The sequence below is a fragment of the Haliotis rubra genome, unplaced genomic scaffold, assembly GCF_003918875.1.
Source record: "Haliotis rubra isolate DU_JTF1 unplaced genomic scaffold, ASM391887v1 Scf157, whole genome shotgun sequence".
Lineage (NCBI taxonomy): Eukaryota > Metazoa > Mollusca > Gastropoda > Lepetellida > Haliotidae > Haliotis > Haliotis rubra.
Genome location: NW_025765525.1, coordinates 484,209 through 556,297, shown reverse-complemented (window position 1 = coordinate 556,297; position 72,089 = coordinate 484,209). Strand labels below are relative to the sequence as shown.

Below are 72,089 nucleotides of genomic sequence, written 5' to 3'. Positions count from 1 at the left end.
ATGAGGTTTGGTTTGTTGGTTTATTTGTGGATTCGCATAATTTGTTGGGAAACATGTGAAAATTGGTAAACAGTATAATAAGAGAAGGTAATGGGACTTCACCTTCATGCAAGCTGGCTGGTTGGTTGGTTGTTTAACGCCGCACTCAGCAATATTCCAGCTACTAGTATATGGCGGCGGTCTAAATAATCGAGTCTGGACCAGACAATCCAGTGAGCAACAGCATGAGTATCGATCTACGGAATCGGGATAAGATGACATGTGTCAACCCAGTCAGCGAGCCTGACCACCCGATCCCGTTAGTCGCCTCTTACGACAAACATGGGTTGCTGAAGACCAATTCCATCCCGGATCTTCACGCGTCTTGTTGGCTTTAAGCGCTTACTTAAAGAGATAGAACTACAAAATATTGCTATAAATATTTAGAGAATATAGATGCATGTGTGCTGATACTTATAAAGTGAAAAGAAGCCGTTCCGCCAATACGGAATATTATTGTGACGAGGACAACGCGTGCTAGGAAAACCAACAAGTAAAGCTGCGATGGCTGAGTGGGTTAGATGGCTGACTTTGTGTGTTGGCAATGACTCTAAGGGTATGGGTTCGAATCCTGGATGGACTCAACCCAAAAAGTACTGGAATCTGTACCATGTTACATTTGACCACGTTCTGGCATTGTGAATCATAACAGATGGAAAAGTTTGACAAAAGCCGGGCAAAACAAGAGGCATAACAAAATACCCCCAGGGAATATATTAGACACATTATTGCACATCGTGTCGTGTGTTTATTGATTTATCCGCGACATACCAACAGTGGTTTGTTTTGGATGAGCATAGGATAAATAATGCAGGAACCGACATGTTAACAAGACGAAACAGACTTTCTAACTTGCTCCAGGCAACTGTATGGTCGATGTTTGGGTCTATTGTTATGCAGTGTCCTCTGTTATTCTATTTACATGGTGTTTCGTAGAATGACAAAATATACTGGAGGAAAATCGATGCTAAAGTGGGATCACGCCATTTGTCAACAAACCCTCAGCAGGTATTAGATTGATTTGATTTCAAACTGCAGTGATTGCATATATCGACGGAATGAAGCGGAAATATTGGGTGGGTGAGTGCGTCCGTACGTAGGTTGAGTATTTCTATACTGAGATTCTGTTTTGTTCAGCACTAAACCTGTGGTTTCCCCGGAGTGCTATACAACTGTGAACTCATCTTTCTCAGACGAGGAAGTTTTTAACTTATTTTTCAGTATTGACGATGTTATTTGTGTTCGGGACATATATTACATGAGTTTTGAGGTCTTGATGTACTATTGATCTGAAGTATGAAAAAGAAACCATACCTCTCAGCTGATTTTATCTTATGCTTGATTTTCAATTAAAATATCATATAAATATCAGTTATCGATGTTAAAAGCACAATGTCACATATTTTCGACAATATTTGACCTATATTATACATATTGGGACATATGCTCTCACTTTAGTTTCCTATTGATGCAGTAAAAAACTCATTATCCTTTACGACTTGGCTGAAATCGATACTTCAAACTTCTATGCGAACAGCTTCCAAACAGAGAACACTTGCCATATATGGAATGTAAACAATTGCAACGTACATCGAAAACTGTCGCATGCGGTGTTGTCGGTGTTTGCCGAACTGGTTTCAATCACAAGTTGTGCGGAGGATATTCGTAAAGAGTGCTCCAAGGGACACAACTCTATGGGGTTCGCTGGAAACAATGTTTTACCGGTAGAGGGCGCAACGTTGCATTATTTCATTCGAACGTTTCTAATTTAATATTGTAATGTAAATAAGTAATGTTTTAGGAATATGTTATAGCTTCCCTGAGGGCTGATAGTATTACTGAGATAAATTCGTTATTTTTTTCAGAGAAGTGTGGTGTGAAAATGTTGCCTTAAATAATATTGAATTGTAAGGTATAAATGACAACATTTAAAACATGATTGGTGTCATGGTTAGTTGCAGATTCATATGACATCCTATACTCTCCCCAAAAAGAAACGCATATAGGAATTTCAACTGTATTTTTATGTTTATTTTGAAACATCTTGTAGGCTTTATGAGTCAATGAAATATAGCGAAATTGCACACTGGGAATGCAGACTTATCCGTCTTTGGCACCAACTCGAGGAAAGTCAGTTTGAGTGTCACATGGAGACATGTGGTGGCGCTGAAGTCAATACCTCGTGTGACCACCGTGGCATCCAGAACTGCACGGCATCGCCTCGGCATCGAACGATTAGTCTCAGAATCTCGTGTTGTCCAATCGCAGCCCACTCTGCCTGTAGTGCCTGTGCGAGTTGCTGAAGTGTCTGGGGCTGAGGGTTACAGTGTCGCACCCATCTGTCCAGGGCATCCCACAGATGTTCGGTCGGGTTTAAGTCCGGTGATCTTGAGGGCCAGGGGAGCACATTGATGTTGTGGTTTTGGAGGAAGTCTCTAGTGTGACGTGCTGTGTGGGGCCTGGCATTGTCCTGTTGAAACAACTCCCTCTGGCGATCAATGATGGGAAGGAGGTGTGGGCGTAGGATTTCGTCACAGTACCGTTGAGCCGTCAGGTTGCCCTGGATCATCACCAAATCACTTCTCCTACAGCAGGTGATCTCCCCCCACATCATAACACTGTCCCTGCCGAATCTGTCCACCTGGGGAACGCAAGCGTCGGCGAAACGTTCACGTCGACGTCTATACACCCGCATTCTTCCATCGCATCGTTCCAATAGAAATCGTGATTCATCACTGAACCAGATTGTACGCCAATTCGGTAGGTTCCAGGCCTGAACGTTGGTGCACCATTGAACTCGATGTCGACATGTTGTTGTCGAAGCACAGGGCCAAAATAAGGTCTTCTGGCTCGTAAACCAGCCTCTCTCAACCTGTTCCTGACGGTCTGTGCAGAAAGCCTCCTCAATCCGGGTATTTGTCGAGCGGTACTGGTCGCCGTAGCTGTTCGATGACGCAGGTGATGTACCCGGATGTAGCGATCCTGCGCCGCAGTGGTCGCTCGAGGTCGCCCACTACGAGGGGCATCTGCTACCGCATTCTGCCGGCGATATCTCTCCCAGAGCCGTGAAATGGTGCTTTGCTGAACATTCATGCGTCGGGCAACTGCACGTTGAGACTGGCCAGCTTCAAGCAAACCAATGGCGATATGACGGTTGGCCTCACTTAGACGTGGCATTTTGCGTTCGTCAACAATATTCCAAATACAGTGAATAATAGATAGACAGCGATCCACCTTTTATACCCATCACTGAGACTATCTGATCCCCAACTTTGCATGTGAATTGTGTATTCTGTGACACTACACGCCGAAATTGACAATCATGCTGTTAAATACGGGTATTTTACGGATGGTGCGTTTTGTTGTGATGTTTCAAAACATAAACACCATAGGACTCATAAACAGAGCAAAACCTTTTGTAAAATGAATCACGTTTTAATTCATTGCTACATGAAATTGCTCTTTTCATGATGCGTTTCTTTTTTTTTGGGAGAGTTTATTTGTTTGTTTGTTGTTTAACGCCGCACTTAGCAATATTAAAGGTATATATCAGTGATCTGTAAATACATGGACCGTACAATCATGTGATTGTGATGAGCATTGCTACGTGAAGTCAGCGACCGGACCACCCGATCGCGTTAGTCGCCTCTTACAAGAATGGGTTGCTGAAAACCAGTTCTGATCCGGTTCGTCACGAGTTTATAAATAAATTCATAATATGTTTAAAATCAATAATCTAGTTAAATTTACAAACTTATCATATTCACTTTCTGTACTGGAATGCTTTGTTCCTTGTTGCCTGGCATTATGATTGTATATTTGTATAGGTAGAGATCAGATTACCTGAAATACTAATAGACCTGTATGTTGCAGAATCCTGGTGATGAACTCAAGCCGTTACCGGGTGTCGACGTCGAGACGGCGTTGCATCTCCAGAGCAACCTACACCGCCTCTACACGGAGAGACGTCACACCGACGTCACCGTGTGTATCAAGGATGTCGTGTTTGAGTGCCACAAGGCAGTGCTCGCGGCAACGTCGCCATACTTCGATGCTATGTTCTCCAGCGGAATGAAAGAAAGTGTCGACAACATTGTTCGCCCACAGGGACTCTCTACAAACGCATTTGAGAACATCCTGACATTTTTGTACACTGGAAGGTGTGAAGTTGACGTCGACAACGCCGAAGAAATTTTGAAAGCATCGTCCATGTTTCAAATCACGATGCTGACGGAGAAGTGCGAGAAGTTCTTAATAGGCCATATTTGTTCAGACAATTGTTTAGCGTTGTGGAAAATCGCCCGTGCGCATGTGTGCAAGCTGTTAGAGGAGAAATCCTATGCGTGCATACTCAGTAATTTTCAAGAAATCAGTAAATCGGAAAATTTCTACTGTTTGGACAAAGAGGAACTGCAACAAATCATCTCCAACGACGACTTGAACGTCCCCCAAGAAGAGAGCGTCTGTGACGCCGTCTTCTCGTGGTGTAAAGCGGACGCAGGAGAGAGGTCCCGCTGCATGGACGATCTCATACCGCACCTCCGTCTACCCTTGGTGACCTCCGAGTACCTCATCAACGAGGTGGAGTCGCACCCAATATTGAAGGAAAACCGACGCTGTCAGCGGGTCGTGAGTGAGGCAGTCAGTTATCACATGCTCCCCGCTCGCAGACATGAGTTCACGTCACCCCGCACCTTCCACCGCCACCACACCCACAGCGAGGAGGTACTTGTGGTACTCGGGGGCTACTCGGACAGCGGCGAGAAGGTCACGGACGTTCTGTGTTACAGCAACCGGAAGAAGAAATGGTTCATCCTTTGCCCGTTACTGTTCAAACTGGGTCGCGAATACTGTTGCACTGTGTACGGCAATGATATTTTTGTGTCCGGGGGCTCTCAAAAGCCTCAGAGCCTCGTCAGGTTCAACTCGGAGCACAACGAGTGGCATAAATGCACGCAGATGATAACGGGACGTCGTCGACACATCATGGTGGCCGTCGGGGAATCGCTGTACGTCATGGGCGGCTATGACGACAGGGCGAACGAGGAGTCCAAAAGAACGCTATGCGACGTTGAGGAGTTTCAGCTCAGCACGTGCACGTGGCGGAAGTCGGGTTGTCTCGTGCAGGCGGTGAGATCAATGTCGGCGGCGGTCTCAAAGGAAAAGATTTTCGTGTTCGGAGGTCTCCAGAACGATGAACGGGAGACGTCCGCAATCCAGTGCTTCGACACGCGGTTCCAGAGCACATACTTCATAGGGGATCTATGCCTGCCGTGCAAGCTGACCCGCAGCGTCTTCTATGACAAACGCATCTACATCTTCTGCACAGACGGAACCGTCATGGACTACGACGATGACTACCGGTGTAAAATTGTGTCCAAAATCCCAAACTTTAACCGCCGTCGGTTCGGCGCTGTAAGATGCCGTGGCGGGGTAGTGATAGTAGGGGGCGAGTCGGGGGACGCCATACTTCGTGATACAGTATGGTTCGACCCAAGCCTGCTCGACACTGACACCAGTGCTGCCATCAGCTTCACTCTACCAGGGAGGGCCAACTTTGGGGTGGCCAATATTGTCATCAAAAAGAAGTTCCTGAATGTGGAATGGGCGGAGGAATTGTAACAATGAAGAGGGGAAGGCCAACTTTAGGGGCCAATATTGTCATAAAAAGAAGTTCCTGAATGTGGAATGGGCGGAGGAATTGTAACAATGAAGAGGGGAAGGCCAACTTTGGGGGCCAATATTGTCACAAAAAGAAGTTCCTCAATGAGGAATGGTAAAATGAAGAGGGAACTTTGTCACAAGCAAGAAGTTCCTGAATGTGGAATGGTCGGAGTATTTGTAACAATGAAGCGGGGAAGGCCAACTTTGGGGGCCAATATTGTCACAAAAAAGAAGTTCCTGAATGAGGAATTGGCGGAAGAGCTGTAACGACGAAACTTTCTGGTATCGAAATGTGGAATGGTACTGGTGTTCAATTCCCAATGATCAATATTGAGATTGGGAAGAGTCTTCATATATACATTCAAACATATTTTGTTAATTTGCAGTCTAATACGAGGTGGTGATCTTTTAGCTGACAGGTATCTCGGGAAGGTTTTTCCGTCGGGTAAGGATAGCAAATGTGGACACAAACAAATACTGACGATGACATCTACCCCCGTGTTCAGTGACACTTTTCAGATTCACAAAATTTGTCGTGGGGTATAATATGTATTATCTTATCTTACATATTACACTAACATACCAGCTGCTGATTACTTCTGAATACTTTGAAAAACAGAAACTGAAATGTATGTCCATATTTAAGCTTTACAACTGTAACATAGCACTGATACCCTTTGAAATCTCCCTGCTTCTTGTTCATATCACATAATGTAAACCAGCGCGTGTGTTCATCTGACATGACATACAGGGTTTCTAACAAACCGTTCATCGTTGGAATCTCCATCTTCCCGTGACAAGGGAGGTAACTGACTATCAAAGTCCAGTTTTCACCCTTGGTGATCTAGACTAGACTAACGAGTCTATGAACAGTTGTTGCATAAGGTCAAAATCATGATTTGCAAAAACATGTTTTGTCAACAAATCGTCGAGGGGCATTTTCCATTAATTTCATACTTTTATTCAAGGTGCACACGTAAGTTGATGCTCGAAGTAAGAGGATGTATATGTAATGTGATAGACGGAATTTGGTTGGCTAGAAGGGACGTAACTCGTAATAGCCACTGGTGGCGCTACGGCCAAGCAACGAAATTCCAGTCTCGTTCGGCAAACTGTGGAAACTGGACTTTAGCCTGGAGTTATCTTATGCACTTATTCAGATCCAATATTTGTGTAAATATATTACTCAAAATACGTTTAGGACCAAAGAGTTTAGGGAGTGGTGCTAGGCTTCTTTGAGGTGCAGTTATTGCACGTCATAAACACAGCACTTCATCCCTGCTGACCTTGACCTTTCCCAACCTTGCTAAGGCTGAACAAAGATCCGAGGACTGATGCCATTGCTGGTCACACCTCAGTAAAGTGTCTAGATTATTGATCGACCAATTAAATAACTACGTGAGTTTTCACGAGCTTTACCGCTCTGGGTTCAACTTTGATTCAATTTTGAAAAACGCAGAAAAGAAAAATCTGAAATGCCGTTCGGAATATCTCGTGATAATCATTTCGAGGTTGCATGATTTGAAAACACATTCCGACTGTCACTTTCTCACCTGGTAAGCAACGCTCTGATTGGTCGGATGAAAGGTCATGACCCGGAATAGGATGCCCTGAGGTCTGTGACCAGCGGAAGCGAGAACTGAGATCAGTGTGATTTCCTGATTGATCTCAATTACTGTCCATGATATGGCTCACTCTGTGGGAGCCTGTTGTGTTGTGATGTGTCCTGTGATTTCATTGTTAACTGTTCTCGTGGAAATGTCATTGTTTTATAAGATATGGCCCATTCTGTGATATGATCAACGCTGCCAATATTCACTGTATAAAGTGTGAGAAGTCTTTCAGTTATGGTGTATGTTTGCACGCTCTTTTTACACAAAGGAAGATGTGGAGGAAATCCACAGAAATACATACTACTCAACTGTTGGCAGGGATAAGTTGTTTTCTTTCCAGGATTAACATAATTTGTCGGGAAATATGTGAAAATTGGTAAACAGTATAATAAGAGCAGGTAATGCGACTTCACCTTCAAGTAGGTTGGCTGGTTGGTTGTTTAACGCCGCACTCAGCAATATTCCAGTTATATGGCGGCAGTCTGTAAATAATCGAGTCTGGACCAGACAATCCAGTGATGAGAATCATGAGTATCGATCTACGCATTTGGGAACCGAGGACATGTGTCAACCAAGTCAACAAGCCTGACCACCCGATGACGTTGTCCGCCTCTTACGACAAGCATGGGTTGCTGGAGACCAATTTTAGCCAGGATCTTCACGGGTTTTAATCTTCAAGAGCAAAGCAGCTTGTGTTTTATATTCCCAGGGAGCTGAGAATGAGAATAGAGTTCTAATCCAGTTACAACCAACATTTATTAATTTCTGATAAAATATATCAAAAGTTGAGTGGTATATTAAATGCACATGTATAGCCGATTAAAACTTTTAAGCAATACAATACGTTGGACACTTTCTGTAAAGATGTACATCGTAGACATATGTGCCACACGGAGTGAGTTTAGTTTTACGCCGCACTCAGCAATATTCCAGCTATATGGCAGCGGTCTGTAAATAATCGAGTCTGGACCAGACAATCCAGTGATCAACAGCATGAGCATCGATCTACGCAATTGGGAACCGATGACATGTGTCAACCAAGTCAGCGAGTCTGACCAACCGATCCCGTTAGTCGCCTCTGACGACAAGCATGGGTTATTGAAGACTCATTCTAACCTGGATCGTCACGTGTGTGCCACACGGATATGTTATAACACAGGTACATATTAAAAAGGATGTAGTACATATGGACAAACTACATAACAATGTATAACGGACGTGCTTTACATTTTGGTATATGACATATAAATACAACCGATTTAGGGCATACACATAGGTGAAAGTATTCCAGCATCGTTTTGACTAAAGGTTCATCATCTAAGAAAAACGTGTACATACAAATGTATACATATGCATATAGCTGAACACTAGCAAACGTATGCGTCTATGTGGCTGCCTATCTCTCTATATCTATCTATCTATTTATATATCTATACATATCTATCCATCTATTTATATATCTATACATATCTATCCATCTATTTATATATCTATACATATCTATCCATCTATTTATATATCTATACATATCTATCTATTTATATATCTATATCTATCTAACTCTCTATATATATACATATCTATCTATTTATATATCTATACATATCTATCTATCTATATATCTATACATATCTATCTATTTATATATCTATACATATCTATCTATATATATCTATACATATCTATCTATTTATAGATCTATACCTATCTATCTATTTATATATCTATACATATCTATCTATTTATATATCTATACATATCTATCTATTTATATATCTATACATATTTACATATCTATCTATTTATATATCTATACATATCTATCTATCTACACAGACACATACAAAGATAAAAAACAAAGCTTAACCCGTTGACATGAGGTCAAATAGGGTTTAACGTCGTACTTAAGAATATTTTGCTCATAAGACGACGTGCATGCGTGTGTATGTGTGGCTGTTTGTACTTGCCCAAACTTAAGCTGGTTTTATAGTGCTATCTCACTGAGAAACCATGCCGCAGTGAAACATGAATATCCACTCAGACACATTATTACGACTCCGAGCCGACCAGTCCGTGTTGAACCCATTAATGCCGAGCGCCAGGCAGGGACCAACAAGTACAATATTTTAACGTCTTTTGGTACGACGCGGCCGGGGATTGAATCCGCGACCTTCAACTCTCCGGGCGGACGCTCTAACCACTATACAACGGAGGCGGTCTTTTACCAGTTGATTAGATCGAAGTTGATGATATTAGTCAGTGAGGTATCTGGCCCAGACAAACATATTTATACACGTCTTACATCATGTCGAAAAGCGCAGGTTAAAACTCATTATCATCAAAACAGAATCACGGTGTGAAACAACAAAACAAACAAAGCATAGATTGATGTGTAAACTCCTGTCTAAAATTTAAATACCAGGTCATCACATATGTCACACAAAATATTATTCTGTACTAACCAAAATTAAAGACGATAAGTCCGAAAATAAGCAAAGTGTATTAATTTTCGTAAAAACAATTAAATAGATTGTTTATGTAATGAGCCTACGATGAAGCATTTTTTTTCTCGGAAATGATCGCGCTCAAGATCATCGCGTACATGTACATAATGTCATGGTCTATGGAAATGACGTAGTACTCAAAACATATCAGTAGCGGCAACGAAAGTCGCCTACAGCAAGAGGTACACAAACTGTCCTGCTACTGATGATCTAAATGTTCCATATCTCCACCTTAGAGAGGTGAAGAAACCAAACAACTGGAATGATAAAGGTTGAAACATTCCAAAGACAGTAAGACAGCTTTTCTTTTTGTGTCCGTTAGGACGACCTTTAGCGCTAGGTAAGCTAAAGGTGCTGTCAGGCCTCGATTTGGGGAATTAGCTATAGGGAGCAAGCCTTGAAACCTTGAAACAAGAAAGGAGGCAGAGCTGTGAGATCCAGGGTTTATTCAAGCAAGTGTCCGTGCATGACATTCAAAATACATCAATTCATACATAATAATGACATACAATAATAGAAATAGTAATCAATGATATCCTAATACAGTTTATATCTAAGTCCGGTAATATAAGCAATGTGTGGTACAACAGGGTATGTACGGTAACTGCTTACAGAAACATAATACAAATAATACAACATTTTCTTGAGTAACTACGGTACTGATAAATAACATAACCTGACGGATAAATTAATCATCAACAACAATTGCAAAGAACAAGTACTGAGTGGAGCGCCCAACAGTTTAATTACAGCATGTAGTGCCTAGTTCATTAACTGTTGTGCGGATTTATGACTATTACGTTATGTCGCGCCTAATGCGTTAACTACGGTACCGATTTATGACAATTACGGTATGTAGTGCCTATTGCGTTAACTACGGTAGGAATTTACTATTATTACGGTATGTCGCGCTTAATGCATTAACTACGGTAACGATTTATGACTAGTGTAAGTTAATTTCCGTTATCAACATACATGCCTTGAGGAAATACGGTAAACGGCGCGAAGTGCTCAGATTTGACATATACCATTTAACTCCGGTATAGACTGTACACATTCTAACTGTAATGTTAACATTTATTTTCTCAATACAATAATTTCGGTAGATGCGGTAAGTGGAACTTGAGAGTGATATAAATATGTGTAACTACGGGGACAGACGATATAGTTTTAGCTAGAGTACTACTACTTTGTCCCATCCTGAATTATTTTTACGGTAAATGGATTTCGACGGTGATGTTGCTATTGGCAACGTGTAATTTCGACATATACGGAGTTAAGCCATGACCTAGAATATATGTAATGCTGTAGTGCTACATTTTTGTGCTTTACAAAACAAGACAGTAACTTAGTTAAATGAATACGTAATAATGTACTAGGACGGCGCTGTTGTCATTGGCTACGCGTATTTCTTAAATTACGGAGCTAAACAAATACGGAACGAAGACTGTAATTGCAAACTACACGGATTTGAATGTATATTTTCTGGTAATATGAAGAGTAGACAATACCATTTTCTACTGAATACGGTAATGTGATTCGCGTATAAACTGTTTTGTACGGTATACAACTGCACGCGGAACGGAACGTTTAATACATCATTATTCAAATTCTTATAGTGTTGGTGAAATATCAAAACACAAATGTTGGCTGCTATACCTATCATGTGAGCGCGTATCTGAGGTAAATCTACACGAATATCATTTGATCGGCGGACTATAGTAAAATACATTAAACTTCGTCTTTGCTGGAAATGATTGTATAAACTCTCGGAACTGTTTTTGTGACTAAGCTACTAGAATCTAGGCTACTGAACGAGAATCTAACCTGCATAAACAGATCTAACACGCAAATGAATAAAACAAGACAAAGACTGGGAATACACACATGTGTGTCGAAACATAGAAAAGAAATATTCGTTTGTACATGAAAAACATGAACTTGAGGAGCCAACGACGCAATGAGCATAAATAAATATCCCTGGATAGTGCCTAATAATTAATCAGTTATCTAGAACTAGCATTTGCAATGAAAAAGTGCTTCGATGTTGTAGGAATAATTCTAACCTGACTCTAACATTTTCTAGACGATAATTACAAAGAAATAACAAGTGAAACATAAACAATAATAAAGTTTAAATGTTTCTTACCTTGAAACAAGAAAGGAGGCAAAGCTGTGAGATCCAGGGTTTATTCAAGCAAGTGTGCCTGAGATGGAAGAACCCAGGATTTTATACCCCACAGCTCTACTCGTTTGTCATTATCAAGTTTCTATAAAGTTGAAGTTTCCATATGCGTTATCTACCCTATGCTGACAAGGTTTACTACACGAGGTAGGTGGTAAGAAGATGATTACCTAACAAGGTTTGATTTTCTTTATGGTGTAGCCACGGTCAGCTTGCGCCAGCTGCTTAACAACATATCTGTCAGCGCTTGACCATGGCATTTACGACAGGACAAAGAGGATGGCATGATGGTAATCTCGATCTTGTTCAACAAAAGTTGATTTTCGATTACTACTTAGTTGGTGGTAGACATGCTCCTGCTGGGATGGGACTACTTATCTGTGCTTGACCAAGGGATGTACCCGAGAAGAAAGGCCGGAGCCGACACAGCTCGCTAGCTTCATCTTTGATTAATTAGTTTAAGGTTGGCGTGGACGCGTTTGCTAATTGCCTACTACTGCGCTTGACATGCGGGCCATAAACAAGACAGACTATGCACAGAGACTTGCACCTATACAGGTTTCCTTCGTTAAGAATAATTTGTGAAAAATATAAAAATGTATGAAGAAATATATGCACTGTAATAACAGGATACATGGTGTTCCATCATCTACGGTTGCAGCATTAAGTCGCAGCTGGAAGTGTCGCCGTCGTCGAGGTGTACGTCGACGTCACGTCTACAACATCTCCGAAGTCGTATGTGACGGCAATACACTCGTTGAGCCACAACTGGAGAGAGCTTTTAAGCGGATACGGTGCACAATATGTACTTTCATAATTGTTTGTCCAAATAGGATTTGTTTTGCATATCGGTTCAATTCTGGGTTATTATATTTTCCATAGGGAGCAATATTGATCATCGTTCTGTCATGTTTTGTATTTGCAGGTCAAGTTTCGAGCTCGAAATGTGAAATTGATGTAATGATACCATCGCGCCATTGCGGTCATAATGATTACAAGTTTGTGCGATATTGTAGACACAATATTGTATACTGGGTTGTTTTTTAAAACATTTACATGATCTTTGTCGAAAGTAGCTCCACACGCAGGAAGGTCATGAAAATTTAATGTGATTTGGTGTGTAAGTGTTTCTAGAATGTCATTCCGTGCAGGAAAATTAACATGTTGGTTTGTGAAAATTGATGCCGTGCTGGTAGATTGTCATGATAGGTGTGATAGTTCTTGGTGAGTTTATGTGAGGAATGGCTTGATGCCGTTCTCGTAGATGGTCATGTTGACGTGCCACTTGGTGTGGTGAACGCCGGAGAATGTGAGCATCTTGATCGCCTTCCTCACGTTGAGTGTCCGGAGTCCAAAACTGTCCTCTTTATACCACTGAGAAATTGATCAATAAAAATATACAACCAGGGTGACAATAATACAAGTTATACCACTGTGGTGAATTTGATAACTAGTATAGCGCCTCGGTGACAGTAATAACCATCACACGACTCTGGTGACGATCAGATCAGTTGCACCAATTATGTGTAGAAAATAAGAATAATGAATTTGCTTAAGTAAATAACTATTACGACACCTGTGACGCTAAATACATTGTATTACTGTGGTGACTAAAGTAAGAACCATATTACGAATAATTACGTTGATACGAATAGCTGTAAAGAATTAACAACAATATTATCCCTATGGGACGATAATAACATGTTACACCACTTTGGTGATGAGGATAACAATTCTTACCCATAAAACAACATCCAACAAATAAACATTAACATATCCCGAACACTTTTGGACCTTGGTTTCAAGATGAATGGTGAAGGCAGGCAGTCGTGGGCACGAGGTGAATGAAAACTTGTGTTGGATTTCAATAGAAAATCGTTGATCATCATTATCAGAGCACATCATTTGCCACTGCCTCCTACAGGTCATACAGCTAATGCCTCCTGAGCGTCGAAGACGTTGTTTGGAAGCCGATGAATTAGACAGATGAACAGGGATGCTGCAAGCGTGTTTGTGTCAGCCAGTATGCTCATCAGAGAAGGTCATCGACTATCAGCTATCGGGGAACCAGCTACCCAGCGCCATGCAGGTGGTCGACAGCGTTCCACCAACATGTGGCTGATGGTCACGTCAAATGGACTTTTCCCTAATGAATCTAGATACTGTCCGAGTGCTCAAGTGTGGCGTGGACAAGTTAAATGTTTTCGGGATTCAAATATTGCCGAAGATGTGGAGGCGGTTGTCCTAATTTGGAGTGTGGTCACTAAAGCTAGAAGAACCAATCCCTATATGTCCTGCAGCGGGGCATGGGGAGAGATGTGGGCTACAAGGATGGCATTTATATGTGCGTGAGCCTGTATGCTGTTGCAATTGGACCGGCTTCATTCTAATGATGCACGGTGATGATGCACGACCTAATCGTGTCAGGGTAGTTGATGAATTCTCAGAACAAGAGACCATTATCCTGAAGAAGTGGCAAGCCTATTCACCAGACCTCAAGCATTTCGAACATATGTCGAGCGCGCTGTTGATCGCCCTCTCAGGACGCAGTGTCCATGTGGCAACTTCACAGGAACCCACCAATGCTCTTACTGAAGAGTGGAATAATCTTTCTTTGGCAAATGTCGAGACAATGATGTGAACACTTATTTTCAGTGATCTGTCTATATATTTGTCACCACTGTTTTACCTTTTATGTTCAGTGGAACATGTTTGGGATTATTGGATTATTTCTAGCGTTAATTTCACACAATTGCGTCCAAAAATATATTATATGATTTTGTGGACTTGTGCAGCAGTCAGTGTCTAACAAGTATATGCATCGATGACGCTGGACCTAATCACACGCAAGGCCTTGAATGAAAATGTTTGAGGTATCTAATGGAGTTACACGTATTTGATTATAATCATTTTCTAACAATATAAATCAAATATTCTTCGGTATCATTGAAGAACGAAACCTTTCTACTAACAGTATGAGGAATACCTACTCGTTGGTCCTCCATGGGTAGAACTGCCTCACTGGAGTTGAACATCCCGAAGTGTCTGTTGTTAACAGAAATGCCATATCTATCTATACTCAGGGAACCGAATAAGGGAAAACATGAAGTACAAGTGTTCCTTATTTACTTCCAGATTTCCACCCACAATGCAATATAAAGCATGGCAAGAAAACCGGGAAAGAGTATTGGAACACTTGCACTTTCGTGTGTTCCTATATTCGTTGCCATGAGTATATATACTCTCCCCAAAAAGAAACGCACATAGGAATTTCAACTGTATTTTTATGTGTATATTGAAACATCTTGTAGGCTTTATGAGTCAATGAAATATAGCGAAATTGCACACTGGGAATGCAGACTTATCCGTCTTTGGCACCAACTCGAGGAAAGTCAGTTTGAGTGTCACATAGAGACGTGTGGTGGCCCTGAAGTCAATACCTCGTGTGACCACCGTGGGCATCCAGAACTGCACGGCATCGCCTCGGCATCGCCTCGGCATCGAACGAATAAGTCTCAGAATCTCGTGTTGCCCAATCGCAGCCCACTCTGCCTGTAGTGCCTGTGCGAGTTGCTGAAGTGTCTGGGGCTGAGGGTTACGGCGTCGCACCCGTCTGTCCAGGGCATCCCACAGATGTTCGATCGGGTTGAAGTCCGGCGATCTTGAGGGCCAGTGGAGCACATTGATGTTGTGGTTCTGGAGGAAGTCTCTAGTTTGACGTGCTGTGTGGGGCCTGGTATTGTCCTGTTGAAACAACTCCCTCTGGCGATCAATGATTGGAAGGAGGTGTGGGCGTAGGATTTCGTCACAGTACAGTTGAGCTGTCAGGTTGCCCTAGATCATCACCAAATCACTTCTCCTACGGCAGGTGATCGCTCCCCACATCATAACACTGCCCCGGCCGAATCTGTCCACCTGGGGAACGCAAGCGTCGGCGAAACGTTCACGTCGACGTCCGTACACCCGCATTCTTCCATCGTGTAGTTCCAATAGAAATCGTGATTCATCACTGAACCAGATTCTACGCCAATTCGGTAGGTTCCAGGCCGGAACGTTGGTGCACCATTGAACTCGATGTCGACAATGTTGTTGTCGAAGCACAGGGCTAAAATAAGGTCTTCTGGCACGTAAACCAGCCTCTCTCAACCTGTTCCTGGCGGTCTGTGCACAAAGCCTCCTCAATCCGGGTATTTGTCGAGCGGTACTGGTCGCCGTAGCTGTTCGATGACGCAGGTGATGTACCCGGATGTAGCGATCCTGCGCCGCAGTGGTCGCTCGAGGTCGCCCACTACGAGGGGCATCTGCTACCGCATTCTGCCGGCGATATCTCTCCCAGAGCCGTGAAATGGTGCTTTGGTGAACATTCATGCGTCGTGCAACTGCACGTTGAGACTGGCCAGCTTCAAGCAAACCAATGGCGATATGACTGTTGGCTTCACTTAGACGTGGCATTTTGCGTTCGTCAACAATATTCCAAATACAGTGAATAATCGACAGACAGCGATCCACCTTTTATACCCATCATTGAGACTATCTGATCCCCAACTTTCACGTGCATTGCATGTGAATTGTGTATTCTGTGACACTACACGCCGAAATTGAAAATCATGCTGTTAAATACGGGTATTTTACGGATGCTGCGTTTTGTTGTGATGTTTCAAAACATAAACACCTTAGGACTCATAAACAGAGCAAAACCTTTTGTAAAATGAATCACGTTTTAATTCATTGCTACATGAAATTGCTATTTTCATGATGCGTTTCTTTTTGGGAGAGTATATACCCACCATGTTATAAACATCTTATATTCATAACTGACATATTGCTACATTGAGGTTAAGGGAGGAGATGCATATATCCCTTGCATGAATGGCATAGATGGCAACTTCGTCTTTATTGCATAACACAACGTTTCTGGGCTACTTCTTGCCCCTTGAATCACCTGAAGAAGGGCATCACCAGAAGAAGGGGCAAGAAGTAGCCCAGAAACGTCGCGTTATCAATCACCTGAAGAAGGGGCAAGAAGTAGCCCAGAAACGTCGTGTTATACAATAAAGAAGAAGTTGCCATCCATATACTTGTCTTATATATTCACCAACTTCTAAATGCCTCTCAAGAATCTCAAGTTCATAATAGAAATAACAATAACTAAACTCACTGAGCCTGCATTCGCTGACCAACTGCATGCACATATCAACTCCATGGTCTAATGGACGGTGACAAGCACTGCTGTTTTTCATGGTAACGATATTCAGTGTTTTTAGAAAGGCCGAGTGACTCCATTACTGGATACTGATACTATAGCAACATTTTGGCCATGTGTATACATGGGTTGTTCAGGGTTGTATAGCCCAACACGTGCCCCGATTGTTGATGGTAACTATGGTTGTTACAACCCAGAACCTACCCGGTCTGCCAAGGGGTGATAACTCCGTCATCTGGCCCACCAATCAGCACCAATTTCTTCAGGTGCGAGAAGTTCTGCTTGTACGCTGCAACGATGAGTAAAATAGTGAGTTAAACAGAGAAATCAGAAAGTTATATTTAATATAAACAGGTCATACAGTCAGAAGATAAACATCGTGACTTTTTTGTGTAGAAGTTTCTAACGTGGATCGGATACCTATTTACACTCGAAACCTCTATATTAAAAACAGGAGGAGTATGTGTGTCTCCATTCAGCAGTCACACAATGGCAAAACAGACGCGACTCTTGGTTATATCAGAAATTATAGAAACTCACAACGGACATTTATCCTGAATCCACGGACTTGTGCATGGTAAGACGGTTAGGTCCCGTAAGTCCGACCTTTGGATGGGTGTAAAATCAAACTGGTCGGTTTGGAGGGGTATGTCGTTTAGGTCGACTAGTTCCAGACAATGGTTTTTACAACGGTACGGTTAATGCTAAAATGTTCATCGGAAAATAACTGAACAAGGATCTAGCTTTGAAATGTACTTTTTATTTGTGCATTCATTGGGGCAGTAATTTCTATTCTCTACATGATAAATAATACATATAAATAAAGTTGATAGCTGTTTTAAATAAAATAACTTAACAGATGGTTTTATTTTGATACACACACAAATTATACATTAAACTATCCATTGTATTTATATCCAATGTGCTTATCCCATTTCCACTTTGCTATGTCATGGAACATGGAAATTGTAAACATTAATGGAAATAAAATATTGTTTAAATCTTGTATTTATATGTATTAAAGTAATTTTTATATTATGCATTATCATCCCGGTTAAACCAAGCTGCTGGTGCGGCGCTAGAAGTCATATAGTGACCATATCACTTACTCCATCGGGTACCCATTCATTGCTAGGTGAACAGACACTTTTGAACAAACTCAGTTGCCGAAGGTGAGACCAAAAGTGTACTTAGTTGTGGGGCAGGACTGAAGTCCTAGAAACTCTCAGGAGTCAAGCTGTCACACGCGGTCACCCATCCAAGGGCTCTCCGTGGCCAAATTTGCTTAACTTCAGCTGATTTGAGACCTGGGTTCGATGCACAAGATTACATACTACCACAGATTGAGTAACATCAAAAGTCGAGCCTCCTGTACGTTACTGAATTTTCCAGAGCACTTTATGGGTATATAAATATATATATTGACACACTGCTGTACACAATATAGTATGACCAGAAATTATTGAGAATTTTAGGAATATGTTTAATTTATGGAATACTGTAAGGGACATTCTCGCGATCTCGCTTTCTCGCGATCTCGTCCTTTGGAAACAAGCTAAAAATGCCAAAAGTGCGAGAATGCGAGATCGCGAGAACGCGAGATTTTACGAATGTCCCTTACAGTATTCCATATTAATTGGATTTCTAGTATAAACAACCTTGACCAGCTATCAAGTGCTTGGTTTCATTCAAGAGAGACAACTCCGTTAATCATTTTTCATTAGTTTCTGAAGAGTTATCCCCCTTTGTTTACTTGCTAGCAGACGACATTTTCAGTGATTCTCAATATGGATGATTTAGAGAAGAGGAAGTTGATTTTAGAGTATTATAACAAGGACATCAGATCAGCTAAAGTGATTTCAAGTAGAACAGGCATCCCTTTGTCCACTGTTTATCGTGTTTTGAAAAATATTGCAAATGGATATGGCATTGAGCACCAGGGAGGCGCAGGTAGGCCCAGAAAATTGACTGTCGATGACTGGAGGCGACTTGGTAATCATGTGTCTAAAAACAAACGAAGGAGTTTAGAAAACTTAAGGCTGGATATGATTGATAGAGGAACTGTGGCTGTCTGTAAGGAGACAATTATAACTGAGCTACATGCAATGGGTTGGCAGAAAAGTCGAGGAATTCCATCACCGATCATGAAACCTGAACAAAAGGAGCGAAGGTTGAACTGGCGCTTACAGCATGGAAATTTTAACTGGGACAATGTGATTTTCTCAGATGAAATTTCTGTGTGACTGTTTCCTAATACACTGAAATTCTGGACCAAACAAACTGAAAAACCTTTGTATCAGCCCCCAATGTACAGTCCGAAATTTAACGTGTGGGGTGGCATCTCTGTGTTAGGGGCAACGCCCCTCTGTGTATTTGAAGGGAATATGAACAGTGAGCGGAACACAGATATTCTCGAGGGACATTTACTTCCATCTGCTCACGTGTTCTATGTAAAGTTTTGGATTTTCCGGCAGGACAACGACCCAAAACATCGTTCAAAGCATTCACAGGCCTGGTTTCGGACCCACAATATGACATTATTAGATTGGCCAAGCTATAGCCCTGACCTAAATCCAAATGTCAATAAGAAAATCTTTGGGGACTTATGAAGGAAAGTGTCAATAAGAAAAATCTGACAAATATTGCTGAAATGAAAGAAGAGGTGGTCCGATATTGGGACAGCATGGACCACGACTTTCTAACTTCTTTGATCAGTAGTATGCCTCGCCGGATTGAAGCCTGTATTGCTGCCCATGGTGACTTGACAAAATACTAACTGTTCACCTGTCTTTGAATCTGGAATTATGTTCTGCTTATATTTAAGAAATACAGTTCGCTTTACCACCATGTATAGTGTAATAAAACACTCTTTCGCCCTGAACTATTATAGTTAAAGTACGAGGACGCTTGCGTCCGAGTGCTAAATGTAATGGATGAGAATTTGTTGTGGATACGGACGCTATATTTTCGTTATTTTATGTTCACGGTGAACCAAACCATCCCAATTCAAAAGTTCCCCAATGTGAGCGGATGCAGTTTGGTAGTTTCACAATTTACAAGAAAAATGACAACGTATTACAGGTGAAAGCACGTAATAGCGATTTGGATGGCCCTATCCGATATCTAAGTTAGTTCTTAGATTCCCATATTGTCCTGTTTGTGTAGATGTATTTTGACTAATTTTGCATCGTTATTACCAGAGTACTAGCCATATCTTCAAATGTAATGAAATTGCTGAAAATAATACACCATTTTAGTTGACGTCATTGCTTGTTTTATGCATTTTTATGACGTCGGAAAAAGACGACACTGGTAAGCTGTTTAGTACATATCTCACCTAATTTCCTTTAATTGTGTGAAAGGTCTCAGCTTCTATGTCAGAATTTAAGACTCTTTAGACAAAACATAAAATGACTGATTTTTCCATTTAAATAGTGTCCTGAATATATCAACAATTAGACAGTTTGACTGTGTATCTTTTTTGTGAGAAACACGCGCACCTGTTTGGCATCAATTTAACGTAAATGAAAATAACATTTCACAACACCCGAATATTTTGTTTAGGATAAGAATTTTCTTTGTTTATGATTATGTGTCTGTTTCTCTTCATAAGTATGCAATGGAAGATGCAAAAGATAGCTTTTTTATATATGGAACTAGTACGTACTATATATTAGAATATGGATGTAAGATTTGTCCAAATTAAGACTTATGACATGGTTTATATATTTTAAACAATTTTCGTATAAATATAGTTAGAGTTTGATATCCTGTCATCACAATATTTTTAAATCGAATATGAATTGATTATATTATCGAAAACAATGATAGTGAATCATAAAACGTTTCCGACAAACGCGCACCTGGCCAATCAATTTACATCATTGTTTTCTCTATAAACCGACACACAAATGTGCAAAAACATGACAATTCCTTTAAATATGTGTGCATATACATTTCATACCATATATAAATCATTTTCATTAATATTATCAGTTTTACTTATAAGGTTGAATTAAATCGCCGTTCATTAACCTGTTCATGTGAAACTGCAATATTAGTCCAAATGCATTGAATATTGTACATCATCGGAACTAACGCAATTGCAGTTATGGCTACGTTTGATCTTCTAACACTTGTGTAAAAAAGGTTTAGAATATGGTGTATTGCACTAAATATGTCAATTTCCTATGTAAATATGATTCAAACAATCAAAAACTTTCAAAGAATAAAACACCGTAAACCCTATACGCACGTATGATATGATATTGAACATGGCTAAATGTGGATACTGAAGTCAGTTTCATGAAAAAGTATCTGAACTATACGCAAATATATACACCATAATACTGACAGTGTAATCGGAAGGATTAAGGCGATTGTGTTTACTCTTGTTCAACCGACCTTCACCTCAAAGAAATTGCCTAATATGCACAACAATGTTGACGTATGACATCACTACCGCTGACCGATTTCTTACAAAATGGCGGCTTTGCTGACAAAGGGTACACAGGATTTTGCGAGAACCCTTCCATTGATTCAGGGATCGTTTGTCCATAAATATGAGATGTAAGTAATCCAGAATGATTCTGACTATCTGTGTATTGTTATATGTTTTATCGTTTTCACTAAAAGTAAGAGAAAAAAGACAGAAATCCAGATAATTTACCGTTGTCGTTCTGCGTGATTTTCCGTCAGTCATGGCGTCACGCTGCACGGAAACTTTGACAATTTCTTATGAATTATCAAATCATTGCATTGTATCTATTTATAATTTCCTATTTCTTGCTACGATACTCTTTCCATGCATATTCCAAAGGTATTGAGCCATTGCAAACAATGAATAGACGGATGAATGTTGGAAAATTTCAGAAAATGCTAGCACAGTGTAAAATAGGTTTTGTCTTTGTTTACATTTCGAACCAGCGCAGTCTTTCGAGCACAGCGTTCGTTTTCACATAAATATGTTTCGTCTCATTTTATCTAGACAGTTGGCATTGGTGACAAAGACCACTTGCAGTTTGAGTCTAAAATGTATGGGAGTTTATTGATGCATTTTTCGAAGCTGAATATGAGAATATACGTGATGTAATATGCGTCTCAATACCGGCCTTCGCGAAACGTGATTTTGTAAACACTATCCAATATGGCGGAAAGCGCTCTACGGCGTTCGTATAAGTGCATTTTGGAAAACATCCCAACCGATTCTAGATTCATCGGCAACGTTTCAGAATTTTACTTAGCGATTTCATGTAAAACTGATATGAGTGATCATGAATATGTTATTTTTGAAATTCAATACTCCCAGTAATTATCCGGTTTTCACATTTCAAAACATACAGCAAATAACGCTGTGAATCGCGATTTCGTACTGTGTCAAAAATGGCGACATTTTCGATGAAGCCAGTAGTGGTATGTAGGCCTTTTGCCGGACATTTTCCAATGGAGATTAACATAGGATTTACTACCCCGACAAGTCGAGGACAAATCACGCGAAACGAAAGACCCCCACCCCCAACCCCCACCACCACGCGGCGCGCGACACTTCACAAGCTGAAGTGGAGCGGAACAGCTTGGAGCCAGAGTCGCTGACCACCCAAGTCGAGACAAATCACGCGAAACGGTCCACCACCACCACGCGGCGCACGCGACACTTCTACAAGCTGAAGTGGAGCGGAACGGCTTGGAGCCGGGGAGTCGCTGACCACTGAATTTGACCATCATTAAAGCCGTCTGCATAATATCACAATCAGCACCCATCAATCAGGTATTTGTCGTATAAAGGGTTGTGTGTATATTGTCATACTGTAGTAGCGTCCCCCACGTGTTCCGCGTTAGACATCTCTCTTTTTGATGGGAGTTGATTGTGATATTATACAGTCAGTGGGTGGGGTAGATGAGTGGGAAAGGTATTTGTCACCCAAAGATGTGTGTATACTGTCATGCTGCAGCTGCTTCCCACACGTGTTCCGCGTTAGACATCCCTCCCCACTCATCTACCCCCACCCACATACACGAACCCAACCGCAACCAATAGAGACGCGGTTTTGAACAAAAGGCGCCCCTCCTCCGAAGGAAGAGGGGCTGATGATGTTAGGGTGAGAATGGTTTGGATCTATGCGTGATCTTTATTGTCTCATGTCGGGTTGCATTGTATAGTCTTCTTTGCGTATTTTTCCTCAGTTCTGGAAAACCGCACACTTTCATTATTGTACCGCTCGTGCAGACTTTTTGTGGTACTCAACATATCGGGATTCGTAACACGTAAAGTCACACCCGCTACAGTGATAAATAGTTTTATATCGGTTGAACTATCCACAACACGACATTGTACTCCTCTATTCTCAACTAACCGCTCGAAAACCATGAACCAAGGCTGTCGTAAGTCATCATCATCACTATCATCACTGGAAGGAACGCCCGGTGTATGAACCGTGGTATCGGGTTTTGCTTTTACCTCACCCCGATAATGAGACATGTTCAAATTGTGATCCCCTTGGTTAGCTTAAAGTTACTAAGTGAAATTCATGAAATGACTGAATCTGAGTGTATCATATATTGATAATGCATTACACCCATTCATCAACATAAAATATAGTACACAAACAAAATGCCCAACCCTCCCCCCACTTCATTACCCCGTGAATGCTCTTCAAACCCCTCCCACATCCACTTCTCCCATCATCATGCGGTCAGTAATGACCAATCATTGCCTTGGTGTGACGTAATTAATCAAGGAATGACACCGCGCGGGTTGAGGTTATCTTACGTACATAAAAGGTCAGGTCACCGGTCACTGCTCACCTTACCAGTACACAGCAACAGGAGAAGACAGAGAGAATGACAGAAGCGTTGACGACCACCATCCTCATCACCATGACCCTGGTGATGGGAGCATCAGCGATGGGCAACATTGCATCACAGTTGCCTCAGCGTTGCATCGTGCAACACAACATCTTATTGAACTGCCTTGGGACCGGGTCTAGAGACCTGATCGAGGGCTATCACCCGAAAATCGTGCGAGTGAGGGGGAGTGGATGGCGTTCACCATTCTCCATTGACGGACAGGCCTACCCAAACCTGAAGTACGTGGAGCTGCGTCACTCATCCGTTTCATGCAGCGAGATCACGAAACCCGACTACGTCACAGTTAACGTTTTTGGTTGGGTTATATGCCAACAACACGTAAGCATTATCGAGCCCGGAGTCGCTGACCACCCAAGTCGAGACAAATCACGCGAAACGGTCCACCACCACCACGCGGCGCACGCGACACTTCACAAGCTGAAGTGGAGCGGAACGGCTTGGAGCCGGGAGTCGCTGACCACCCAATTTGACCATCATTAAAAGCCGTCTGCATAATATCACAATCAACACCCATCAATCAGGTATTTGTCGTATAAGGGTTGTGTGTATATTGTCATACTGTAGTAGCGTCCCCCACGTGTTCCGCGTTAGACATCTCTCTTTTTTGATGGGAGTTGATTGTGATATTATACAGTCAGTGGGTGGGGTAGATGAGTGGGAAAGGTATTTGTCACCCAAAGATGTGTGTATACTGTCATACTGCAGCTGCTTCCCACACGTGTTCCGCGTTAGACATCCCCTTCCCCACTCATCTACCCCACCCACATACACGAACCCAACCGCAACCAATAGAACGCGGTTTTGAACAAGGCGCCCCTCCTCCGAAGGAAGAGGGGCTGATGATGTTGGGGTGAGAATGGTTTGGATCTATGCGTGATCTTTATTGTCTCATGTCGGGTTGCATTGTATAGTCTTCTTTGCGTATTTTTTCCTCAGTTCTGGAAAACCGCACACTTTCATTATTGTACCGCTCGTGCAGACTTTTGTGGTACTCAACATATCGGGATTCGTAACACGTAAAGTCACACCCGCTACAGTGATAAATAGTTTTTATATCGGTTGAACTATCCACAACACGACATTGTACTCCTCTATTCTCAACTAACCGCTCGAAAACCATGAACCAAGGCTGTCGTAAGTCATCATCATCACTATCATCACTGGAAGGAACGCCCGGTGTATGAACCGTGGTATCGGGTTTTGCTTTAACTACAGTAATTCTGCGTGGAGCAGACATTCTCATCAAATACAGAAAACTACCCCAGCACACTCACACAAGGGAAGTGAATGAAGAGTCGAAGGAGAGGTTTGCTTTATTATGAGAATTAGAAGTATAATAGTAGTGGTATTTATCGAGACCTCAATCATACCTACGTCAGAGGAGAATTATTAGTATAATAGTAGTGGTATTTATCGAGTCCTCAATCATACCCACGTCAGAGGAGGGTAAAGACACTTCGGAGTAGACAATCACACTATGGTGACAACGTATGGACATAGTACAGTTAGTAATAATGTTCCAATTGAAGGTAAATCGCTTACCAAGCGAAATATATATAATATAACTGCGCTGACTTGACACCACAATGCCGATACCCTCACAAACGCAAACAGATTATACTTCATCTCCAACATTACTAGGAATTAAATACTTCATCTCCAAACATTACTAGGAATTAAATCGACCCCATCCATTTTTGACATCTCGAATCAAAACAAACCACTTGGCGTGGAGACGAGCCCTTCATTATACGTGATAAATACAAATCTTATCATTTTAGTATACACCATGTATCTCACCAATACCGCGAGCACACAGATCATGTAAAATGTCACACATTTTGTGTAACAACAATCAAACTACTTCTGTCATTTCATGAATTCCATTTTCATCTACATGTGGTGCACAGGGATTTGTGAAGTGTTGCTGGTGTTCTGGTCATACCATGCGTCAAACAATCATCAGGAGGTGTAAATGCTGCTCAAAGTCTCATATTTCCTGACACGATAGTTTACCTCACCCCGATAATGAGACATGTTGAAATTATGAGATCCCCTTGGTTAGCTTAAAGTTACTAAGTGAAATTCATGAAATGACTGAATCTGAGTGTATCATATATTGATAATGCATTACACCCATTCATCAACATAAAATATAGTACACAAACAAAATGCCCAACCCCCACTTCATTACCCCGTGAATGCTATTCAAACCCCTCCCACATCCACCTCTCCCATCATCATGCGGTCAGTAATGACCAATCATTGTCTGGTGTGACGTAATTAATCAAGGAATTACTCCGCGCGGGTTGAGGTTATCTTACGTATATAAAAGGTCAGGTCACCGGTCACTGCCCACCTTACCAGCACACAGCGACAGGAGAAGACAGAGAGAATGACAGAAGCGTTGACGACCACCATCCTCATCACCATGACCCTGGTGATGGGAGCATCAGCGATGGGTAACATTGCATCACAGTTGCCTCGGCGTTGCATCGTGCAACACAACATCTTACTGAACTGCCTTGGGACCGGATCTAGAGACCTGATCGAGGGCTATCACCCGAAAATCATCCGAGTGAGGGGGAGTGGATGGCGTTCACCATTCTCCATTAACGGACAGGCCTACCCAAACCTGAAGCACGTGGAGCTGCGACTCTCATCCGTTTCATGCAGCGACATCACGAAACCCGACTACGTCACAGTTAACGTTGTTGGTCGGGTTTTATGCCAACAACAGGTAAGCATTATCTTTCTTTCCGAGTGTCTCACACACACACACACACACACACACACACACACACACACACACACACACACACACACACACACACACACACACACACTTATAGAATATTATTATGTGTGTTTTACAACTATTTTTTGTTATTCATGTTACAGTCAACGTCAGTCACCTCTCCAGGAACAACAACCCCCAGCAACCCAAGTTCAACAGATTATACTACCACTCCAACAACAGGTTAGTAACATATATATATATATATATATATATATATATATATATATATATATATATTTAATTGTGTCTGTGTGTGCGTGTGTGTGCGTGTGTGTGTGTGTGTGTGTGTGTGTGTGTGTGTGTGTGTGTGTGTGCAGGTGTGCAGGTGTGAATGTTGTTTTTTTACCAGGCATTTTATTATTACAGCCACCTCTTCCCAACACCAACACCCAACAGAGACGCCCATGGATGGGAACACCACCACACACCAGGCTACGCTCAACAACTCCACTACCCGAGAGTTTGCGCAAGGTAAGTGTAATCATTATCTCCATCAAATATTCACGCGTTAATCGAGGTAGTATGCAACATGTAAAGTTGATGTATATATATTCCAGTCACGACGACTAACCCCGATCCATCCTCTACTTCCCATGATGGTGCCGCCGTTGCTGCTACCACTACTACTACTACTACTACTACTACTACTACTACTACTACTACTACTACTACTACTACTACTACTACTACTGCTGCTGCTGTCGCCACCACCACCACTATTATAACTACCACTACTACCTCCACCACCAACCTCACCATAACAACAACCCCAATCATCACCCCATTCAGCCCCATCGTAACAACATCCCCATTCAGCAACATCAAGGAAGACGAAACAACACAGCCGTATAATGTATCAGGTAGTATACCAACAATGCCACCAAGAAACGGAAACAAAGTAAATATGTATAATTTGATTATCATGTTCGTAGCGTTATCCGTTGTTGTGGGTGTGGGTTTCTGTCTCATTTATCGTTTGAGAAGCAAGATGAGATATATTCAAATGAGGCAACTGCTACCGGGTGTGAGGGAATTACAACCTATGGTTAGTGCATCTATGTCCCTTAACTCAATTGCGGTGATGGATGAGACGGAATGGGATGAGACCGGCTTCATCACATCATCCTCATCTTTATACGAGGAAGTTGGTAATAATGCTTAACATGATACACATGATATATTAAACATACTATACCCGTTATATCTTACAGACTCCAAATGGTTGTGGTCGTTTTGCGGTGTTGGACTTTTAATGGTTGTAATAATCACCACCACCGTATACTGTCGTCGTTGCAAATCAGCTAAGCGGGTGTGTTGTTATGCGTGTGTAACTAAACTGCAATCACACCACCACCCAATGAATTTTCATATGGAAATGATGGATGATGACATTATTACTACTGATTCAGTAATGTGAGGTAAGTCAACCATCGCGTCACACCTTAGGATAACTATTATCTATTTACTATCACAATGTAGATGGTGTTATTATTATAAAAGATGTTAAGTTGTAATTGTCTTTTTACAGAAATCGATGCGTGGATTCCACCAGTCATATCCGTTCTGGGACTTGGATGGGTCGTCTTGGGGATCGCGTGTGCCTACTATTGGGGGGTATGCAAACGGTGCCGCCGAGGCCGAGGGTGTTGCAAGCGACGAGAACAACATGATATTGAAATCGACATGTTAGACATTTCGGAAATAGACAGAGCGCGACGGCAGTCACCTTCGGAGCCCGCGATTATCCATCATCGGCACCTCGAATAGATGCGACTTTGTGTGTGGAGGTGATTGTAACTCGCATTATCTATTACAGGCATCGCAAAGTGTGTGATGGAGCTCCTTCTCTGGTTTGTTGCTGGGTTCGCTCTTCTCATGAGGGAGAGAATCATTCGCCACCTTCTGGACTATGTGCAGCGCATTCCCCAACAGCTGGTGCGCTTGCAACAGGAACAACAACAGCAACAACAGCAACAACCCCACCAGCCACACCACCAGCTTGCTCCGCAACACCCCCAACAGCTCCAGCAACCTCCACCAACACATCACCAACAACAACAACCTCGTTCACAACAACAGGTGGAAGCGAACCTTCCACAGCTCCCCAGACGCTCCACACGTCGAAGGAGAGCGCCAAATAGACTATCCTACTGATTGCAATAATGTGTGGTGTTTTATTTGATTGTTGCGTCATGTATTGTTAATGTAATTGTGTGTGTGTGTGTGTGTGTGTGTGTGTGTGTGTGTGTGTGTGTGTGTGTGTGTGTGTTTGTAAGTACTTGTTGCGATGTATATAATTAATGTATTTGCGTGAATATGTGTATTTCTAGTCGTAATCACCATAATGTAGAATAAATCATATTTTTTTTTTACACTAAACACATTGTCTTTGTTCTTCTTCCCCTCTTTCACCCAATATCACAACCCGCATCATATAGCTGGAATACTGCTGAATGCGACGACATAAACAAACTCCCATGTTTGTGTGTGGTATGACAACGGATCCTTGGGGATGACAATACGCTCTCACACGCATAATAGTTCGTCTGCAAAATGTCTCGTTTCACGAGTAGGATTGGTTAAACACTCCCCAGAGCTTCCCACTGCTGTTACAGAGTATGATCCCGCTTTCCGGATCTTCACAATCAACCAACACACCACATTATGACACTGATTATTTTATTAACAAATGAAATCAGATGGTGCTTACATTCAGCTAAAATATCCACAATCAAAGGGTGTTCCATATATATAGGGGGTCAGCCGTGTCGCAACATCCATCAGAGGTGATGTAATGAGCACTGCATTTAAAAAAGAACATCAAATCAACATAGTCATAGAATTATGTCACATCAAAGCATATTGGAGAACATTTGCTCAGAGAGTGCATAACACTTGTTGTATGTCATACATTAACTGTAAAGAACTCCTCCATTAAACCCAACAACCACACTGTTTAACATTACACAACAACTCCGAAGCGATGTAAAGTCAGAACATCGCAGTGGAGAAAGTTTAACAGAGCAACTGCGTATTCTTTGAGCGGGGGGTGATGACTTTAGTATTCCAGCATTATGACTGTCTGGATGCTTTATACCCTCGCGCTTCGCACTACGGCGACGACGACGAAGTCGATGAGCAATTTTGTCACCCCTCCCCGTGTTGATCTTATTTTGAATAAATCGTTCTTTCAGAGCGACACCATTTCTTCGTGATCGTCTTCCGGGTTTGAGTGGAACTGATAGAGGCAACTTCCCCTTCACATCACGCATCCTACTCAACCTTGAGTTTTTTGTGGTTTCGTTAGCAACAACCATCGTGAACCAGTTAAGGAAGTCATCATACACTCGCTCTTTATCCAATTCGCGACACACATGAACAGAACGAGAACCATTGTCCTCTCGGAACCTTTCCAAGAGTGAGTAATAGTGTTTCTGCAACACTCCCTGATAGGACTCGAACTCGGACCCAGCACCTTCTTCCTCTTCTCTATTTCGAATCATTTTACGCAAGGTACATTCAGCTATGGGGGTATCTATAAAAAATATATATTGACATGACCATTTCTCCCAAGTCCGCGCGCACCTACGCAACCGACTCAATAGATAGGCAGCTGAAAAAGCCGACAAATTCCCCACCTCGCGGTTAGTATTTATGAAAATCTCCGTCGAATGTATTCCCCTTTCCATTAGCACGGAGTTGAATTCATCCCCACAAACTCGGGAGAATTGTTCCTCAAAGGAGTCCATAACATGCAGCTGGAAAGCAACCATGTTCGACCTTTGATCGTTGTAGAATTCGAGTAGAGGATTCCAAAGTTTTCCGCTGCTATCCAAAAGGCGGGTAAATTTATCCAGAGGCTCGGGTAGACAGAGCGTATTCAATGACGCCTCATTAGCGATCTTACGTTCCAGGAAAGTTTGCAAGAGCGTTGACTTCCCACACCCAATTAACCCTTCTATAGTCACCACTACTGGTCTCCCCCCATACGTCGACATCCTTTAACGGTTGAGTTTGTGATGTTTATGCTCGTTCTTAAGTCAAACTCGAGCTTTAGTAGATAACGTATATAAAGGGAGGGGGTGTGACTCTGTCTATGGAACATGTAAGAGTCATATCATACATACACATACAATACAGGAGGAACCTCCCACTATCGCAACACTCCATCATCTCTGTGTGTGTGTGTGTGTGTGTGTGTGTGTGTGTGTGTGTGTGTGTGTGTGTGTGTGTGTGTGTGTGTGTGTGTGTGTGTGTGTGTGTGTGTGTGTGTGTGTGTGTGTGTGTGTGTGTGTGTGTGTGTGTGTGTGTGTGTGTGTGTGTGTGTGTGTGTGTGTGTGTGTGTGTGTGTGTGTGTGTGTGTGTGTGTGTGTGTGTGGGCGCGTAAATAAATGGATAAATAAATAAATAAATGAATGATACACTTACCTCGCGAGGAGCTCAATTATTGTGATTGTTAGCCAAAATCATGCTCAGTATGTGCGCTCGCCCACGTCCGAGTGAGGGGGTGGAGCTGAAAACGCAATGTCACAACATTTTTTAGTAGATGATGTAAACGTATAAATATTATTATTATTGTTACTATATATATATTCATTTACACACACATCTCTCTCTCTCTCTCTCTCTCTCTCTCTCTCTCTCTCTCTCTCTCTCTCTCTCTCTCTCTCTCTCTCTCTCTCTCTCTCTCTCTCTCTCTCTCTCTCTCTCTCTCTCTCTCTCTCTCTCTCTCTCTCTCTCACACACCTACCCGCGGTGGTATTCGAGTCCTCCTGGGCGATGGGTTTGGTGGAAGGGTGGTAGCGGGGTAGTAAACCTTAATATCCCCCTACCCAGAGGGGGTGCTCTCGCTGAGGGCTCCGCGATATACATCGAAGGGTTGTTCGACTCTCGAATGAAAAAAGCGAACGCCACTTCCTTGACCACTCCAAAATAAATCCACACCATTAAGGATAACAACATGGTGGGGGTGTGCGAGGGGGGTAGGCTCGCGAGAAGCAGTGAGCTAGGGTAGCCGAGAGAGGTACTGACCGACTGAGCGTCTAACTGACTCCTGAGAAGAGCGAACGAACTGGCTGGACAAAAGAAGAAAGAAAGAGGAAATATCAATCAAACGCTAGGTCCTCCCTCCAGCGGTTGTTAGGGGATGGGGGTATAGCACTCGAGTGTTGTTTTGTTTTTGTGTGTGTGTGTGTGTGTGTGTGTGTGCGTGGTTTGTGGGAATGGATAGAAAGGCTGTGTGTTACCAACGCAAAAACACTCACTAGCAAATGAGAACGTGAGAAATCGTAGCCTCTCACTTTCTCGCGTATGTAGTCACCCAAACCTACTCAATCTAATTCACAAATATCAATCAAAACTCGATTATGGTGTTTCATAAAGCATGATGTTTTAATGCGACATAGCAACCAGTGGGTTTGTTTATGTGTTTGTTAAAGTGCTGACACATGACAACCCCGTGGTCGGTAGGGTATATATATATCAATACAGAGACCTATCCCCCAAAAATTACGTCTTGCATTTTTACGAATCATCAGGGGTCGTCGGTTTACTAGGAGAAATGGAAACTCCACCTATGTCGGCTTTCTTCCGAGGGGAAAAAAGACCTCGCACCTCCCCCACCAAGGTAGACGACTCGGTTGACACTACACCCGCGGTTAAACTCATCAGGAAAGGGATGGTTTTCCACCAACACCATGATGATGAGGCCACAATCGTTGACATAAGCAGTGGTGAAGAAGGGGAGGGGGGTACCAGTAAGCTCCATACACCGTTGAACAAAGCCGAGCGAAGAAGTAGCGAAGCCGAACCATCTCGAAAGGAGGAAGCGGGGAGCACCACGGATGATGACGACGATACCGTAATAATTTTGGATGATGATGATGATGATGACCTTGACGACACTGATAATGATGACAAACTCTCTTGCTCTTCATCCTCCACCATCGAGCAAGATGGTGATGACGAGGAGGAAGAACTGAGCTTCAAATGGGGGCAGTGGGTCGTCATTCAGGATGCTATATCTGCCACTCTCAAAGTAAAAATTGATGATGTGATGGTGGTTGTGATTAAAAGAAACACCCAGAATATAGCCAGCAAATTGAAGATGCCCTGGATCATTGCTAAAAAGGTGAGTATTAACGTGTGTGTGTGTGTGTGTGTGTGTGTGTGTGTGTGTGTGTGTGTGTGTGTGTGTGTGTGTGTGTGTGTGTGTGTGCGCGCGCGCGCGCTCTCCTTCTACATAATATTGCGTGGAAAACACAAAAAACATTCACACGCAATGCGTTTTGTGTGTGTGTGTGTGTGTGTGTGTGTGTGTGTGTGTGTGTGTGTGTGTGTGTGTTTCTTAAGTTAATTTCCTTTACCTTTTTGTGTGTTTTTGTTTTTTTTTTGGTTTGTTTTTTCCCCTATCACTGCTAGCTCAAAGTTATTGTTTCACACCAACAGCTCGCAACCAACCTGGGGTTACTGAAGCGTCAACTCACAACCGTGAGGAAGAGGTACAGGAAACGAAGCCGTGCTGTCATGACATCCGGGTTTATGCTCTCAGTTCGTCCTCGCTTTAAGGTGACGTATTCAAAGTTCAATAACTATTGGTACGTCAACGTCAGAAGAGTTAGCAGTCGGAAGACCGGTGCTGAGAAGACTACCTTCAAGAAAAGTAATGGGGTGTGTCTACCCGTTGAAGATGCGATACAAGTTGTCTCATACATCAACGCCGCACGCACGTTCAAAGCGGCAAATAGGAAAGTAACCGAATAGAAGGAGAGAGAGAGAGAGTCATTTAACCATGGTGGGAGGAGGAGATGATAGGATAAAACCTCTCAACCTAATTAGATGTAAACGTTGCAATAGCTGGATTAAAGGAGGACGTAGCAAGTACGAGAAACATTATAAACTGTGTGTTTCGAGATGTAGATTAGAATGTTTGAAGTGTCATGCAACATTCAACGATAATACACGCTTCCATAAACACGTGGACAGCAACAATTGTGAATCAGTAGCATCCACCTCTTCGACGGGTGACAACACCATCAACAACAACAACAACATCAACAACAACCAACATTCACATCTTCACGTTTGTGTGCATTGTGGGAGACAATTCGCTCGGAAATGGGGGCTTAATGTTCATTCCCGACTGTGTAAGCACAACCCAAACAGGTCGACGTTGAGGTGTCGGATCTGTTTCAAACCATTTCCAGATAGACGAGCGATGTGGAATCACCACCTCGAAGCTCACCCTCCTAACAATCAAAGGGGAGGTCAACATGAAAACAACGACAACGATGAGCATGGTCGCTTACAGCCACAACCATGGACAGCAAATGAACGTCAGAGACCTTGGACAGACGAGAGCGGTGAGATTGTAGACCATCCATTACTGAGGAATTATACCACACATAGGGATATAATACTGCGTCCTCACCAGACCCAGGGCAATGTTCACCATACTTACAACTTCCCACTAAACGGAGATAACATCGATTCTATCGACTTTTCGGGACAACTCGACTACATATATCAAAACGAGCAACAATCATTCAAGGTGAACGTAGCTTTCGGTATTATTCTATTGCATGTTGAAACTGGTGAATATAGATACTTCATAGCATATCGCAATAACCAGTTATTTGACAGACCGCGGTTCGTCACAAACGCGAGTTCTATTCGACGGATCGTATCCAGTATACATCGGAAAAGCATGGATGATCATGTATTGACGCAAAGACCTGACACTAAGTGGATGCCCATATTCGTCACTAACGTGGTATATTCTGTGTACCTGACTAATTATGTTCTGGGGAGATGGGGTTCGGGTGGTGGTACAATCCCACCCTGGATTCGGAAAAAAAGGTGTTTGTTGTTGACTAAATCCCGACACGAGGACTCACTGTGCGCGTTTCGTTGCTTAGCTACTCACCTACGGATGTGTAAAAAACGGAAATTTAGGAAGCGAAATACAACTGTCTCACCACAACCTATATGGAGCGGAGGCGAAAAAACCGCTCTCAAGCTGTTCCATGAATGGAGACGATCCACGAAAAATCGTAAAACTAATAAGTGTAAAAAATCATTTTCAGGTTTAAAAGTTCCAGAAGACGTACCCGCATTTGAAAAGTTATTTAATGTGCGAGTGAACATTTTTACCTTACAAGACATGGGGTATTCTTGTAGTCCCATATATCTGTCTCCCATTGGTACACCCTGTGCTGGGGGTGTTGGGGATCTAAATATGAATTGTTACAAAGGTCACCTTTCTTACATCACAAACCTCAGTTCGTATGCGCGACGTTATAAGTGTAGACATTGCGACAGATGCTTCAAAAGACCCGGTCAGGTTCGACAACATGAAAAAAGACAATGCTGTAACAGGACTAAGCTGATATTACCTGGTGGGTACATGAAAACTCAGCAATCGGTTTTTGAAGAGTTGCAAGATATGTGTGGTGTTAACATCCCCGATGAAAACAGGTGTTATGATTTCTTTGTGATGTTTGACATGGAGGCACTACTGACAGCTCCCAATGAAAAAGCTAAGGGAACAGGTAACACGAGATGGTTGCAAAAACATCATCCCATATCAGTCAGCGTCTGTAGTAACGTACCGGGGTACACAGAGCCTGAGTGTATGGTATGTCCGGATACTGGTGTATTGTTGAACAGTATGGTGACATACATGAGCCATATAGCGGATGAGGCTGGAAAACGAACAGAGCATAAACTCGGGGAAGCGCTCAGAGCACTTACACAACAAATAGAGTTTCTCACAACACTTCGAGAACGAAGTGAGACGTCCACATCCCAGCGAGAGAGCAACTCCTCAGGAAGAAACATGATTGTTGCTCCTCCCACGGGATGTGATGATGATGATGATGATGATGATGATGATGATGATGATGATGATGGTGAAGGTGAAGATGATCCCCCATCGAAAGCTATGTTAAACAGGCTTGCGAAACCAAACGTGTACCACACACTGTTGAAGAAAGTTATGGAAACCGATGCGATCATCCCTGTATACAACGAGTGGGATGATATAGATGATGCTGATGTGGAGACGTTGGTAGAACGTGGAGAAAAATGGACCCCATCACATGCTATTCATCTAAAGAAACTACATCGCCTGAGGGAACGGGCATTACTCTATTGCCACCAGGTTCCTGTTTTGGGGTTTAACTCCTCCAAGTATGACCTAAACCTTGTCAAAACACACTTGGCTCGTGCGCTCTCACTAATTGACTCTAGTCGAGATGGGTTTATCGTCAAGAAAAACAACCAATACGTTTGCATAACCACCGATCAGTTCCGTATACTGGATCTTTCTCAATACCTACCACCTGGTACCAGCTACGCTGGTTTTTTGAGGACAATGAAAGTAGACCAGTGCAAGGGATTCTTTCCATACGACTTTCTAGATGATGTCAAACGATTGGATGAGCCAGGTATTCCCCCTGTAGAATCTTTCTGGTCGGATCTGAAACAAGTTAATACATTATTGGATCCAAACGAAGAAATATACAACAACCGTCGTCGAGAAAGGGGAGAAAAGGAGTCTGCAGCAGAAACGCTAGCAGCGCTGAAGCTCAAACGTGTACCTCCCTCCATTGAAGAAAATTATGCCTATCTGCAGAAGGTGTGGGAGGAAAATAATATGCAGACGCTAAGAGATCTGTTGATTTGGTACAACAACCTCGATGTCGAACCCGGTGTGACAGCAATATCACGACTAAAACATTTCTATTGGAAGGAAATAAAAGTGGACATCTTCAAAGAGGCTATTTCTATACCAGGTGTTGCGCGAAAACTCTTGTTTAAGACAGCCAATGATTCCGGTATTGGGTTCTCCTTATTCAATCAAAAGGATAGTGACTTATACGAGACTGTGAAGCAAGGCATATGTGGTGGACCTTCACTGTTGTTTACTCGCTTCCACCAAACAGGTGAGACCTATCTGCGAGGGGATGCAAACAAGCTGTGTGGGAATATAATCGGACTAGACAGCAACGCATTGTACCTTTATTGTCTAGCCCAAGAACTACCAGTATCCCATTACATTCGGTGGTTACCAACGGTGGATGGGAGGAAATTCACCTCTGTAAAGTCGTGTGAAAAATATACAGCATCGCATGACTGGTTAGACTGGTTGGCTTACACTGAACATAAACAATTGACACACAAGATGAACACTGGCTCTGAAAAGCGGGTAGGACCATACCTAGTTGATGGTTATCATTTGCAAACAAACACCTGTTACGAGTACAACGGTTGCTACTGGCATGGGTGTTCGAAACCGGGTTGTCGTGTGGGTGAACGCATGCGAACAACACCAACATCACTGGAGCGAGCTGAGACGCGTCTTCAAAGAACGCGAGAGAAAGAAAAATATATAAAGAATGCTGGGTATAGTCTTGTGACTATTTGGGAGTGTGAATTTAGTCATATGAAAAAACACAATAGAGAGCTGATGAAGTTTCTGTTTTGCAAACAGCATCGATTTTATGGTAAGTATGGAAACAAACCTGTCGCGGGGAGAACCCTGTTGAAGGGTGTGCGCGAGGGTAGCTTTTTTGGATTGGTGGAGGTTGACATTCACGTGGCTGCTGGTTTGTACAACCACTTTTCCGAGATGTCGCCATTGTTCGTAACATGTAAGGTGCCACATTCCTCTATAGGTTCCCATATGCAGGAATATGTGTCCAACCAATCGCTGAGCACAAAGGATAGGATTCTCCTCGTAGGTGGGATGGCTGCGAGGAGGGTGTTGCTAGCATCGCCATTATTAAAATGGTACATGGAGCATGGGTTAGTGATAACCAGAGTTCACCAAGCAGTTGAGTACGGGAGAAAAGACTGCTTTAAATCCTTCACGGATAAAGTCACTCAAGCCCGGAGAATGGGAGACGCTGACACCGAGTTGAGCCTGCTGGGAGAGTGTTTTAAACTCATAGGAAATGCTGGTTATGGGGGTGTTCTCCTCGACAAATCGAAGCACATGAACTGTCGGTTTGTGTGTGGAGATGACAATGCTAAAACAACGGTAAATGATCCCCTGTTCGTCTCCTTGTGTCAATTAAACACTGAGGACTTTGAGGTTATGACCGCCAAGAGACGCATCACCATGGATCTTCCAATCGTCTTAGGATTTTTTATCCTGCAGTACGCCAAACAACGCATGTTGGAGTTCTATTATGATTTCTTAGACATTTTCGTGGACAGAGCTGATTTTGAGCTTTTGCAAATGGACACAGATTCACTGTATTTCGCTATCCATGGTCAGTGTCTTGATGATGTTATAAAACCTCAGAAACTGTCTGAATATTATCACATGTTGAAGGGGTTCTGCAACCAGGATGATGTGACAGCGGACGCGGACATTCACTTTCTCCCTAGGACGTGTTGCGGGTGGCATGCTCAACGCGACAAGAGAACACCGGGGTTGTTTAAGTTAGAATCACAAGGTTGTCAAATGATATGTCTGAATTCAAAAACATACGTTCTCCAACAAGACGTTCAAGGGGAACGAATGAAAATAAGTTCAAAAGGACTGAGCCAACGCCGTATAGAGAATCCCTTAGAGAAGTACAAAGCCGTTCTCACAGACCAGCAGAGCAGGGGTTCTGAAAATGTTGGTTTCATAGCGAGACATAACACAGTGTTCACATACAGCCAGCGACGAATGGGGTTGTCCTATCTATATTGTAAACGAGAGGTGAGGGATGATGGAATATCAACATCCCCCCTAAAAATGGTGTTAAAACCAACCGAATATAGGTGAAGAAAAGTGAACAAACCCAACATCATCATGAATGTGACATTCCATCGTTTTCTCCGTGAACTTCCGTTTCTCAGTGAACTTTAGGGGAACGAATGAAAATAAGTTCAAAAGGGCTGAGCCAACGCCGTATAGAGAATCCCTTAGAGAACATGAATGTGAACGTTCCATCGTTTCTCAGTGAACTTAATCACAGTTTCGTTTTGTTTTTAATTTTGAGTGTGTAATATGCTTATACAGATTGTATTGTACTCCTATACATATATATATATATATTATATAAAATCAATGACTTGTGTGTGTATAATGTACATGTTTGTTTTTGTTGGTTTTTTGGGGTGTGGTCGTGTACGTGTGTCCTCCATGCTGCGCGCGTACACACACACACACACACACACACACACACACACACACACACACACACACACACACACACACACACACACACACACACACACACACACGGAAGGTTGGTAAGCGTCTCACCTTTTGCTGAATAAGCGTCTCACCTTTTTGCTGCATTAATATATGAGTGTTGTCTTATTACCACTCCATCCACAGGGGAAAATCACAAACACGATGAAAGTAGTGGGGTTTTTTTATATTTATTTTGTTTTAGTTTGTTGTTGTACAATCAAAGAGGGAGACATACAGACAATGTTATTGTAATAATAGAGAGAGAAACACACACATCTCTTAAAAATAACGAATAAATAAACCTATACTCGTATACCACAAACAAAGCCAAAGACTATAAACTGTCTATATATAATATAATAATAAATAATTATATTTATTAATAATAATAATATAGTATAAACACATATTATATATCTAGAACACACAGTCTTAAATGCATAAACCCAACCACCATTCCTAATACGCATGTAGACACAAACTCGTATAGGCACGCACAAAGCCGCAGCAGAGGCGAGTAAAACACATAAATACTATATAACAGTATATATATATATATAATGATAAGAAAATAAAACATCTTACAACACATAAATACTATATATATATATATATATATATATATATATATATATATATATAATAATAATAATAATAATAATAATAATATATATTACAACAGTCTTAAGCACATAAATAATACATACTCCACATTTATTTTTATTTTTTTTGTTGGTGAGCATTTCTAACACGCATGTACACACACAAAGCGGGAGGCGGGGTTGGGAGGCGACGTAAAAACACACACAGTCATAGATGAGAAAATCACCCCCACATCACAATTAAGTTCAAGATGGTGCATCACCCATCAATAACGAATCCAGCGATGAATGGAGGGGATCCTTTTCCTCAGTTTCTTCTTTTTGAGATTCTTCTTCCTCTTTAGCTTTCCACCACCCCCACCCCACACCTCCCGCAGTCGGGGATCAACAATATGTGTATCATCATCATCATCATCATCATCACCATCACCATCACCATCATCATCATCTTCATCATCACGACTATCATTATCACCATGATGGTGTTGTTGTTGTAGTTTGTTGGATTCTTCATCTGGTGACATATACGAGTAAACACTGTCACGTGTGTTTACAGTGCCTCTACTACCAGATAAAGAAGAAGCAGTATGGTGAGGTTCTTCTTCCCCTTGTTGGTGTCTCAACAGCAGTTCGTATTTCCTCTTTGGAACGAGCACCAGTTCTTGGGCTCGGATTGAGCTCGTGCACATGATTTCCTCTTATTTTATTGTGTTTGCGACTTCCTCACACTACTCACTAGGGAGTTCTTCTTCTTCCTCTTCTTCACCGCTTCCTACTTCTCCTTCTTCTTCGATGGGAGAGCGATTTCCTCTCCCAAACAAAGAAATGATGATTGGTAACTCCTTTCTAATTCCCACCAATAATTTCCTAGTGTTTACTCTACTCACCGACCTGTCTGCTATAAGCCGTAACTGGTTTTTCTTCTTCCGGAGTCTCGTTTTATAGTCCTCAGATAAAGGGATATTTCCTCGTAACATATTCAGACAAATCTCACACAAAGAATCCATTTGTTGAGTGGTCATAGTATCCAGTAATGCCTTCCGCTGTCTGTCGGATTGAGTGCGCGCAATGAGTCGCAAGAAAACATATGTTTCTTCGTGAAAGGGGAGGCGTATACGCTGCTTACTACTCATTGTATTGTTGGTGTATACACGGTCACCAGTTCCCCAGGGAATATATTAGTTCTGAACTGATACTTCTTGCTTCCTTTGGGTGAGAGATCTATCAACAAATAACCGTATGGATTATGTTCCGTTGCTCTTTCATACGCGTCAAGAAAGAAGCCCACCTTCCCTGGGAGGATCTGTCTACCAATGGTTGCCACCTGCGACGCGTCTCTTCGGTTCTTAAAAAGAACAATGAAATGTGAGTTCAGTGAAATAGTTCTGGCATACTTCCCGTAGCATGTTGATGGAAACAGGTTTTGGCTGATAACACAAACTGAAATGGTTAAGTGGTGACTCATTGTTGTGAATAGTTTACACATGCTCGGACTGCGACAGACTTCCTCAATAAGGTCGTCTACAACCAACAACTTGTGTTCACGCTCCTTGTTGCTCCATTCTATTATATCCTCTTCTTTAGGCAAACCCTTATGAAATTCAACTTTCACTCCCTCGACCCCATAAGTCGATGATTCGATGGTGTCATACAACCGCTGCCACATAGAGTAACAGTACATTATCTTCGTCAACCTTGTGTCAAACATAGCGTGGGCGTGATCTATAAGTCTCTTCGTGAACGAACTTTTGCCAGACTGAGTTGCCCCGCTTATGAAGATTGTGGATGGTGTTGGAAAGGGGAGCATAGCGTGGTTAACACTTTCCATGTTGTTGGTCGTATAGTGATTAGACTCTTGTGTGAAGTGGTGTTTGCTGTGAACTGACACAAAACGGGTACCTCCTTGCTATATATTCATAAACATAACGATCGTTTCCAGTATAGTTGTTGTGAGAAAATTGTTCAAGCATTATCTCTCTCAAACACCACCCTCTCAACCGGAACAAGAGATAATACACAACGTATTGTCCACAGGTTTTCCCCGTGAGACTCTGCACTCTGATGTGACTCCAAACAACCGCTCTTCTTCTGATATGACGACGATGATGACGTTGGTTATTGTTATTTATATCTTCCACAAAGTGTTGAACCTCTTTAAGTCTGTGGACTATTCCTCGATCGAAACCAAGACTATCAAAAATTTCAATACTGTTCTCGTTCACGTAAACAGCAAACCAGTGTTGACCATCTTCATGAGCTCTCTCTGTATTAACTATAATAGCAGATGGATAATCCTCCCTCCTTGTCATACGCTGCGCTAGGTTTTTTGTTAAATGATTCAGAGCGAACACACCCAAAACGTGGTGTCTAAGTATGGGGTCGCACTGTATGATACATTCCAGTTGGTGAGTGTTCATAACTTCGTTCACTACAGCACTCTTTCTCTTATAGGACAACGTTCCTGCTTTTCTCTATTTGAAAAATGTCGTCGAATTCTCCATAAACCACACACGATACTGTCTCGGGAAGCGGTGTCGCAAACTGCGCTTCAAGTCTAAGAGTTCCTTGTTTTAGAAGGCGTAGATATGTTCCATCATTGTTCTGACCGAACACCGGATCCAATGAAAAGACATACAATCCATACCCACCATGGAACTCATCCCGAGAAATGTCCACCCGATTAACACTTTCTCCATCGCCCATCATCCAACATGCAGTAGAGCGGAATAGATTGACGTAGGCTGGGATGTAGCTTCGACCTGTCGCCCCCTCCAAAGCGCAGTTTCATGGGACCTGACTCACCGACGATGGTGCCGTCGCAGAACAACACTATCTGCGATAAGTCCCAGTTGGCAAAGTTATAAGGATTCTTCTGGTAGTCACCCATCCCCGTGGCCTTGGAGGAGACAAACCCCGCTACAATCTTGTTTGGACGAATGCCTTGGAATATGTTATCCCACGCGAAGCTGGTTTGACCCTTGACAATAGAAAACATCTTAACTTCCGTTCTTCGATAGGGATATTTTGCCGGTGTCTTAGATAGCGCTTCATTGTGCCCCCATATGACCCCGGGATTCACACACACTTTCATAACCTTCAGAATGATGTCATCGATTTGAACGGCATACGCAGTATCCGTTTTGGTTGTCATAAGCAAGAATTGTGGTGTGGATCTGTACAATTTCACTTGCACGTCGACTTGGTTCAGTATGTAGCGTTTCATCTGAAAGAGGTCATGCATCAAGGGGGACTCCAGGTCGAACGTTTTACTCTGGGAAGTGAATTGATACCTGCTGAACATGCCCACATTATTCCCATTTGGGTTAGTTTCATCTAACTCTCCTGCGGTGTCCTTTGAAAAAAGTTGCGCTCCCATCTTTGTTGTGCTGTCGTTATAATTGGTGTTCAAAAGCGTTTGAATGATGGCTTTGTAAGGATAGTGATTGGTTGTTGAGTTAATCAACCGACCTTGCAACCACACGTCTACTTGTCCGAAAAGGGAATGCAAGAAGAGATTTATTGGACCGCATTCTTCGTCGGCAACCAGTTCTGAATTGTCCGCGTGAGTTATCTTACATTTGACATACAGGGAGGACCTTCTGAGGTCGATGTATTCCAACCCGTTTTGCCCACTAATGTGAAATTCGATCGGCGCGGATGCAGACAGAGGTGATACTGGTCGACAATCTTGTAGATAGACCCTTTCAACAGCTGTTTGTGTTGGTGGTAGGTCGAATAAGGATAATTCGGGGGTTGCGTTTCGGTGAAAAACTTCGGATCGTTTGTTAGCGCCGTCATATCCGATGGCTTGTTATGTCGTCTCTAGGGTTTGTTGTTTGTTTGGGTTGTCTTTTTTTTGAGTTGAGAGGAATGGTTTCAGTTATTAACCAAAGATGTCTTCAATGGTTCTCTTTCTCCCGGATCCGCGCTTCAGCTTCTTCTTCTTCTTCTTCTTCCCACTTGTGTTCCTACTTTTCTTCTTCTTGTTTATCACTGTGGTTGTTCGCTTTGTGGGGTGGTTTGTCCTCCTTCTTCTACTTCTCCCTTTCCCAGAGAGCGCGCGTCTTGCACTACTGCCTACGCGGCGTTGTCCGCGTTTTTTATTTATAAACCCCATTGCGCTTGTAGAGACTGAGTCGGGGTGTCGTCTGATCTCTGCCTTTGCTTGATCTACGACCTGCTCACTTGGGGTTACTATTCTTATGTCCTTTTGTGGAATGACCTCCTTGTCAGTGACGACTGTTGTTGACTTTGTAGTAGAAAAGGTAAGTGGAGGGGGTAATAAATCATGTGATGTTGGGCTTCGTTCCAATGTGATCATACTAGAAGCGGGTTTGAACCTGATAATGTTGAGGGTGTGGTCTGTTGTGGTATTGCTCCTCTTCCTTCCCTCAGCAACATCATCATAGTATTTACGCCACCTAGATATGTTTGGAATGTACAGACCATCATCGGTTTCATCTTTTCCTCGGTATTCTATTAAACTATCCGTCATGACTCCTCTCTTCGTTTTAGTCGAAGGGAATGTCTAAACCAAAAAAGGGTATCGTCTCAAATGAAGTGTCAATGATGACACATCTGTTAAGAATGTGGCTGGAGTGTCGCTTACATCTGTTATGTATATGTCGATCTGTTGAATAGTGTCATTGACGAGTCGAATGCTAATATCATATGGATCGTCTATTTTTATATTCCACGACTGTGTGGTTGTGGAATATGTTGTTGATTTTACCCGTCGTAGAAGTGGACGCCGTTCACCATCCACAATGATTGGTTCACATATGGAGCAATAGATGTAGAGCATGTCATCTGTTACCTTGGTCTTCCTTCCTTTTGCGCGTTTAGCATAAAATTCCCTCAAAGCAACACTCCAATGACCATCCAACCGTAGAGGTTGCTGAAGATATAGGGAAAACTTGTGTGGTTGGTTGTCTGGGAAGTATAAAGCACTGTTGTTGCTGTGGGCGACTATCCATTCGTCCTTCATTATGATATGTTATCCTTTCTTTGTGACTCACTTCTTCTTGGTGGCGTTGTGTTGGTATTTCTTTGTTTTTGTGTTATTGGTTCGGGTTTTATGTGATCTCTTTCGCGTCAACCCACGAATTGAATTTCGTTGGGAAACCCACCCATTTAACAAGCGCTTGCTTGATGCCTTTCTTATTACCTCCCCCCTTCACTGTCCTGTATTTTAGAATACTCTCTATACGCCAAAGTGTTTCCTTTGGGTTTTTTTTAAATTTGCTCAATTCAGATTGATAAAATGAACCTTGGATTGGGTCTGACTGCAGATCTTCAACACTGTATATAGGAATACCATCTCGTCTCTGTCGACTCGCAACTTTGAAGACCTCTTGAGTCCATTTCTCTTGGTACTCTTTTTCAAAGGCTCTCTTGCTCATGGATAGTCGCACTAGATCTCCGATCTTAAACGCGTATCTCTGAACGTGTGGTAATGTTTTGGGGGGTTTTACCTCTCTCCTCCTCACGTGGGAGGGTGTTTTAATCATTGATTTGTTACTGTCGTACATATCCAACCATATGCGAGCTTCGTTCGTGTGATTAACATCGGCTGGAGTTCTCCCGTTGGGAAGTGATCTGTGTGGACGGTGGTTATAGTTGTAAACAATGTCCTGAATAATGTTCGTGTATCTATACGTCCTCTTGTACGTGAAATATCTGTATAGCATAGTTCTCAATGTTCTAATAAAACGTTCGGCATAGTTGGCCTTAATATCATCATTTTGTGTAACAAAGTGATTAACATGAAACTGACTGTAAACTTTTTTCACAGCATTATTTCGGAACTCCGTGCCTTTATCCGTCCTCAGCGTGAACGGCACCCTCGCCCCCATATTTGTGAATAAAGTTTTCATAGCTGGGGCTATCTTTTCCGATGATTTGTTTTTTAATGGTTTGATCCATACAAATCTGGAAAAACAGTCAATGATAATAAGCAGGTATTTTACACCCTCGTTGCTATGTGCTATGTTTGACACATCGCATAAGTCAGCGTCTGCTTGTACCCCGACTCCGCTGACTATAACTCTATTTCTCTTGAATCTTCTACGTGGAGCTTTGTGAAGGGTATACGCGTCTTGCTTGTTAAGCCACTTCCTCACACGCTGCGACTTGATGTGGGGGTCCTTTCTTTTCAAAGCCTGTTCAAACTTTTGATATCCTCCAAAGGCACCTGGTTCCTTGGGGTCATAATACCTACGAGCTAATGTCTGCTGAGCCATACACCTTCTCCTCCACCACCGCGGATGGTGTGTTCCTCCTTTTCACTCTCAACACGCAATGATAAAGCTCTTCTTGCCAATGATCTGTTTTAAAAACCGTATCGCGATAGTCCCTGCATTCATATTTTAAATAATACAGCGGTGATATGGTGCGCAGACTAGGAATGATACTTATGTAGTCTCTCCACTTGGTCATAACGGATTCTTCGTCTATAGAGACTAGTGCTTGCCCAACTGATTCACGTGAGGTTGATTTCAGGTCTTGGAAAATGGTGTGGGCATAGGCCAACGTCAATAGATGTTGTAGTATTCGCGCAATAAGAACCGATTCCATTTCGCGGATGTGGTATAACTTTGCGTAGAACGTGGGTGGTGATTGAAGTTTGTTTAATGCGGTGTTGGTGATGTTATTATAATTCTATTTCATCCCCGTATTATATCCGTTGTCTGTGTGTGGTGATATACACACACCACACTCCACAAATATTCAAGCCTTTGTTGTAACCTCCCCAAATGTGTTAGTGACTCGTGGCTGTGATTGAGAAACCCCCATCTGGATAATAGTCGTGAATAATTGACACAACAGCTATACAATATTTTGTATACATATCACCCTGGGAAGAACGTCATCAATCACTGTAGGTGTCAATACCACAATATTCAAACCTTTGTTGTAACCTCCCGAATGTGTTAGTGTCTCGTGGTTGTGAATGGGGAACCCCATCTGGATAATAGTCATGAATAATTGCACAACAGCTATACAATATTCGCAAGCATGTCTTTCGTTTCGCGTGATTTGTCTCGACTTGTCGGGGGTAGTAAATCCTATGTTAATCTCCATTGGAAAATGTCCGGCAAAAGGCCTACATACCACTACTGAAGCCTATTTTGAAAGGTCATTTTCAGCACTTGAACTTTGTCTAAAATAATAGTGGATGGTATCAAGAAACAGGAAATTTCCCGAAGAATTCGAAACTGTGAAGTGTATTTGTGTGCGTGGGATATTTTGATTTTTTATTGGACTTGAAATTGAGGGTTGAAGGGGAAGGACATATATGTCCCTGTGGCATCCAGGGGGTTAACGTTATAATAGTTCGGGGCGAAAGTGTGCTTTATTACACTATACATGGTGGTAAAGCGAACTGTACTTCTTTTCTAAGATGCCAAATTTAATACTTTCTAAGGATAATTACGAATAATTTAAGGCAGAAAACAAACGACGGTGTCGGTGACCTAAATTAAGAATCCTCGCACAGGGTTAACTGGCGCGCTATTCTATTGATGTGTCTGCCCCCCTACGTTAAGACGAACGTAACCAGAAAAAAAAACAAATGATAACAGTTTGATGACGGTTTACATTCGGATTAAATATCTTCTCTGAATTATTTTAATTACATCTGTCATTAACGTAAACCATATGGGGCAATATGAACGTCGCATTTCTACTACCAACGTAAGTTTAGATCAGTACATTCAGATAAAGCTGAGTAGTCAAGCGACATTCCACGATTGCATTGTGGGAATGTAAACATTGCGAACGTTACCGTGTCGCTGAAAACTTGTGAGTCGAATTGACACATTTTAACCGTCGTAAAACATAAACGTAATGTTTCCACCAGTGATGTTAGCTGGATGAAGCAACTGCAAACTAAGAAACGGGATGCAACGGAGTAGTTTACTGTAGGAGGCCGTACGAGGCGATGACAACTGACATGCATCGTGACGTCGCTTACATTGTGACGTAATTTAAAATGGTTCGATTACGAGGGGGCACACTAGAATGGCGCAGTGACGGGATAACGTCATTCAATTGTTACGTCATCAAAAAACTATACCTTTATTGTCTGATAATGTTTGTTTTTTTCGATTGTTCTAACCGCTAGGCATCTTAGAATCACATTTAATACGTGAGTAATGATTGAAAATTATTTTTAAAAATTACAATATTAAATTCTCAATAATTTCTAAGAACTACATGAATAAAATACGAATAAATATTTTCTTTCAGGGTAAGGCAGTCATCAGCAAGATTATGAAACATCCAGAAAGCAGGATTCTAAACTGCCATAGCAGAATTTATGCTGGACCCTGATTTTAAACGTCAATATTTGTTTGCAATGATGTCTTCACCAACTCGACTTGTAGGCGATATCATATACAGATTTGGTTGAAAATATGCTGCATTTTGTGTACCAGAATATGTCAAGCACCTGTGGTAATAGATTTCAGACAAAAGCTAACAAACATAGACTAAGCAAATTGTATCGTGACACCCCTTTACATATGTATGGGGTGACGTGTCTGTTGAACATTACGACGTCATGAGGGTGGAACCATCTGATTATCTGGGCGTAGTTAGACTTCAGGATTGTCCCGGAAAATGCGTTTTTGAAAGAGAAACACGTGGTGGCAAAAGTTCAAAACGTCCACTATTTGGAAATCTGTGAAAGACATGAAACTGCACTTCGACATAGGAGTGATTCGACAGCTTACTATGACTTTGTCCTTTGTCTGTGTCGTTGTTGATGACAGCCAGAAACTGTGAATACTTTCGATACTGCGTCAAGTGATGGGGATCTGAAACATTGGTATGACACTCGTAAGACATAGGCAGATCCAGAGGGGCGTTGCAGGGGTTGCTCACATACTCATCCGAAACCCACATACTCTAGTACTATCGTGTAGCTTACCCATCCAGAAGTTGCCGAGAGATATGTCTTGTCCAGCCTTGGTGTACAAAACCCTACAACAACAAAGCATAGACCGGGTAAACAAATACAATTGTATTAGGAGATGCGCTTGTAAGAACAATGTAAACTTGCGAACAAAGTTGTACGAAGGTGGCGTAGGGAATTGGATGTAAGAACAAGGTGTTCAGTGCAGATTGTAGGAAGGAAGTGTAGAGAGGTTGTGGGAAGGGGATACACAAAGTCGGTTGTAGGAAGGAGGTACACAAAGTCGGTTGTAGGAAGGAGGTACACAAAGTCGGTTGTAGAAAGGAGGTACACAAAGTCGGTTGTAGGAAGGAGGTACACAAAGTTGGTTGTAGGAAGGAGGTACACACAGTCGGTTGTAGAAAGGAGGTACACAGAGTTGGTTGTAGGAAGGAGGTACACAGAGTTGGTTGTAGGAAGGAGGTACACAGAGTCGGTTGTAGGAAGGAGGTACACAGAGTTGGTTGTAGGAAGGAGGTACACAAAGTTGGTTGTAGGAAGGAGGTACACAGAGTCGGTTGTAGGAAGGAGATACACAGAGTCGGTTGTAGGAAGGAGGCACACACAGTCGGTTGTAGGAAGGAGGTACACAGAGTTGGTTGTAGGAAGGAGGTACATACAGTCAGTTGTAGGAAGGAGGTACAGACAGTCGGTTGTAGGAAGGAGGTACACAAAGTTGGTTGTAGAAAGGAGGTACACAGTACAGTTGGTTGTAGGAAGGAGGTACACAAAGTCGGTTGTAGGAAGGAGGTACAGAGTTGGTTGTAGGAAGGAGGAGGTAGGAAGGAGAGGTACAGACAGTTGGTTGTAGGAAGGAGGTACAGACAGTCGGTTGTAGGAAGGAGGTACAGACAGTCGGTTGTAGGAAGGAGGTACAGACAGTCGGTTGTAGGAAGGAGGTACACAAGGTTGGTTGTAGGAAGGAGGTACAGACAGTCGGTTGTAGGAAGGAGGTACACAAAGTTGGTTGTAGGAAGGAGGTACAGACAGTCGGTTGTAGGAAGGAGGTACAGACAGTCGGTTGTAGGAAGGAGGTACACACAGTTGGTTGTAGGAAGGAGGTACAGACAGTTGGTTGTAGGAAGGAGGTACAGACAGTTGGAAGGAGGGAAGGAGGTTGGGTGTAGGAAGGAGGTACAGACAGTCGGTTGTAGGAAGGAGGTACAGACAGTCGGTTGTAGGAAGGAGGTACAGACAGTCGGTTGTAGGAAGGAGGTACAGACAGTTGGTTGTAGGAAGGAGGTACAGACAGTCGGTTGTAGGAAGAGGTACACAAAGTTGGTTGTAGGAAGGAGGTACAGACAGTCGGTAGGTAGGAAGGAGTCGGTTGTAGGAAGGCACAGACAGTCGGTTGTAGGAAGGAGGTACACAACAGTTGTTGTAGGAAGGAGGTACAGACAGTCGGTTGTAGGAAGGAGGTACAGACAGTCGGTTGTAGGAAGGAGGTACACACAGTTGGTTGTAGGAAGGAGGTACAGACAGTCGGTTGTAGGAAGGAGGTACAGACAGTTGGTTGTAGGAAGGAGGTACAGACAGTCGGTTGTAGGAAGGAGGTACAGACAGTTGGTTGTAGGAAGGAGGTACACAAAGTTGGTTGTAGGAAGGAGGTACAGACAGTCGGTTTGTAGGAAGGAGGTACAGACAGTCGGTTTGTAGGAAGGAGGTACAGACAGTCGGTTGTAGGAAGGAAGGAGGTACAGGAAGGAGGTACAGACAGTCGGTTGTAGGAAGGAGGTACACGGTTGTAGGAAGGAGGTACAGACAGTCGGTTGTAGGAAGGAGGTACAGACAGTCGGTTGTAGGAAGGAGGAGACAGTCGGTTCGACAGTCGGTTTGTAGGAAGGAGGTACAGACAGTCGGTTGTAGGAAGGAGGTACACAAAGTTGGTTGTAGGAAGGAGGTACAGACAGTCGGTTGTAGGAAGGAGGTACAGACAGTCGGTTGTAGGAAGGAGGTACAGACAGTCGGTTGTAGGAAGGAGGTACAGACAGTCGGTTGTAGGAAGGAGGTACAGACAGTCGGTTGTAGGAAGGAGGTACAGACAGTCGGTTGTAGGAAGGAGGTACAGACAGTCGGTTGTAGGAAGGAGGTACAGACAGTCGGTTGTAGGAAGGAGGTACAGACAGTCGGTTGTAGGAAGGAGGTACAGAAGTCGGTTGTAGGAAGGAGGTACAGACAGTCGGTTGTAGGAAGGAGGTACAGACAGTCGGTTGTAGGAAGGAGGTACAGACAGTCGGTTGTAGGAAGGAGGTACATGTAGGAAGGTTGTAGGAAGGAGGTACAGACAGTCAGGTTGTAGGAAGGAGGTACAGACAGTCGGTTGTAGGAAGGAGGTACAGTACACAGTTGGTTGTAGGGAAGGAGAGTCGGTTTGTACAGACAGTACGGTCGGTTGTAGGAAGGAGGTACAGAAAGTCGGTTGTAGGAAGGAGGTACAGACAGTCGGTTGTAGGAAGGAGGTACAGACAGTCGGGTTGTAGGAAGGAGGTACAGACAGTCGGTTGTAGGAAGGGAGGTACAGACAGTCGGTTGTAGGAAGGAGGTACAGACAGTCGGTTGTAGGAAGAGAGGTACACAAGGTTGGTTGTAGGAAGGAGGGGTACAGACAGTCGGTTGTAGGAAGGAGTACAGACAGTCGGTTGTAGGAAGGAGGTACAGACAGTCGGTTGTAGGAAGGAGGTACAGACAGTCGGTTGTAGGAAGGAGGTACAGACAGTCGGTTTGTAGGAAGGGAAGGTACACAAGTTGGTTGTAGGAAGGAGGTACAGACAGTCGGTTGTAGGAAGGAGGTACAGACAGTCGGTTTGTAGGAAGGAGGTACAGACAGTCGGTTGTAGGAGGTACAGGAAGTCGACAGTCGGTTGTAGGAAGGAGGTACACAGGTTGGTTGTAGGAAGGAGGTACAGACAGTCGGTTGTAGGAAAGGAGGTACAGACAGTCGGTTGTAGGAAGGAGGTACAGACAGTCGGTTGTAGGAAAGGAGGTACAGACAGTCGGTTGTAGGGAAGGAGGGAGTCAGGTTGTAGGAAGGAGGTACACACAGTCGGTTGTAGGAAGAGGAGGTACAGACAGTCGGTTGTAGGGAAGGAGGTACAGACAGTTGGTTGTAGGAAAGGAGGTACAGACAGTCGAGGTTTGTAGGAAGGAGAGTACAGACAGTCGGTTGTAGGAAGGAGGTACAGACAGTCGGTTGTAGGAAGGAGGTACAGACAGTACAGACAGTTTGTAGGAAGGAGGTACAGACAGTCGGTTTGTAGGAAGGAGGTACAGACAGTCGGTTGTAGGAAGGAGGTACAGACAGTCGGTTGTAGGAAGGAGGTACAGTACACAGGTTGGTTGTAGGAAGGAGGTACAGACAGTCGGTTGTAGGAAGGTACACAGACAGTTGGTTGTAGGAAGGAGGTACAGACAGTCGGTTGTAGGGAAGGAGGTACAGACAGTCGGTTGTAGGAAGGAGGTACACACACAGTTGGTTGTAGGAAGGAGGTACAGACAGTCGGTTGTAGGAAGGAGGTACAGACAGTCGGTTGTAGGAAGGAGGTACAGACAGTCGGTTGTAGGAAAGGAGGTACAGACAGTCGGTTGTAGGAAGAGGAGGTCGGTTACAGTACAGACAGTCGGTTGTAGGAAGGAGGTACAGACAGTCGTTTGTAGGAAGGAGGTACAGACAGTCAGTTGGTTGTAGGAAAGGAGGTACAGACAGTCGGTTTGTAGGAAGGAGGTACAGACAGTCGGTTGTAGGAAGGAGGTACAGACAGTCGGTTGTAGGAAGGAGGTACAGACAGTCGGTTGTAGGAAGGAGGTACAGACAGTCGGTTGTAGGAAGGAGGTACAGACAGTCGGTTGTAGGAAGGAGGTACACAAAGTTGGTTGTAGGAAGGAGGTACAGACAGTCGGTTGTAGGAAGGAGGTACAGACAGTCTGGTTGTAGGAAGGAGGTACAGACAGTCGGTTGTAGGAAGGAGGTACAGACAGTCGGTTGTAGGAAGGAGGTACAGACAGTCGGTTGTAGGAAGGAGGTACAGACAGTCGGTTGTAGGAAGGAGGTACAGACAGTCGGTTGTAGGAAGGAGGTACAGACAGTCGGTTGTAGGAAGGAGGTACAGACACAAGGTTGTTGTAGGAGGAAGGAGGTACAGACAGTCGGTTGTAGGAAGGAGGTACAGACAGTCGGTTGTAGGAAGGAGGTACAGACAGTCGGTTGTAGGAAGGAGGTACAGACAGTCGGTTGTAGGAAAGGAGGTACAGACAGTCAGGTTGGTTGTAGGAAGGAGGTACAGACAGTCGGTTGTAGGAAGGAGGTACAGACAGTCGTTTGTAGGAAGGAGGTACAGACAGTCGGTTGTAGGAAGGAGGTGGTTGTAGGAAAGGAGGTACACACAGTCGGTTGTAGGAAAGGAGGTACAGACAGTCGGTTGTAGGAAGGAGGTACAGACAGTTGGTTGTAGGAAGGAGGTACAGACAGTCGGTTGTAGGAAGGAGGTACAGACAGTCGGTTGTAGGAAGGAGGTACAGACAGTTGGTTGTAGGAAGGAGGTACAGACAGTCGGTTGTAGGAAGGAGGTACACAAAGTTGGTTGTAGGAAGGAGGTACAGACAGTCGGTTGTAGGAAGGAGGTACAGGTTGGTAGTAGGAAGGGAGGTGTAGAACGTTGATTGTGTTAATAGGTCTGAATATAGATTATAATATTAGAGGTAAGATAAAACTTCGCAAATGTCAGAATAACTCAAGGATACGTGTTTGAAGTCTACTCACTTGTAAAGGTGTTTTGTGACATACTTCGGGAAACGCTTCTTCATGTACGACATGTCTAAAACAATAAACAAGGTAGATATGACTAATTATTAGGGGTGGGTATTGCAGAGAATATTCATATTGCGATATATTGCGACGCGAAAGCATGTATTGCGATATGCAATGCAATATATTGCATGAAGTATTTTTAAACAAAAAACTACTTATATCCGAAGATTTCCGAGTGTTACGACGTTTTCCGAATGCATGTCAAATACCGGTTTTCGATCAGCGTATCACAATACGTATCGTTTTCATGTCTGAACCGGTAAATACCGGTAAACCGGTTATATTGCGCAGCCCTACTAATTATGATGATGACAATTGATTATTGTGAAAAAATGCATCCCAAATTACGATGACGGTAGATAAACATCCATGCACAGCTCTTGATGTATCGGGGATACAATGATACAACAAAATGTTTAGAATTGTTAGAGGCATTCTAATGAAATATGTATGACAAAGATAAATGAATTGCACTGAACGATGGTCATCAGTGCTCGTCACCCATCTCCCTATCGTGTTCCAGACGAGAGGGGCGCTGGGGTAGCGTATTGGTCAAAGCATTTGCTCGCCTAAGAACCGGGTTCGGTTCCCAACATAGGTGCAATTTATGAAGCCTGTTTCTGGTGTCCCCGTCGTGACATTGCTAAAATATTGCTAAAAACTTAACTCGCTCGCTCACTAACTCACGGGGGCGGTGGGGTAGTCTAGTGGTTAAAGCGTTGGCTCGTGACGCCGAAGACCCTGGTTCGAATCCTCACATGGGTACAACGTGTGAAGCCCATTTCTGGTGTCCCCCGCCGTGATGTTGCTGGAATATTGCTAAAAGCGGCGTAAAGTATGAGGATTGATAAAGGGCAGCACACCACGCGGCAGTTTAGCATGTAGATTGTTAGATCTAACAATGCTATACTCTTGCTTTGAACGGGTTGGATCGTCAAATTTCTGGGTTTTTGTTAGAACCTGTTCAATAGTCTTTGAATTCGGATTGCTACATATCGTATTGAATACTGCACGTAGACGTCTGCCTTTAGCCTAAACACGTCCCAAGCGTAGCAAACGCCAAATGGCAAGTGTGTGTGTGAGTGAGTGGGTTTAGTTTTACGCCGCACTCAGCAATATTCCAGCTATATGGCGGCGGTCTGTATATAATTGAGTCTGGACCAGACAATCAGATGATCAACAGCATGCGCATCAATCTATGCAATTTGGATACGATGACATATGTCAACCAAGTCAGCGAGTCTGAATACTCACTGATAGTGTGAGGGGAATACTGAGATTCTGTCAGGGTATACTCAGATTGTGTCGGGGAATATTGAGATTCTGTCAGGGTATACTCAGATTGTGTCGGGGAATATTGAGATTCTGTCAGGGTATACTCAGATTGTGTCGGGGAATATTGAGATTCTGTCAGGGTATACTCAGATTGTGTCGGGGAATATACTGAGATTCTGTCAGGGTATACTCAGATTGTGTCGGGGAATATTGAGATTCTGTCAGGGTATACTCACAGATTGTGTCGGGGAATACTGAGATTCTGTCAGGGTATACTCAGATTGTGTCGGGGAATATTGAGATTCTGTCAGGGTATACTCAGATTGTGTCGGGGAATATTGAGATTCTGTCAGGGTATACTCAGATTGTGTCGGGGAATGAGATTCTGAGGATTCTGTCAGGGAATACTCAGATTGTGTCAGGGGAATATTGAGATTCTGTCAGGGTATACCTCAGATTGTGTCGGGGAATACTGAGATTCTGTCAGGGTATACTCAGATTGTGTGTCGGGGAATATTGAGATTCTGTCAGGGTATTCTGTCTCAGATTGTGTCGGGGAATATTGAGATTCTGTCAGGGTATACTCAGATTGTGTCGGGGAATACTGAGATTCTGTCAGGGTATACTCAGATTGTGTCGGGGAATATTGAGATTCTGTCAGGGTATACTCAGATTGTGTCGGGGAATACTGAGATTCTGTCAGGGTATACTCTCAGATTGTGTCGGGGAATATTGAGATTCTGTCAGGGTATACTCACAGATTGTGTCGGTGAATACTGAGATTCTGTCAGGGTATACTCAGATTGTGTCGGGGAATACTGAGATTCTGTCAGGGTATACTCACAGATTGTGTCGGTGAATACTGAGATTCTGTCAGGGTATACTCACAGATTGTGTCGGGGAATACTGAGATTCTGTCAGGGTATACTCTCAGATTGTGTCGGGGAATACTGAGATTCTGTCAGGGTATACTCACAGATTGTGTCGGGGAATACTGAGATTCTGTCAGGGTATACTGAGATTCTGTCAGGGTATACAGATTGTGTCGGTGAATACTGAGATTCTGTCAGGGTATACTCACAGATTGTGTCGGTGAATACTGAGATTCTGTCAGGGTATACTCACAGATTGTGTCGGGGAATACTGAGATTCTGTCAGGGTATACTCACAGATTGTGTCGGTGAATACTGAGATTCTGTCGGGGTATACTCAGATTGTGTCGGTGAATACTGAGATTCTGTCAGGGTATACTCAGATTGTGTCGGTGAATACTGAGATTCTGTCGGGGTATACTCACAGATTGTGTCGGGGAATACTGAGATTCTGTCAGGGTATACTCAAAGATTACTCTCAGATATATACTCACATCCATACTGACCAGCGAGGGGGCAGCTGAGTGCTATGAATGTGTCCACGTTATGTCGGAGCACGGACAGGAGGCCTCGACATATCAACCCCCCTGAAAGTAAAGAAATGGCAGAGTTTATGGCATCTTCGGTGCCACAAGAACGTGTACAAAGTACTCCCTAAGAGAAACCTGTCACCCCCGAGTCTGTAAGCAGTATGTACCCATCCCTGTGGTGACATTGCCTTGATATGAGCCTTATATTCCCTAACCCCTAACAAAGGTGCAATAATTCATATTCCCTCTCCCCTAAAGGAGGAACAAATGTATATTTCCTCACCCCTGACAAGGGACGGTCCCCTGCACCATACGGACCAGTCTGCATATTGCACCCAACAAAGGACACAGTCTGCATATTGCCCCACCCTTAACAAAGGAAACATTTTGCATATTGCACAACCAATGAAACAACAAATTCTGCATATTGCCCCGACCCTAACAAAGGGACAGATTCTATATATTGCCCCACCCACAACAAGGGAAACAGTCTTCATATTTCCCAACCAACCAACCAACCATCAAATTCTGTATATTGTCCCGACCCTAACAAAGGGACACATTCTGCATATTGCACAACCAACCAGCCATCAAATTCTGCATGTTGCCCCACCCCTAACAACAGAAACAGTCTTCATATTGCCCAACCAACCAACCATCAAATTCTGCATATTGCCCCGACCCTACCAAAGGGACAAATTCTATATATATTGCCCCACCCACAACAAGGGAAACATTCCTCATATTGCCCAACCAACCAACCATCAAATTCTGCATATTGCCCCGACCCTACCAAAGGGACAAATTCTATATATTGCCCCACCCACAACAAGGGAAACATTCCTCATATTGCCCAACCAACCAACCATCAAATCCTGCATATTGCCCCGACCCTACCAAAGGGACAAATTCTATATATTGCCCCACCCACAACAAGGGAAACATTCCTCATATTGCTCAACCAACCAACCATCAAATTCTGCATATTGCCCCGACCCTACCAAAGGGACAAATTCTATATATTGCCCCACCCACAACAAGGGAAACATTCCTCATATTGCCCAACCAACCAACCATCAAATTCTGCATATTGCCCCGACCCTACCAAAGGGACAAATTCTATATATTGCCCCACCCACAACAAGGGAAACATTCCTCATATTGCCCAACCAACCAACCATCAAATTCTGCATATTGCCCCGACCCTACCAAAGGGACAAATTCTATATATTGCCCCACCCACAACAAGGGAAACATTCCTCATATTGCCCAACCAACCAACCATCAAATTCTGCAAATTGGCCCGACCCTAACAAAGGGACACATTCTGCATATTGCCCCACAATATTCTGAATAATTCCTTAATATTAAGGGAAAAAGTATAATTTTCCCCTACCCTAAAAACCGTAACTTATAGTATATATGCTAGCCTACCCCTAAAAAGGGATCAAGTGGAAAATGCATCTATAATCTATAACACCTAACACGGAGACAAGTAAATGTATATAACCCCTCACCTTACAAGGAAACAAAGACATCCACCCACCCTGAAATGTGTGTCCCTTCACTCACCTTGCGAGAAGCAAACAAGATGGATGCCTGCAGGGTTGCTGTTCATGACAGCAGTAAGCTGCGCCTTGATCGTCCCCACCTGGCTCCAGAGTGGTTTCAAGCTATGTAGATTACTGTAGGCTTTGATGAGTGTCACATTGGTCCCTGGGTGGTCCTGCGTGGGAGAAACAATTACTGTATAGAGGGTGGTCCATTCGTGGGGAAATAATTGCCGTATATAGATCGGTTCATTCGTAGACAGGGTGGTCCGTTCTTGGGAAACAATTACCGTATAGAGGGTGGTCCATTCGTAGGGAAATAATCATTGTATATAGATCGGTTCATTCGTGGGGAAATAATTGCCGTATATAGATCGGTTCATTCGTAGACAGGGTGGTCCGTTCTTGGGAAACAATTACCGTATAGAAGGTGGTCCATTCTTGGGAAACAATTACCGTATATAGATCGGTTCATTCGTGGGGAAATAATAACCGTATAGAGGGTGGTCCGTTCTTGGGAAACAATTACCGTATATAGATCGGTTCATTCGTGGGGAAATAATTACCGTATAGAGGGTGGTCCGTTCTTGGGAAACAATTACCGTATAGAGGGTGGTCCATTCGTTGGGAAATAATTAGCGTATATAGATCGGTTCATTCGTGGGGAAATAATTACCGTATAGAGGGTGGTCCGTTCTTGAGAAACAATTACCGTATATAGATCGGTTCATTCGTGGGGAAATAATTACCGTATAGAGGGTGGTCCGTACTTGGGACAAAATTACCATATAGAGGGTGGTCCATTCGTGGGGAAACAATTAGCGTATATAGATCGGTTCATTCGTGGGGAAATAATTACCGTATAGAGGGTGGTCCGTTCTTGGGAAACAATTACCGTATAGAGGGTGGTCTATTCGTGGGGAAATAATTAGCGTATATAGATCGGTTCATTCGTGGGGAAATAATTACCGTATAGAGGGTGGTCCGTTCTTGGGAAAGAATTACCGTATAGAGGGTGGTCCATTCTTTGGGAAACAATTACCGTATAGAGGGTGGTCTATTCTTTGGAAAACAATTACCGTATAGAGGTAGGTCCTTCCTTGGGGAAACAATTACCGTATAGAGGGTGGTCCGTTCGTGGGGATTGAATTCCGTATTGAGGGAGGACCATTCTTGGGGAAATAATTACCGTAAAGAAGGTGATCTATTTCGCGGGAGAATTAATCACCGTTTGGAGGTTAATTCGTAACAGAATTTATTATCAATAACGTACACACTGCAGGCAACACAACAGAAAACAATAGCTTGTAAATATCAAAATGGTTTAATATAAAGGGAAGAACACAGAGGTACGGAAACTCCACCGAAGCAATGCCTATTAAACAATACTGTATTTAAACATGATTCTGCGGGGAGATTATTCACCAGTACTTGGGTGACACTTCCCCTAAAATTTAAAAGATTTTTCAGAGTATAATGAATTACCTACAGAGTGTGATGCTGTAGGCAGAGTACATTACAGTGTAAGGGCGATCCGTGGGTGTATGGTGCAGGCCAAACAAACGTTCAGGCAGACAAACAGACATACAAACAGATTTAAGAACGTGAAAAAAAGGATGAGGGTCTGTGTGCCAGACTGAAAAAAAAGTCCCACTCAAATCTAGAATATTTGGGCAAATCTAGATTCTTTTAGTTCCTGACATCAATCAATCCTCCGGTTACTTTTTACTCATCTTTCTGTTGTTATATACATGTACATAGGCGGATCCAGAAGAGGGGTGCAGGGCTGCGCACCCGCCCTTTTGTCCTGAAAGTTTATTAAATGACCATTGAAACTCGGGTGAAAATGAAATGTGCACCCTCCCTTTTCTCAATAGAATGCCCCCACACACACACACACACACACAAACTTCTAAAAAGCGAAAGTGAGTTGTGATTGGTACGCTCAACTTCCTAGCGTAGACACCTGATTGGATTAAAGGCCAACCAAGGGAGGTAATAAAATCATCGGCTCGAGCCGTAGATGCATCCAAGGTATAGTTGAGATTTAGCGGAACGTATATCCAGGAGATTATCGAGGATGGTATCCGCCCCTGATGTATATATAGTGAGAAAACATCTTCACTTCCGGGACAAACTGTCATTCCAGACAAAGACGTGAAGATAATTATTGGTGATATGTCGGGTGATTTTATATCTCTTCTATCAATGTATAAAAACGTGTTTTGGTTTGTTGTTTACCTCTGGACTCACAAATAAACACGGCACAGCGACAACACACGGGCTATATCTGCGGCGACAAGAGCTTTAACGCCCGACTCAGCAGTATTACAGCCATGTGATGCAGAATCTGTTATGGTAACAGTTCTTAACATTTTGAAGTTTAATTTCACCTCATTGTGACTGAAACCGTTTGGATTGAAAGAGACCCGAATTCAATGTAGAATTATTATATACTGGACAAAAATAGTTAGGGATATGTGTAAATTTTGAAATTATGAATAATGATCCATTTATTCATTGACAAGCCGATAAGATATCAATCAGTGTCGCATTCAGTCCCTGGATTAAATTTCGACTTATCGACATCCAGACCAGTACGTCCTTGTACCTTTTCCTCATGACGATGGTTACATGTAAATCTCACCAAGTGTCATTAAATAATTAACATATCTAGTTAAGTCGTGTTGATTCGACGCCAAAAGGTAAAAGGGGTGAGATTCTGTTTATCATCCAGAATCAGTCTTACAGATATTTACAGTGAATGCTGAAAACAGTTGGTTGGTTGGTTGTTTAGCAGCGCACTCAACAATATTCCAGCTGTAAATTAATCGAGTCTGGACCAAACAATCCAGCGATCAACAGCATGAGCATCGATCTACGCAATTGGGATAAGATGACACTTGTCAGCCCATTCGTGACCAACTCGTGTTATTCCGGGACAAGCCGAATAGCGATACGGAAAGGGGCGAGTGGTGACGAATGTCGTCAGCCAAGTCAGCGAGCCTGACCACCCGATCCCATTAGTCGCCCCTTACGACAAGCATGGGTTACGGAAGGTCATTTCTAACCCGGACCTTCACAGGTAGTTGCAAAAGAACAAACTTTAGTCGAATTGGAACTCCGCTTTAATTTCTTATTTCCGCAGTTTCTTTTCATTTATTGTATCACAGAAAATAGCTACTTGTCACACGTAAACTCTTTAATTCATTTCAAGATTTTCTTCAATTCAAGATATTCCTAATTTCATAGAAGATATCTTTAAAACAATTTAAGATATCAGTATTTCTTAACAAGTGTGAAAACGGCTTGCCATAGCATAGAGACTAGTGGTGTCAGTTGATTGTGTAGTCATGGTTTGGAAAGCCTTGTGACAGCATTTCAATTTAGCGATATCTCCTTGAAGATACTGCTTTACCCATATGAACAGGGAAACCAGTTTTTGAAATTGAAACAATATAACAAGGCAAACAATGTCTCTTTACATATCAATTTAATCCTACGATGTCAATACAGTCGAACAACACGGCAAGCTTAGACGGATTCCTTATTTCGCTCCGATTTTCGTATTCCTGTGCCGGGTTTACTTTTTCCTTTGTTCATCAGTACTTGCATCCGCAGCTAAATGTGGACATTACTTTGTGAGTGAGTTTAGTTTTACGCCGCTTTTTAGCACTATTCGAGCAATATCACGTCGGGGGACACCAGAAATGGGCTTCACACATTGTACCCATGCGGGGAATCGAACCCGGGTCTTCGGCGTGACGAGCGAACGCTTTAACCACTAGGCTACCCCACCGCCCCTAGACATCATTTAGGTCAAGGGTATTATCCTAGTGATCAATTGAATACACACATTACAGTTATCAAATTCACTCACATTTATCAAGTACCACACACACATTTGACATAAACTCTGTCAAAAAAGAAACGCAACCCCTGTATTTTAGAGATTTTGATCTGAAGTTTTAGGACGACACGGCATTTTTATTATTTAAGACAGAAGTCTGAAATTTGGCAGAATAATAACCCAGATGGGCATGTTTAAAATTGTCATTTCAAAAGTCATCTCACAGACACCAGTTTGTCACCAGGGGGGCGTCTTTCTCAGTATCTCGTATGAGCACCACGCGCTGCAATCACTGCACGGCATCTCCTTGGACAAGAACGGATAAGACGCCGGATTCTTTCCTGGGGAATGGCTCTCCACTCCTCCTGCAGTGCAACGGCGAGCTGTTGCAGCGTCTGTGGCGGCGGCTGACGTTGACGTACGCGTCGATCCAGAGTATCCCACAGGTGTTCAATAGGGTTGAGGTCTGGTGATTTAGAGGGTCATGGCAAGACATTGACGTTGGAATTCTGCAGAAAGTTCATTGTTGCACGTGCAGTATGAGGCCGGGCGTTGTCCCGTTGAAAAATCTGTGTCTGTTGGTCAATAATCGGGAGAAGGTGAAGCTCTAACACGTGGTTGATGTAACGTTGGGCTGTCAGGTTCCTGGAACGATCACCAAGTCTGATTTCTGGTTGTATGAGATGGTTCCCCAAACCATGACGCTTTCTCCGCCAAATCTGTCCACCTGTCGGACGCAGATGGGCGCAAAACGTTTATGACGTCTCCTATACAGACGCTGTCTTCCGTCGTGACGTTGCAAAGAAAACGTGATTCATCAGAAAACCAGATTCGCCTCCAGTTTTGTAAAGTCCGTATCCTTACGTTGTTGCACCACCTGAGTCGTCGGCGTCGATGTAGGGGGCGTAGTACAGGTCCAACAACTGGTCTACAGGCACGTAAACCCGCTTCTTTCAGACGGTTCCTAATCGTTTGAGCTGACACTCTCCTCAAACCTGGTATTTGTGTGGCAGTCACCGTTGGTAGGGCATGCCGATTACGCAGGTGATGGACCCGGATGTACCGATCTTGACGGGGGGGTCGTGATTCTTGGCCTTCCACTTCTCGGGCGATCGTTGGTCAAATTGAAGTTGTTGTAGCGGCTCCAAAGTCGGGATATCGTTGTTTTGTGAACATTTAGGTGCCGTGCAACAGTTCCAAAACTTTCTCCGGCTTGAACACGACCAATGGCGATATTTCGGTCGGCAGCACTCAATCGTGGCATTTTTAACACAGCTTTTCGGCGACAAATGAATGAATATAATACGGAAGCACATGGGCTTTTATACACCCCTACATTAACTGCCATTTTCATGATTTGCATGTGTTTTTTTTGTGCGAAGTCACCATGAGGGTCATTTCATGCGTTGTGACGGAATAAGCAATAAAATACACTTATGCGTACAAATGCAGTTGTTTGGATGGTAATCTTCATTAATTACGTGTATCATTTCAATACATTCGAATAAAATTTAGTTTGGAAGCAATAACTTCATTCAAACGAATTTTTCATATCTGAGGACAGGGGTTGCGTTTCTTTTTTGACAGAGTTTATATACACGACATGCATTGACCCGTTTATCTACCGACCCCCGTCATATAGCCGACATATTGCTGAGTGTAAGACACACACACACACACACACACACACACACACGCGCGCACACACACACACACACGCACACACACACGCGCGCGCACACACACACGCACACACACACACATGCACACACACACACACACATACAAACACTTAAGGTGTTATTTGTTTGACTCTCAGTTTCTTCAGATTTTATTGTCCTGCCTTTGGGCTTTAAAGTGATAATAATTAAATACAAATACTCAAGGAGAGGTTTAATTCACACACTCAAAACAGGGTATATATGTGAAGCGTAGAGAAGAAAGAATCTTGACTCCGTAAACTGGCACTTGAATGTCTTTCAGCCTTGACCCGTGACGACAGTTGACTTAACCAGGAAGTAATCCAGACCAATAATACAGCGCTGTTCTTGAAACCGGCATGCTCTCGTGACTCGAGTGAAAAGAAACTGAACAGACACGCTTTGTTCAGTTTCGATGCGATGCGTTACTTTATTTGGTGCATATTTACTCTGAAATCGTTGTGACCATGCCCCCGATGTATATACAAAATGTCCATAATAGTACAGGTGTTCCGTCATAATATCACATAGATAAATAAAAACAGCATGCCTTTTTCTCCATCATGTTTCGTTGTTTACACTTCAAGACTTATACATACATACATGCACGTATTCCAGACAAATATTAGATTCTAATATTGGTACGTACGTACGTACATACATCCATCCATCCATCCATCCATACATGTACATACATACATACATACATACATACATACATACACACACACACACACACACACATACATACATACATACATACATACATACATACATACATACATACAGACATACATACATACATACATACATACATACATACATACATACATACATACATACATACATACATACATACATACATACATACACACACACACACACACACACACACACACACGTTTCCTGACTCACAATGACATAAACATAACAAGGGTACAAATATGTACAACCATCCCCCTCTCACCCCCAACCCCCGCCCCTCCCTCCCCAACAAATCTCCAAAATATATTTTTGTTACGTGCAATTTCTGAGGAAATGAGTTTAGCGCGAAGAATGTTGTGCTTGGATAGACTGTGTATGAGATTGTTTATGAAATAGAATGTTCCCTTCGCTATACCTAGGAATATTAGAACTTTCTACATGCAAATGATATTGACTGAAGGAGAAGATAATCTAGGTTCCAGTTTTAACGGACGGGCGAACAGCAGAAAATACGGTTAGGTGAGCATTGAGAGTAAAGGGCAAATGTTGAGAATTTGTAGTGAGTTTAGTTTGTCGTCGCTTTTAGCAATATTCCAGCAATGTCACGACGGGGGTTACCAGATATGCACTTTTACCCATTGTACCCATCCGTGGAATCGAACCCGGGTCTTTGGCGTTACGAGAGAAGAGCTTTAACGCCCGACTCAGCAGTATTCCAGCCATGTGATGCAGAATCTGTTATGGTAACAGTTCTTAACATTTTGAAGTTTAATTTCACCTCATTGTGACTGAAACTGTTCGGATTGAAAGAGACCCGAATTCAATGTAGAATTATTATATACTGGACAAAAATAGTTAGGGATATGTGTAAATTTTGAAATTATGAATAATGATCCATTTATTCATTGACAAGCCGATAAGATATCAATCAGTGTGGCATTCAGTCCCTGGATTAAATTTCGACTTATCGACATCCAGACCAGTACGTCCTTGTACCTTTTCCTCATGACGATGGTTACATGTAAATTTCACCAAGTGTCATTAAATAATTAACATATCTAGTTATGTCGACGAAACGAAGCTTGTCATTACGTGTTGATTCGACGCCAAAAGGTAAAAGGGGTGAGATTCTGTTTATCATCCAGAATCAGTCTTACAGATATTTACAGTGAATGCTGAAAACAGTTGGTTGGTTGGTTGTTTAGCAGCGCACTCAACAATATTCCAGCTGTAAATTAATCGAGTCTGGACCAAACAATCCAGCGATCAACAGCATGAGCATCGATCTACGCAATTGGGATAAGATGACACTTGTCAGCCCATTCGTGACCAACTCGTGTTATTCCGGGACAAGCCGAATAGCGATACGGAAAGGGGCGAGTGGTGACGAATGTCGTCAGCCAAGTCAGCGAGCCTGACCACCCGATTCCATGAGTCGCCCCTTACGACAAGCATGGGTTACGGAAGGTCATTTCTAACCCGGACCTTCACAGGTAGTTGCAAAGGAACAAACTTTAGTCGAATTGGAACTCCGCTTTAATTTCTTATTTCTGCAGTTTCTTTTCATTTATTGTATCAGAAAATAGCTACTTGTTACACGTAAACTCTTTAATTCATTTCAAGATTTTCTTCAATTCAAGATATTCCTAATTTCATAGAAGATATCTTTAAAACAATTTAAGATATCAGTATTTCTTAACAAGTGTGAAAACGGCTTGCCATAGCATAGAGACTAGTGGTGTCAGTTGATTGTGTAGTCATGGTTTGGAAAGCCTTGTGACAGCATTTCAATTTAGCGATATCTCCTTGAAGATACTGCTTTACCCATATGAACAGGGAAACCAGTTTTTGAAATTGAAACAATATAACAAGGCAAACAATGTCTCTTTACATATCAATTTAATCCTACGATGTCAATACAGTCGAACAACACGGCAAGCTTAGGCGGATTCCTTATTTCGCTCCGATTTTCGTATTCCTGTGCCGGGTTTACTTTTTCCTTTGTTCATCAGTACTTGCATCCGCAGCTAAATGTGGACATTACTTTGTGAGTGAGTTTAGTTTTACGCCGCTTTTCAGCAATATTCCAGCAATATCACGGCGGGGGACACCAGAAATGGGCTTCACACATTGTACCCATGCGGGGAATCGAACCCGGGTCTTCAGCGTGACGAGCGAACGCTTTAACCACTAGGCTACCCCACCGCCCCTAGACATCATTTAGGTCAAGGGTATTATCCTAGTGATCAATTGAATACACACATTACAGTTATCAAATTCACTCACATTTATCAAGTACCACACACACATTTGACATATATACACGACATGCATTGACCCGTTTATCTACCGACCCCCGTCATATAGCCGACATATTGCTGAGTGTAAGCACACACACACACACACACACACACACACACACACACGCACGCACGCACGCACGCACGCACGCACGCACGCACGCACACACACATACAAACACTTAAGGTGTTATTTGTTTGAATCTCAGTGTCTTCAGATTTTATTGTCCTGCCTTTGGGCTTTAAAGTGATAATAATTAAATACAAATACTCAAGGAGAGGTTTAATTCACACACTCAAAACAGGGTATATATGTGAAGCGTAGAGAAGAAAGAATCTTGACTCCGTAAACTGGCACTTGAATGTCTTTCAGCCTTGACCCGTGACGACAGATGACTTAACCAGGAAGTAATCCAGACCAATAATAAAACCGACATGCTCTCGTGACTCGAGTGAAAAGAAACTGAACAGACACGCTTTGTTCAGTTTCGATGCGACGTGTTACCTTATTTGGTGCATATTTACTCTGAAATCGTTGTGACCATGCCCCCGATGTATATACAAATGTCCATAAAAGTACAGGTGTTCCGTCATAATATCAGATAGATAAATAAAAACAGAATGCCTTTTTCTCCATCATGTTTCGTTGTTCACGCTTCAAGACTTGGGTTGTACTGCCAGTATGAGAAACACGTGATTTAATATGTTGATACATATTTTTCATAACATTAAAACATTTTCCAGTAATACCATTATCAACCATTTTCCGCCAAAGGCCACAGCGCCACACAGTATCAAAGGCTTTACTAAAATCAACAAATACGCAGTATAATTTCTTATTTTGATTAAGGTATATAAATGTTATCAATGGTGGAGTAGTTTTTCCTGCGCAGAGCTTATGACACCAACGCTGTGATCATGCCCCCGATGTATATACAAAATGTCCATAATAGTACAGGTGTTCCGTCATAATATCAGATAGATAAATAAAAACAGCATGCCTTTTTCGCCATCATGTTTCATTGTTTACTCTTCAAGATGTTGAGAATTTGTAGTGAGTTTAGTTTTACGCCGCTTTCAGCAATATTCCAGCAATGTCACGACGGGGGATACCTTCAAGTTTCAAGTTTCAAAGTTTATTCTCATGAGTCATATACATGACATAGAGTAAAACAAATACATGTGCAAAACAATGAAACACATACATATTACATTAACGGAGCGTACGCAAGCCCCATTTTACAAACAGAGCAAGTTTAACAAGTATTGGTTTGTATGTGATAGACATAAGTGAAATATATTTATCCACAGTGGGATGTTTACAAAAAAACGGAGGGAGATATTTGTTTCGTAATTCGTTTAACTCATTGCATTCTAACATAAAGTGAAATTCATCCCCAATTTTACTCTTGCATGATGTACACAATTTATTTTCTTCATCAATTTTATGCCATGTACCAGTTTAAATAGGGAGTCTGTGGTTACAAGTTCTAAGTTTTGTAGTATAAATACGTAAATCTACAGGAAGTTGCAACAAATAAGTTTCAATATAAAGATTATCCTTAAACATATTGTAATATAGGCCTTTCGATGATTGTGATTTACTTTCTCTCCAAGTTTGTAGAAACTGATCAACGAGTACAGTTTTAACATTCTTTACCAGCCAATGGGTACTCTGAAATTCTCGTAATTGCCAAATGTAGCTAAAGCCTGTATTCTCTAAGACAGATTTTACTTCCGCTATTAGCGGATATTTAGCATTTGCCTGAGAATTGTGCAAATTGAACATTAATTTATACATTACTTTTGATAGTTTACCATGAGATAATAATAATTTACACCAATATGATAACATTCTCTATTTGATAGAAATACTAAGTGGATATCTTCCAAGTTCACCGTAAACCATAAAATCTGGGGTTGTTGTTTTTACCTTCAATATGTATTTACAAAATTTCAAATGAATACGTTCTAATTGAATAGTGTTTTCGTAGCCCCACAACTCAGCACCATACAATAAAATAGGCTTAACAAGTTGATCAAAAAGTTTAAGTTGGCAGTCGACCGGTATATCTAACAAGCGAATTCTTCTAAATGTAGCAAACATTGCACGAGACGATTGGTCAGAGAGCCGTTTAATGGCTTTACAAAAGCGACCAGTGCTTGTGAATAGTACACCAAGATAAACATAACGTTTTTCTACCTCTAAAACAGTATTCTGCAGAAGAAAAAAATACTAAGTTCACTGCTTCTTTTGGAAAAAATCAAAACTTTAGTTTTAGAAATGTTTACTGTTAGTTTCCATCGTGTACAGTAAGCATCAAAAGTTTCCAAACAAAGTTTCAAATCAGTGTTGAGGTGAGGTGAAATTGGGTTAATCGTCGTGCTTGAGAATATTTCGCTCATATGACGACGTGCATGCGTGTGTATGTGTTTGTGCGGCTGCTTGTACTAGCCCAGATTTAAGCTGGTTTTATAGTGCTGAGATACCATGCCCCAGTGAAGCATGAATACCCCACTCAGACACATTATACTGACTCCGAGCCGACCAGTCCTTGTTGTACCCATTAATGCCGAGCGCCAGGCAGGGACCAACAAGTACCATATTTTAACGTCTTTTGGTATGACGCGGTCGGGGATCGAACCCGCGACCTTCCGATCTTCGGGCGGACGCTCTAACCACTACACCACGGAGGCGGCGGTTTTCAAATCGGAAGGAGATTCAGATAAAAGTACTGCATCATCAGCATAAAGAATTACCAGTAGCTAAATGAATATACCAATTTCTTTTAGTGCATAAGCATTTACAAATTCCAAACCAATTACGTTATTTGAGAGAAAATTTTCCAAATCATTTAAATAAAGAGCAAACAGAAATGGAGATAAATGTTTGCCTAGTCTAACACCGGTATTACAAGGAAATACTTGGGTTGTACTGCCATTATGAGAAACACGTGATTTAATATGCTGATACATATTTTTCATAACATTAAAACATTTTCGGGTAATACCATTATCAACCATTTTCCGCCAAAGGCCACAGCACCACACAGTATCAAAGGCTTTACTAAAATCAACAAATACGCAGTATAATTTCTTATTTTGATTAAGGTATATGAATGTTATCAATGGTGGAGTAGTTTTTCCTGCGCAGAGCTTATGACACCAACGCTGTTTTCATGCCCCCGATGTATATACAAAATGTCCATAATAGTACAGGTGTTCCGTCATAATATCAGATAGATAAATAAAAACAGAATGCCCTTTTCTCCATCATGTTTCGTTGTTTACTCTTCAAGACTTATACATACATACATGCACGTATTCCAGACCAATATTAGATTCTAATATTGGTACGGACGTACGTACGTCCATACATACATCCATCCATCCATCCATCCATACATACATACATACATACATACATACATACATACATACATACATACATACATACATACATACATACATACATACATACATACATACATACATACATACGTTTCCTGACTCACAATGACATAAACATAACAAGGGTACAAGTATGTACAACCATCCCCCTCTCATCCCCCTCAACCCCGGCCCCTCTCACCCCCAACCCCGGCCCCTCCCTCCCTAACAAATCTCCAAAAATATATTTTTCTTACGTGCAATTTCTGAGGAAATGAGTTTAGCGTGAAGAATGTTGTGTTTGGAAAGAATGTGAACAGCAGAAAATACGGTTAGGTGAGCATTGAGAGTAAAGGGCAAATGTTGAGAATTTGTAGTGAGTTTAGTTTTACGCCGCTTTAAGCAATATTCCAGCAATGACACGACGGGGGATACCAGATATGCACTTGTACCCATTGTGCCCATCCGTGGAATCGAACCCGGGTCTTTAGCGTTACGAGAGAAGGCTTTAACCACCGCCAACGAGAAATTGTAGAATCCGGAAGAAGAATTATATCGTTCGATGGCCTCAGTGATTTCACATCCTGAATCCAAATATTCACGTGAGATCTCAAAATTACGGCAAGTCATGGTCTATATATAATTCCATTATAGCTTTTCATAGGGAATTGCGTCCGTTCTTCTTGTACATATGCACGATGTGAATACCAGGCGTGTGTATGACTACACTGCAACAACCAGGAAGTTATAAACAGTTTTAAGCTACGAGAATCTGACTAAAATAGTATACTGAGGGATAACGTGAAAGCACCGTTTGTGCGATACACAGCTTGTGAAGAAACCTGGGAAAGAATAAGGGAACACTTGTGCCTTCATGTGATCCCTTATTTTTTCCCTCAGTATATATCTTTAATTATATCAACAACGATGTTGATCGCGTAGGTCGATGTTTATGACGCCAATCATTGGATTGTCCAGTCAAGACTCGTTTATTTATAGGTTGGGGTGGTGAGGTAGCCTTGTGGTTAAAACGTTCGCTCGTCAAGCCGAAGGCCCGGGTTCGATTCCCAAAATGGGTACAATGTGTGAATCCCTCCCCCGCCGTGATATTGCTGAAATATTGCTAAAAGCGCGGCGTAAAACTAAACTCACTCACCATCTACAGATAGCCCTCATACAGGTGGAATATTGCTAAAAAAGAACAACAACAGCAACAACAAAACTTTGTAAGGACAACTTACAATCTTCAGCTGCTTGACAAAAGGTGTGAACTCCTCTATCCCAGCCAGTACACCATGCATGAAGACCACGTGTTTGTACGCCGCTGTCATCCCCATCAACGTTGTACTAAGTAACAACAAAACTCTGTAGCCGGCCATGGTCGTGGATGACGTCTCAGAGGAGCAGTCAGAAACAAATAAACCTCGTCAAAAAAATCTCTCGAGCACTTTGCCTTGATGAGTGTTCAAGCGCCCCGGACTGGGCTCGTTTGAACCGCGTATCTTTATATATACACAACAGCGAGTTTCTTCCTTGACAACGATTATGTGAGCGATTTACTTCCGCGTGTTGAATATTTGTGCGTTAAACAGCGTGTGGTGACCACATAACATATCGTTGCGGTGCAATCGCTTTGTGAAACGGGGACTTATCAAATTCTCAACTTTTCATAATGGGGATTCTGTTTATGGACGTTTCGGCTGTATGACAGAGGAATGCGTCTTAGCGTATAGCAGTTGCAAAACATTAGTTGGTTGGTTTGCTGTTTAACGCCGCATCCAGAAATGTTTTATAGCTATATGGTGGCGATCTGTAAACAATCGAGTCTGGACCAGATAATCCAGTGATCAACAGCATGAACATCGATCTACGAAATTGGGATACGATGACATGTGTCAACCAAGTCAGCGAGCCTGACCACCTGATCCTGTTAGTCGCCTCTTAAATTACCGCAAGCATGGGTTGCTGAAGACCAATTCTAACCCGGATCTTCACGGGTAGTTGCAAAATAACAAACCAGTTGATGTGGAACGCTGCTTTAATTTCTTACTTCAGTGTTTCCTTTTCTCTTTTCAATAGCTACTTGTCACACGCAGACCCTAAAGCCCCAAATGGATGTGATGTATGTTGTATTGTTGTTCACATAAACTTAAGGAGACTGTTCAGGTGCATAACAGGGCCAGGGCCCAGATTTTCGAAACGTTCGTAGCCCTAAGAATTCTTAACTTTGATCGTAGCCAATGTGTTAAGGATAGGCTTAAGAAGTTCGTAGGGCTACGAATGTTTCGAAAATCTAGGCCCAGTTCCAGAAAGCGGTCGCAGCGTTACGACAATCGTAAGTCTGATGGATCGTTGTAGTCACGATAATGGGTGGCAGTTATGTCGCCTTAGCACTAAGGCAGTCATAAGTCTGATGAAGTACGAGGGACGTTCAAAAAAGTAGCCAGCCTCACCTAGAAAGTGATACAAATGAAGCTGTATTTATGT

At 42.5% G+C, this 72,089-nt stretch overlaps 3 protein-coding genes and 1 long non-coding RNA gene across 7 annotated transcripts in view; 2 read left to right on the top strand and 2 right to left on the bottom strand.

Moving 5' to 3' along the window:
* Window positions 1–5,810, top strand: part of LOC124271059 (kelch-like protein 24) — a 22,326-nt gene extending 16,516 nt beyond the window's left edge. Inside the window, exon 2 of the mRNA XM_046706127.1 lies at window positions 3,913–5,810. Coding sequence (XP_046562083.1) covers window positions 3,913–5,661 — 1,749 coding nt within the window. The 3' untranslated portion in view covers window positions 5,662–5,810. The remainder of the gene's footprint in view (window positions 1–3,912) is intronic.
* Window positions 5,811–12,865: 7,055 nt separating this feature from the next.
* Window positions 12,866–71,154, bottom strand: LOC124271057 (lysosomal thioesterase PPT2-A-like). Of its 3 annotated transcripts, XM_046706124.1 has the most exons (10): window positions 70,844–71,154; window positions 57,680–57,833; window positions 56,060–56,164; window positions 53,383–53,437; window positions 48,603–48,655; window positions 48,406–48,489; window positions 17,413–17,497; window positions 14,996–15,050; window positions 13,189–13,379; window positions 12,866–13,147 (listed from the first exon to the last, which is right to left on the bottom strand). In XM_046706124.1, the coding sequence occupies exons 1-9, from the start codon at window positions 70,979–70,981 to the stop codon at window positions 13,236–13,238; spliced, it is 873 nt and encodes a 290-aa protein (XP_046562080.1). In that variant the 5' UTR covers window positions 70,982–71,154; the 3' UTR covers window positions 12,866–13,147; window positions 13,189–13,235. The 3 variants fall into 3 exon arrangements, with proteins under 3 accessions (XP_046562080.1, XP_046562079.1, XP_046562081.1); XM_046706123.1 differs by having other exon boundaries at window positions 12,866–13,379; window positions 70,844–71,153; XM_046706125.1 differs by having other exon boundaries at window positions 12,866–13,379; window positions 56,072–56,164; window positions 70,844–71,150.
* LOC124271056 lies at window positions 25,851–29,233 on the top strand. Of its 2 annotated transcripts, XM_046706122.1 has the most exons (4): window positions 25,851–26,815; window positions 26,977–27,055; window positions 27,242–27,346; window positions 28,404–29,233. In XM_046706122.1, the coding sequence occupies exons 1-4, from the start codon at window positions 26,471–26,473 to the stop codon at window positions 28,640–28,642; spliced, it is 768 nt and encodes a 255-aa protein (XP_046562078.1). In that variant the 5' UTR covers window positions 25,851–26,470; the 3' UTR covers window positions 28,643–29,233. The 2 variants fall into 2 exon arrangements, with proteins under 2 accessions (XP_046562078.1, XP_046562077.1); XM_046706121.1 differs by having other exon boundaries at window positions 25,851–27,055; window positions 28,404–29,232.
* On the bottom strand, window positions 29,538–36,350 carry LOC124271058. Its single transcript, XR_006896935.1, has 3 exons — window positions 36,214–36,350; window positions 31,304–31,388; window positions 29,538–29,676 (listed from the first exon to the last, which is right to left on the bottom strand). It is a non-coding gene; the product is annotated as an uncharacterized LOC124271058 (long non-coding RNA).
* Window positions 71,155–72,089: the final 935 nt, after the last annotated feature.

Excerpts from the sequence above, each read along its gene's own strand:
- LOC124271056 (XM_046706121.1), top strand. The coding sequence starts at position 26,471 with ATGACAGAAGCGTTGACGACCACCATCCTCATCACCATGACCCTGGTG. Across the intron at positions 27,056-27,241 it reads TACTACCACTCCAACAACAG|CCACCTCTTCCCAACACCAA; the intron begins GTTAGTAACATA and ends TTATTATTACAG. Across the intron at positions 27,347-28,403 it reads TACCCGAGAGTTTGCGCAAG|AAATCGATGCGTGGATTCCA; the intron begins GTAAGTGTAATC and ends GTCTTTTTACAG.
- LOC124271057 (XM_046706124.1), bottom strand. The coding sequence starts at position 70,981 with ATGGCCGGCTACAGAGTTTTGTTGTTACTTAGTACAACGTTGATGGGG. Across the intron at positions 57,834-70,843 it reads TTGTCAAGCAGCTGAAGATT|GACCACCCAGGGACCAATGT; the intron begins GTAAGTTGTCCT and ends TCTCCCACGCAG. Across the intron at positions 56,165-57,679 it reads TCTTGTTTGCTTCTCGCAAG|GGGGGTTGATATGTCGAGGC; the intron begins GTGAGTGAAGGG and ends CTTTACTTTCAG.